This window comes from Giraffa tippelskirchi, chromosome 4 (genome assembly GCF_054371585.1).
Source record: "Giraffa tippelskirchi isolate mGirTip1 chromosome 4, T2T-mGirTip1v1.2.pri, whole genome shotgun sequence".
Classification (NCBI taxonomy): Eukaryota; Metazoa; Chordata; class Mammalia; order Artiodactyla; family Giraffidae; genus Giraffa; species Giraffa tippelskirchi.
This window is the reverse complement of record NC_137278.1, coordinates 62,674,129-62,746,217: the sequence shown is the minus strand read 5'-3', so window position 1 is coordinate 62,746,217 and position 72,089 is coordinate 62,674,129.

Sequence of the window (72,089 nt, the reverse complement as noted above, 5' to 3'; positions counted from 1 at the left end):
CTATTTACTTCCAGTTTTTTTTTTATTTTAAATAAAATAGTATTTGTACATGAATTAGGCGAACAAGTCTCTCTCATTGGGATGGAGGGAATGCCTAATCTTGGGTTGAAAAATGTTTACAAGTCACAATGATATACCTTGACAAATCTCTTTGAGATAATTTGTATTAATTTCCACTGTCACCAGAAGAATATAAGTGTATCTGTTTCATTACACTATTACTAACACTAGTATATTTTAATGGCATTTTACTTTTTAACATTAAAAATATTGTCTATAAGGATATATTTAAGGTGCTTCATAACAGTTTAGACCCTCCTCTTTTTAACTGGGAATTTAGAAGTTATCAAAGAAAACCTATTAATACAAAGCAGACAAAACTGATCATTTGCACCAGGAAGTGGTCATTAATTACGATTAAGACATATCCATTTGTCGTTGTTTAGTCACTAAGTTGTGTCCAACTCTTTGCAACCTCACGAACTGTAGCCCACCAGGCTCCTCTGTACGTGGAACTGTCCAGGCAAGAATACTGGAGCGGGTTGCCATTTCCTTCTCCAAGGGATCTTCCAACCCAGGGATCAAACTTGTGCCTCCTGCATTGCAGGCCGATTCTTTATCTCTGAGCCTCCAGGGAAGACTAAGGCATATCCATTACTTTTGCCTTATATGAATGAGTTTCATATCCTTCTGAAAGAAAAGAGAGACTCAGTAGAGGTCCCAAAAGGAGACTGAGCTGGGGAAAACATGGTTTCCTATAAATGAGATGTAATGCAATATCACGAAAGCCATGTGGCCACTCCAGGGACTAAGCTGAGATGAACCTAACAAACAGTTGAGCAGACAGTTGATAACAATGCAGATCATGCAGGTCAAAAAGGAAAACATTCTTCTAGGTGTCATTTGCTTTAGAAGTCACCTTTAAGGAGATCAAACAGGTAAAGGAAAATAAGTAATTCTAAAGTTAGGCAGCCTGGAAAAATAAACTATGGGGAATGTGTTATTCTGTTCTAGGGAGTGAGATGAAAACCAGAAAATGTCACATGAGAGCTACTGGAGGAGCCATAGGCAATACTGATCACTGTGGCCCTAGTAGTTCCAGCCAGATCAGCAATGGGGCTTAAAATAGTGGTCCCAGGGAAGAGAAGTTGTAGGTTCTTAGTACAGTGATAAATGGGACTACTTCTGGCCCATGGAGCATCTTTCTGTCCATGTAATTCTCTCCCAAACAGCTTATCCGACAAGAGATGAAAATCAGACAGGATGTGGACCTCCTTCCAAGGTTTAATTAGCTTGGATAAAGCCAAATCCACATGGTAATAAACCTCCAGGTGTCTGCCACACAAGCTACATAAGAGATTATAACACATAAATTATAAAAAATCAATACATTTTGGAGAGTGCAGAATTCTAGTTTCAAATTGTATACAACTTGGAAGATAATCCTTTTTGTAACGCCCAAAGCAAAGAAACAAAGAGGAAAAATATTCACTTTGCATACACTACTGGCAGGATACCAGGCAGTTTAGATTACAGAACAGAGAAGAGACCAGAAGAGGGAATGATGAGGGAAAATATTCATTTTCTTTAGACTGAGGATACCTAGGATGTTGCCTGTTTTTTTCAGTGGTAGGGTGGGGTAAATAGCAGCAGTTTACTCACTTCTTAAATGTTCCCGGAGACCTCAACAAAAAGCAAGAAGACTGAAAAGCAGAGAGATCTTAAAGAGAATATATCTTCTCAGACCAGATCACTTCCTCCATCTTAGTTCTTTGTGTTTAAGGATGAAGTTAGAGCATCCCATTTGCACAGAAGTATATTTCCCTCATTTTCAAGGCTCGGGATTGAGGCTCTGACTAGGGAAAGATAAACTTTTTGTTGAGAGATGTGTGTGTAGGCGCTGGTGTTATCAACCAACACATGCAAAAAAAGAGACAGGTGCTCTAAGTATACTCTTTTTTCCTAATTTATATCTCAGTTCAGTTCAGTCACTCAGTTGTGTCCGACTCTGTGACCCCATAGACCGCAGCATGTCAGGCTTCCCTGTCCATCACCAGCTCCTGGAGCCTGCTCAAATTCATGTCCATCAAGTCAGTGATGCCATTGTACCATTTATTTTTGCAAAATTTAACCAATTTATATCTACTTTGTATTATCTTTGTCTGTATCTGGAACTGATTTTTAATTACTCTTACATCCTAAGACATGGAGAGATAAAGAGAATTTTCACTTTTACTAGCCATTGAATATTCCCTATACAGTTGAAGCTAAGAAGGGGTAATATGTGTATCTATTAAAGAGAATGCATTATTTCTAAAAGGTTAACCTCATATTCCATAAATAAATTTGCCAGTGTACAAACTTTGCCAGTGTACAAAAGCAGAGATATTTCTTTGCCAACAAAGTTCTGTCTAGTCAAAGCTATAATTTTTCCAGTAGTCATATATAGATGTGAGAGTTGAACCGCAAAGAAAGCTGAGTGATAAAGAATTGATGTGTTTGAACTGTGGTGTTGGAGAAGACTCTTGAGAGTCCCTTGGACTGCAAGGAGACCCAACCAGTCAATCCTAAAAGAAATCAGTCCTGAATATTCATTAGAAGGACTGATGCTGAAGCTCCAATACTTTGGCCACCTGATGTGAAGAACTGACTCACTGGAAAAGACCCTGATGCTGGGAAAGATTGAAGGCAGGAGGAGAGGGGGACAACATAGGATGAGATGGTTGGATGGCATCATCGACTCGATGGGCATAAGTTTGAGCAGGCTCCAGGAGTTGGTAATGAACAGGGAAGCCTGGCATGCCGCAGTCCATGGGGTCACAAAGAGTCAGATATAACTGAGAGACTGAACTAACTAATCTCATATTCCATAAATAAGTTTGCTAGTGAAAAAAAGCTTCTAAGTACACCAAGATGGCATTTCTCTCTCTTTTTCTAATATATGACCTCTGACAGGGAACACATGGGCCCTTATTCCCTAATGTCTTGATCAAATACACTTTGATAAGATTAGAACAAATACACTGCTGAAGGACATTATTCTTCTAACCATAGATAAGCACACGGGCAACTCATTGCGGTGCAGTCAGCCTTTTTCCTTATAAATGTTTGAAAGCCGCTGAAACTCTACAACCAAACGGACAGCTTAAAAACATTATGAATTTGCAGGATAAGAGGTATTTTACTTCAGGACAAAGTTAAAATATCTGCTTCTCCTTCATTTTGATTAATCACTGACTGTCTCTTCTCATTCACATATCTCTGATTAGATTTCAACAAAATAAGTTCACTTAGGAGTTACAAACATTTCACTGCTATTCATTCTTTAGTGCTATACTGACAAAACTGAGAAAAACTACTCCTTAATATCGTATGGGAATTTTCTCTTCCAGTGACACATGTGACCACAAAGACTGACTGATGACAGTGTCTCTTCATTGCTGAGCACACGTGAAAACACTTCATCGGGCTCAAGGATCTGGAGGTTTTTCCTCAAGCTTATTACTGTTTTTAATTCTGCTTCTGAGAATCTTTAAAATGCTTGAAATTTTTGTCCCCAAAGGCTTCTTTCTGCTGGCAACTGGTAGCGACACCTTACTGGCTAGTCTGTTGCATGCTCAGTGGCTTAGTCAAGTCTGACTCTTTGTGACTCCATGGACTGCAACCCAACAGCCTGTTCTGTAAAGGGAATTATTGAGGCCAGAATACTGGAGTGGGTTACTATCTTCCTGACCCAAGGATGGAACTCACATCTCCTGCATTGAGAGGCAGATTCTTTACCACTGAGACACCTGGGAAGCCAATGTTTCCAGAAAGGTCTTTTTTCTTTTTTTTTTTTTCTGAGAGCCTGTGGATACATGGAGCTCAGTGACGTCGAGTTCTGCTCAAGTTCTCAGCACTTACTATCCACCCAGTTTAGGATCTGAGCTTGATCACTGTGGCTACACATACCCACTATCAGTACAGTTCAGTTCAGTCGCTCAGTCGTATCTGACTCTTTGTGACCCCATGAATCGCAGCACGCCAGGCCTCCCTATCCATCACTAACTCCCACAGTTTACCCAAACTCATGTCCATCGAGTCGATGATGCCATCCAGCCATCTCATCCTCTGTCGTCCCCTTTTCCTCCTGGCCCCAATCCTTCCCAGTGTGAGAGTCTTTTCCAATCAACCTTTCCAAGTCAACTCTTCACATGAGGTGGCCAAAGTATTGGAGCTTCAACATCAGTCCTTCCAATGAACATCCAGGACTGATCTCCTTTAGGATGGACTGGTTGGAGCTCCTTGCAGTCCAAGGGACTCTCAAGAGTCTTCTCCAACACCACAGTTCAAAAGCGTCAATTCTTCGGCACTCAGCTTTCTTCACAGGCCAACTCACATCCATTCATGACTACTGGAAAAAGCATAGCCTTGACTAGACAGACCTTGTTTGGCAAAGTAATGTCTCCACTTTTTAATATGCTGTCTAGGTTGGTCATAACTTTCCTTCCAAGGAGTAAACGTCTTTTAATTTCATGGCTGCAATCAACATCTGCAGTGATTTTGGAGCCCAAAAAAATAAAGTCAGCCACTGTTTCCGCTGTTTTCCCATCTATTTCCCATGAAGTGATGGGACCAGATGCCATGATCTTAGTTTTCTGAATGTTGAGCTTTAAGACAGCTTTTTCACTCTCTTCTTTCACTTTCATCAAGAGGCTTTTTAGTTCTTCTTCACTTTCTGTCATAAGGGTGGTGTCATCTGCATATCTGAGGTTATTGATATTTCTCCTGGCAATCTTGATTCCAGCTGGTGCTTCTTCCAGTCCAGCATTTCTCATGATGTACTCTGCATATAAGTTAAGTAAGCAGGGTGACACACCCACTATATGACTCTTATAATTATTATCATTTACATGCCTTTCAAGATCACTACTCTTATGCATGTGGATAAAGTCAAATTATTGAATATAACTTTTATTATTTTATTCAGTAAGTATCCATTATGCATCCTTTAGGACCCTGCTCGTCTTTAGGTCCTGAGGATATAATCTCTGCCTCCACAAACCTTATATTCTAAACTCAGAGAGGTAAAAATGATAAGGGCAAAATATGGTAAGGATTAGAGAGTAATGAGAGAGAAGCAAGAAGCCTGATGTGGGGGGAAATAGAGGGAAAGGAGGTCAGAGAGGTAGTCTGGATCTCGTGTATGTTGGAACCAGCTCAAGTTATCGCACGAATTTCAGAAATTTTGTGAGCCTATTGTTGAACCATTGGTAGCTTAAAATCACCTATGGTGGGAATGTTTACCTGGAAATCAGCAAAGGCTACACATAAAGACTCCCTTCCCTGAGAGAGCCAATTGTTAAATATTTGCCTACACTCCAGCTGCCTAGAGCATAAGGTTTCATAGGTATGATAGTGTACTGAGATTACAAATTTGGCAGAAAACTATGGGAGAGATGTATGCATGTCAGTAAATAATCTCTCTAGCTACTGCATTAAGAAAAGATGGTGGTGTGGCAAGAGTGAGGGCATAGAAACCTTTAAGAATGCTTTTGGCAGTTATTACTGAAAATTACCCAGCTGAATAAACCAGAATTTATGAATCTTCCAATTATTCATAAATGAGACATCTTGAGCAGATTTATATGACCTAAATCAAAGTTGTCTGAAAATAGACCTTTAGTATCAGTGGCATGACTCCAAGAAATCCATGGCCTCAGATGGCTGAGAAATGCTCAAACTTCTCTTTTCAAGGTACTGGAGTATCTTGCTGATTGTTAGTGGACATTGCTGGCCCACTGATAGAAAACTCTGAGTCACAAAGTAATTGTTTTAAACGTATATTTACTCCTAATGAAGTTTTAAAGTACATCAATGCTACATTTGTCCTAAACTCTCAAAGGAAATGCTCGGGACATTCATAAAATTGAGACAAGATAAAGGCTATGTTTTTTCCAGTAGTCATGTATGGATGTGAGAGTTGGACGGTGAAGAAAGCTGAGTGCCGAAGAATTGATGCTTTTGAACTGTGGTGTTGGAAAAGACTCTTGAGAGTCCCTTGGACTGCAAGAAGATCCAACCAGTCCATCCTAAAGGAGATCAGTCCTGGGTGTTCATTGGAAGGACTGATGTTGAAGCTGAAACTCCAATACTCTGGCCACCTCATGTGAAGAGTTGACTCACTGGAAAAGACCCTAATGTTGGGAAGGATTGGGGGCAGGAAGAGAAGGGGACGACAGAGGATGAGATGGCTGGATGGCATCACCGACTCGATGGACATGGGTTTGGCTAGACTCCAGGAGTTGGTGACGGACAGGGAGGCCTGGCGTGCTGCGATTCATGGGGTTGCAAAGAGTCGGACACGACTGAGTGACTGAACTGAACTGAACTGAAAGGAAAAACAAGGAATTTTTGAAGTTTCTGAACTTAGCTCCAAGCTCTCATATTCTTCTTGCTGAACTTCTTTGGGTAAAGAGAAATGGAGAAAAGGAGGATGAAATTTAATATAACCATGTTCCAAAATTTTCCAAATCTAGACTTCGGGAGCCATCCAAAGAATCAAAGAAATTCCTCCTCTTAGAGAATTTCTCAGGCACCAGTGGTGTATGATTAAAAGACCCTCTGTCTAATGTAGTGGTCATGTTACTATTAGATGAGATACATATGTCTTAGCTAACTATGTCAAGCTTACAGCTTACCTGTGATTACTGGTAATATGTTGCTATTTGTTTTGTTTTGCTTTTCTGTTAATACAGAGAAATCAGTCAGAGTACTGACATCTTTCTGGAAGAAAGATACTATGTTTTTTTCTTATATTTAAATCTTTTGACTGAAGTATATTATACATAGAGATCAATGATTATTCACCTGCTGTAACTAGCATTAAAGTCAAGAATATTACCAGCATCTCAGTAAGCTTCACATTATGCTCTGTCATTCCCTTTGCAAAATTAATCACTCTCCTAGCTTATACCACTTCACATCATATTATTTTATACTAATACATCCTTCATTCTCATTGCTTTATAATAATCCACTGTAAGAATACACCAAGAGAATTTAATCCACTATACTGTTTATTGACATGTGGGTTACTTCCTATATTTACCTTTATAAGTAATACTGTTGTGAACACTCTATTAAATGTCTTTTGAGGAACAAATATACATATTTCCTTTGGGCAAATCTAGAAGTGGAGTTGATGTGTCAGATTGTATGCATGTTCCACTTTGCTATATATTGTCACATAGATTCCAAGAATATTTTCACCATTTACACACCACAGTTGTGTAAGAAAATTCCAGTTGTTCTACATCCTAGCCAATATTTGGTATTATCAATGTGTTAATTTTAAAGCTATCCTGGTGTGTAAATAATGATGTTTTACCATTTATATTTTTGTTTCCCTGATTATTAACAAGTAGTTGCTTCTGTATTTATTGACTAGCTATACATCTTCCTTTGTAAGTGCCACTGAAGTCTTTAGACCATTTTTCTTTTGAGTGATCTTTTTTAATTGATTTGTTGATTTGTGCAAGCTCTTCATTTTGTCCTGTGTGACATATTTTTCATTATTTTAGTTATGTCATTTGATTAAAAAGTTCTTCATTTTTAATTCAGTACATTTTTTTTCTTTATAGCTAGTATTTCTGTGTCCAGCTTAAGAAAACTTTTTATATCTCAAGGTCATGAAGATGCTCAACTAGGTTTTCTCATAGAAGTTTACTGATTTTTCTTTCACATCTAGATTGGTGATCCAACTAGAATTCACACTTTTTTATGAAGTGAAGTTCAGGTACAAGGTAAATTTTCTCCTATATAATTATCTAACTTTCCTAGGGCCATTTATTGAAAACAACATTCTTTTCCTACTTGACAGCCTTTACCATAAATCAGTTAGCATATTTGTATGAGTCTGTTTCTGGCTGAAACATTGTGCTGATTGTTTGTCTCCTGGCTTCCAGTGTTTCCATGTGATTCCTTCTTCTCCAGCATCTTAACCTAAATAGCTCCAAGCAGATGGTTGTCATATTTCATCCCAATCCTCCAGCTCTTTTCAAAAGATGCATTGTCTGCCATAAGTATGAATGTGCCCAAAGCAGAAGTCCACAAAGTTATCATTATTCACTTAGGTTAAAAACTGAGCCCTTGAGGAACTTGAAAGTAATATTGTGATTGCTAGAAAATTCACACTGTGACAACAACTCAAAAAGGATACAACCTGAGCTTCCAAGTTTACTTCTAATTTCTTGTGTAGTACCATAACTAATATATGTTTGCACCTATAAAAAATTAAGTAAAATTTGTTAAAAATAAAATTAAATTAATAAAATTTCTTTATTCATTTATCAGGAATGCCAAAATAAATTAAAGGCTAATTTTTAAAGATACTAAATAAAATTGAGAATTTCAAATTCACTTAGTGAAGAGGTGTTATTTCTGAGATATCTAAGTGTATTTCAGGAATAAGACTGACTCAAGCATCACAGCAATGTAAGAAATATTAATTTGCAAGTATAGAATTAACCAAAGTAGTATTTTGAAGTTATTTGATGTTATAAAATCTGGAGCCAATTTAGAACTATGCACAGTGATCAAATCTTGGCTCCTGACTTTCAAAAAAGTACAATTATATATAGTTAAAACCCACTAGCCTTTAAAACTGTATGTAATAGTTGAAATCCCAATAGTAAATAAGTGGTGCACTTAAATGATAATAAACCAAGGCCAGGTTACTTACAAAGGCACTCTCTGTGGGTACAGCGAGCCAAAGGATAGTGCAATAACCTAAGATTAGTGGCCCTAAAGCTGCTGTGACCCTTTGGACATAAAGAGAAAAATAAACCACTACCAGAACCAGAGGAAGAGAGGTGTATAGAGAAGGCCACCTTGAGAAGAAGTCATCTTAGTTTGAGGGGGAAAAGAAGACTTCAAATACTCTAAAACCTGTATCAGAGAACTAAATCTGGTTCTAAAGCCTTAAAATTAACTTCTGCTTTAAATGTTCCAGGAACAAGCCTTTAGCATTACATCATAATTCTTTCCAAATAATGGAAACCAAGCCAAGAGAACTCTGTAGGGAGATAATTTTCCCTGCTTGGAAATAAATACCCAGAAACCCTGACCTGAATCCCCTTGTCTCTCTCCAGGCCCCTACGGATCAAACCCAACCAGAGGTCAGAGGGCATGGGAAACCACTGTTGGAGTCCATACACATCACTCTCTCTCCAGATGCGAGGCAAAGTAGGATAGAGAGAGAGAAGTGTGGGAGTTCAGTTCAGTTCAGTCGCTCAGTTGTGTCTGACTCTTTGCGACCCCATGAACCGCAGCACGCCAAGCTTCCCTGTCCATCACCAACTCCCTGAGTCCACCCAAACCCATGTCCATTGAGTCGATGATGCCATCCAACCATCTCATCCTCTGTCATTCCCTTCTCCTCCTGCCTTCAATCCTTCCCAGCATCAGGGTCTTTTCAAATGAGTCAGCTCTTCATATCAGGTGGCCAAAGTATTAGAGTTTCAGCTTCAAAATCAGTCCTACCAATGAACACCCAGGACTGATCTCCTTTAGGATGGACTGGTGTGGGAGAGGTCTAAGCAAAAGGGATTTGGAATTTTAACTTTACTATCATATCTGTACCTTTTCGACTCTTCTGCGAGTTTAATTATTATGTGTTAAAATGTAATTTGAAATCAATTGGACTCTGAGCATTTAAGCAGATTAGGTTCAGACAGATGATAAGTGTTTAACTCTACAGTAAAAATAAATGTATATTTTGTGCATGTAAGACAGAGATCTGGAATGAATTTTAAGAAAGAGGCAAGGGACATAGATCCTTCAGAAAGATTCCTCAGAAGGTTCTATTACAACAGTTATGGAAATAAAAGGGCATAATTAGTTCATCTGGGAACATTTTGAATCCTTTAAAAACCATTTGGCATTGACATTCTCTACAAGGAAAACTAGATTAAAGAAACCAGTAATTAAAATAGAGAGCTTTAGCTATACTTAATGGAGATGCTCTTTACTGAAATGCTAGGAATAATATTGGCTTGAAGCATTACGGTGATTTAAGAGATAAGAAGTAGAGAAGCACAGAGCTGGCTAAGGTGAAATATTTATAGACAGGTTTTGGATATAAATCAAAACTCTACCAGGAACATTTAGAAAGGAATGGGTAGTTTATTAGGTAAAGGATCAATCTACAACTGTGAGTCAATTGAAAGTTAATAGCAGCTTTGTTAAAGGTCACAGATAAATGGCTACTGTAGTTTTAATGAATATTTTATTCATGTCATCTTTAAATTAGTTACATTTGGAAACAGTAATGATGTAATGCCAAAGGCTCCTTCCTGGAACATTAAAAGCAAGATTTAATTTTAAGGTTTTGCTACCAGTTGTAGTTTCTGATACAAGGTTTTGAGGTATTTGGAGTCTTTTTTTTTCAACATTTATTACATGTTAGAATTATTTTTTAAATATTTATGTTTTACACAAAAATGTAGCAGAAAGAACAGAGAATTTACACTAAGACAGAACTCATTTTGAACCTGAACTTTATCAGTTGTTACCAGAGCAAAATTAAAGAAAATCATTTAAACCATTTCTTTGAGCCTCAGTTTTCTGAGAAATATTCAAATTTTTAAGCATTAAGTAAGACAGACTTTTTAATTAATACATTAACCCTCTCCAGCTTTGTCTCTGTAAGAATAGAGCTTCTTTTCTGTGGTTCAATAGCCAGGAAGTCTAATAAAGTAAAGAGATAGACCCAGAGAATTTTCCTTGCAAACACTACGATACTAAGCATTACTGAATTGAAGCCCATGGCTTATGAGGGCCAGTCTTAGAGAGTGATAGCCAGAGAGAAATGATAGCTTACAGTGATCTCCAAAGAAGATTTAGCTTCGGGACCAGGGACTAGGCTTGATCCCTCAAGAGCTTTTGTGTAGCAGAGTTTTATTAAAATATAAAAGGGACAGAGAAAGCTTCTGACATAGACCTAAGAAGGGGGGCAGAGAGCGCTCCCCTTGCTAGTGTTAGCAAGGGAGTTACATACTTTTTAATTAAGTATTACAATAAATCAAAAGAATGTCTCAAGTTTGTGAAAATTTTACCAGATCCACTCCCACAAGTTACATTTTAGGATAACAGAATTAGAATTTAACAATAGAAAGATCCTACCAGACCAGCTCCCATAATATACATTCTAAAATATCAGGATTAGTCAGAAGGTTTTCAGGAAGGAGAAACTGTCCTCAAGCAGGATACATTGTTGTTATATAATCCCTAGTACAGAGTTTAAACTGAGTTATTTGTCATGTAATCATCAGTTTTAGGCTTATAGAAAAAAAAAAATGTTTTATGTGACTTAGACTAAGGAATGTAGAGAAAAAAAAAGTTTGTCCTTTTCTCCTTCTTGAGAATTCCAGACCCCTATCTCCTCCTCAAGAACCCCAGACCCCTCTCTCCTCGGGGACACCCAGACTTCTTATCAACCTGTCTAGGAATTGACTGTCTCAGAAACTTCAGATAGCATTTCTAGATGAGACTTTCAGACATTAAGGGGAAGGAGCCTAGAGAGAAGAGGCTTGGACCTGTGAAGCAAGACCCACCTCTAAGGCAGGTATCAGGTATGAGAAAACAAAAAAAGATGAGGTGAAAGGAACTAGGTCAATGGAACAAGAATAGATTGGGGAATCCAATGTATTCAAGTGCATAGAGGACATGCACCTTGGATTACTTTTATAGGAAAGATGAGCAGTCACACTGTGCAGTGTCTGATAGGTTTTGTGGTCCCCTGAAGGCATTATTCCTGCTGTAACAAGATGCCCCAAAGAGTCATGAAAATGTAGAATATTTTGATTGCCTTCCTTAGTCATCAGAGACTGAAGCTTTATTAGAAAAAGCTTGTAAGGCATTCTGAGATCAGATAATATTAAATTATCTAGTAATTGAAAATTCTCATGTCAGCTGTCCACATATTGTACATCATCCTTCATTTGAAATTGGTAAATGCCTTTTAAACAGTAACTTTTCAAATTAAATATAAACTAAATAACTGCTTGACTACTTGAAAAACAAACACAGTTTCATCATTTTTTATGGCTGAGTAGTATTCCATTGTCTATGTACACTACATCTTCTTTACCATTCATCCATAGATGAGCACTTCAGTTACTTCCACAACTTGGCTATCGTAAATAATGTTACAATGAACATAGGTGTGCATACATCTGTTCAAATTAGTATTTTCATATTCTTTGTATAAACATTCAGAAGTGAGATAGCTGAATACTATCATAGTTATATTCTTAATTTGTTAAGGATATTCTATACTGTCTTCTATAGTGGCTGTACCTATTTACATTCCCACCAGCAATACATGAGAGCTCCCTTTTCTCCACATCCTCACCAATACCTAGTATTTCCTGTTTTCTTGATAACAATCATTCTGGCAAATATGAGGCGATATCTCATTGTGGTTTTGATTTGCATTTCCCTAATAATTAGTAATATTGAACATCTTCTCATGTGCCCATTGGCCATCTGTATATCTTCTTTGGGAAAATGTCTATTCGGTTCTTCTCTCTATTTTTTTAATGGTTTTGTTGTTAGCTGTATGAGTTCTTTGTGTATTTTTGGATATTAATCCTTCATTAGACACATCATTTTCAAATATCTTCTCTCATTTAGTAGATTGTTTTTCTTTGTTTCATTGATGGTTTCCTTTGATGAGCATAAATTTTATTAGTTTGATGTAATCCCATTTGTTTATTTTTGCTTCTGTTTCTCTTGCCTATGGAGACATATCTAGAAAAATATTGCTAAGATCAGTGTCAAAAAGCATATGTTTTCGTCCAGGAGTTATATGGTTTCAGGTCTTATATTCAAGTCTTCAACCCATTTTTAGTTATTTTTTGTGTGACATAGTGGTCTAGTTTCATTTTTTGGTATCTGGCTGTCAAGTTTTCCAAGCATCATTTGTTGAAGAGATTATCCTTTCTCCACTGTATGTTCCTTGTCCCTTTATCATTAATTAATTGTAAATATAAACATGGGTTTACTTTCAGAACCTCCATTATGTTCCATTGATCTAATTGACCTATGTATCAGTTTTACCACCCAAATCATGCCATTTTGATTACAATAAGTTTAACATCAGAGAGCATGACACCCAGTTTTGTTCTTTTTTCATGATTGATTTAGCTATTCAGGTTCTTTTGTGGTTCCATTTAAATTTTAGAGTATTTTGTTCTATTTCTGTAAAAAATGTCCTTGGAAATTTGGTAGAGAATGCATTGAATCTGCAGATTGCCTTAGGTAATATGGACATTTTGACAATGTTAATTCTTTCAACCCATAAATATGGGATATCTTTCATCTCGGTGTCTTCTTCAATTTCTTTCAGTACATTTTCAGTGTACAGGTCTTTCACATCTTTGATTAAACATATTCCTAGGTATCTTATTCTTTACAGTGATTGGTATATTGGATTCTTTTCTTAAATTTATTTTATATTGGTTTTGTATTTGGCAACTTTAATTGTATAGTTTTTCCATTAGTTTTGCAAATAGTGACAGTTTACTTCAGTTCAGTTTACTTTAGTTCAGTCACTCACTCATGTCTGACTCTTTGCGACCTCATGGACTGCAGCACACCAGGTTTCCCTGTCCATCACCAACTCCCGGAGCTTTCTCAAACTCATGTCCATCGAGTTGGTGATTCCATCCAACCATCTCATCCTCTGTCGTCACCTTCTCCTCCTGCCTTCAATCTTTCCCAGCATCAGGGTCTTTTCATATGAGTCCGTTCTTCACATCAGGGGCCAAAGTATTGGAGCTTTTGCTTCAGCATCAGTCCTCCCAATGAATATTCTGGACTCATTTCATTTAGGATTGACTGGTTGGATCTCCTTGCAGTCCAAGCGACTCTCAAGAGTCTTCCCCACCACCACAGTTCAAAAGCATCAATTCTTTGGCACTCTGCTTTCTTTACAGTCCAACTCTCACATCCATACACGACTACTGGAAAAACCATAGCCTTGACTAAATGGACCTTTGTTGGCAAAGTAATGTGTCTGCTTTTCAATATGCTGTCTGGGTTGGTCATAGCTTTTCTTCTAAGGAGCAAGCGTCTTTTAATTTCACGACTGCAGTCACCATCTGCAAGTGACTTTGGAGCCCAAGAAAATAAAGTCTGTCACTGTTTCCATTGTTTCCCCAACTACTTGCCATGAAGTGATAGGACCAGATGCCATGCGTTTAGTTTTTTGAATGCTGAGTTTCAAGATAGTTTTTCACTCTCCTCTTTCACTTTCATCAAGGGGCTCCTCAGTTTCACTTACTCCTTTCCAATTTTATGCTCCCTTTATTTCTTTTTATTGCCTAGTAGCACTGGTTAGGACTTCCAATACTATGTTAAATAAGAATAACAAGAGTGAGTATCCTTGTCTTGCTCCTGATCTTAGAGGGATAGCTTTCAAATTTGTACAATTGATTATAATGTTAGTTGTGGGTTTGTCATATATGGTCTTTACAGTGTGGTGGTACCTCCCTTATATATCTACTTTATTGATCATTTTTAATCATAAATAAGTGTTGAATATTGTCAAATGATTTTACTATATCCATTGAGATAATCTTATGTTTTTATCCTTCATTTGTTAATATGGTATTTATCATGTTCATTGATTTGTGGATTTTGAACCATCTTTTCATTGCTGAAATAAATCTCATTTGGTCATGATGTATTGTTGACTGTTACTTGCTAATATAATAAAATTTTAGGATTTTTGTGTCTATATTCCTTCAGAGAAATTGGTCTATAATTTTGTTTTTGTGATGTCTTTGATATCAGGGTGATTTTGGCCTCAGAAAGTGAGTTAGGAAGTCCTCAATCTCTTCAATTTTGTGGGATAGTTTGAGAAGGACAGGCATTAAATCTGCTTTGAGTGTTTGGTAGAATTCACCTGTGAAGCTGTCTAGCACTGAACTTTCATTTTGGGGGAGCTTTTTGATTGCTGTTTTAATCTCTGTACTAGTGATTGTTCTATTCAGATTTTCTATTTCTTCGTGATTCAGTTCTAAAAGATTGTATGATTCTAAGAATCTGTTAATATTTTCTAAGTTGTCCTATTTGTTGGTATATAGCTGTTTATAATATTCTTACAATCCTCTGTATTTCCATGGTATCCACTGTTATTTCTCCTCCTTGATTCTTGATTATATTTATCATGGCCTTCTCTGTTTTTAGTGAGGCTAGCTAACAGTTTGTCAATTTTTATTTTTATCTTTTCAAAGAACCAGCTCTTGGTTTCACTGATATTTTCTATTATCTTTTTATTCTTTGTTTATTTATGCTCTGATCTTTATTATTTCCTTTCTTCTACTAACTTTGTGCTTAAATTTTTACTATTTTTTTCTTGTTACTTTAGGTGTAAAGTTAGATTGTTTGGGTGTTTTCTCATTTCTTGAAGTAGGTCTTTATTCCTGTGAACATCCCTTAGTTCTGCATTTTCTATATCTCATAGATTTTGTTATGTTGTATTCTCATGTTCATTTGTTTCAGACAATTTTTTATTGCTCTGATTTTTTCAATGACTCTGTAGCTGTTCAGCAGAATACTGTTCAGTCTCAACATATTTGTGATTTTTTTTTCAGTTTTATTCTTGTAGTTGATTTCTAGTTTCATACCATTTTGACCAGAAAATATGTTTAATATGATTGCAATCTTCTTACAAATTTTAAGACTTGTGCCCAAACCTATGTTCTATCCTTGAGACAGTTCTACATGCATTTGAGAAAAATGTGTATTCTTCTGCATTTAGATGGAATGTCCTGTACAAAATTATCAAATCCATCTGGTCTGTTTCATTTAAGACCACCATTTCTTTGTTGATGTTTTGGTTGGATGTTATATCTACTGATATAAGTGGGCCATTAAAATTCCTTACTGTTGGGGGAGAGCAGAAGATGGCGGAGGAATAGGACGGGGAGACCACTCTCTCCTCCACAAATTTATCGAAAGAACATCTGAACGCTGACCAAACTTCACAAAACTACTTCTGAAGGCTGGCTGAGGACGTCAGGCTTTCACAAAAACTGCGCATTATCTTCAAAAGAGGTAGGAGAAATTATAAAAGATAAAAAGAGAGACAAAAGAGTTAGGGACGGAGACCCGTCCCGGGGAGGGAATCGTAAAAGAGGAGGAATTTCCAAGCACCAGGAAACCCTCTCACCGGCGGGTGTGGGGGAGGATTTTTTATCTCGGAGGGCAACGTAACTGGGAGGAAAAAATAAATAAAATCGACAGATTACGTGCCTAAAGCAACTCCCAGCAAAGAACCCCAGACGCTCGCATCATCCGCCACCAGCAAGTGGGGGCTGAACGGAGAGGAGCGGGCGGCATTGCCTAGGGTAAGGACCGGGCCCGAGTGCCCCGAGGGCAATCTGAGGGAGCTAACGTGAGATAGTAACCTAAACTGTGGGACAGCGAGAGAGAGAACTATCCCGCGAAAAGCCCAACTCTAAGGCACTGCCGGCCCGCTCACAGAACAAAGGACTGAGCGATACCAGAGGAGAGCTAGCCGGCTGCGGACCGCGCCATCCCCCGCCGGACACAGCGGGCAGGCGGGGCCCGCCAGAGCCGGAAAGGGGCAAACTCGGCTCCAGAGAGGGCACCCCCTACCAAACTGCAAACAGGCTCCCAGTTTTTTAAGCAAAGACTGCCTGAGATCCCGGAGGGTCGACAGCAGCCGGGAGGGTCGCAGCCAGAGACCAGCTCCCCAGAACCGACACAAAGCACACCGGAGCCGGGCGCGCCCGTAAACCGAGGCGGGGACCAGGGAGGTGATAAGCCGCACCGCCCCAACAGGGGACAGCGCCCTCGCCAAACTCCTGGCCGCCTGGGCAGCTCCGACCGGGAACGGCATAAGCCGCGGGCAAAATCGAGTCTGCGCCTTTGTGGAGTAACCGGGAGCCTGAACCTGAGCGGCTTAGTCCTGGGAAGTGCACGCAGCTCAGGGCCCGCTCCCCGGCCGAGTAACCTGAAGCCTGAGCAGGGTAGACGGGGAAAGCACACACGCCGTGAGCGGGGGCGAACCCAGTGCGGCCGAGACACTGCGAGCTTACCACACACACGCCAGAATTGCAGTGTTCCTTCCTCCCCACAGCACGATTGAACAAGCGAACCTAAAGAGATCACCTCCACCTCTTTGTTGCAGGGCGGAAATTAGATACTGAAGAGATCTCCAAACAGAAGCCAAATAAACAGAGGGAAGTGCTTTGGAAGGGACAGGCCAACAGATTAAGATCCCTGTAGCTAATACCGACTGCATTAAAAAGGACCTACAGATCTTGAAAAGTATAAGCAGGAATAAGGATCTATCTAAAACTGAGCAGATCCCACACTGCTCACAACAGCTCCAGAGAAAGTCCGGGATATATATATTTTTTACTATTATTATTTTTTTTAATTTTTTTAATTTTTTTTTTTTAATTAAAAAAAAAAAAATTTTTTTCTCTTCTTTCCTTTTTCTTCAAGCCCTCTATTACACCTTTAACTTTCATTTTCATAACCCACTATTAACTTGCAAAAAAAAAAAAAAAAAACCCTATTTTTGAAGCAAACTACATACATATATCTTATACCTTTTGTGTTTTTTTTTTTTTAATGTTTTTTTCCTGTTCTACATTTTTTTACTGTTTCTTTTTTTACTGTTTTACTGTTTTTTTTTCTTTTTACACTGTTCCCTTTTTTCTTTTTTTTTTTTTTTTTTTTTTTTTAGATTGTAAGTTTTATAAGAGTCTAACCTCTACTCTAGATTTTTAATCTGTGTTTTACATATTTGATATCAACTTTGTACATTTAAGAACCCAATCTTTAGGACCCATTTTTACTCAGGAGTGTGATCACTGGCCTGATCACTCTCTCCCCCTATTGATGCTCTTTCTTCTCCCCCAGGGAACCTCTATCTCCCACCCTCCTCCTTCTCTTCTCAACCCAATTCTGTGAATCTCTGAGGGTGTTCTGGGTACCGGAGAACACTTCAGGAACAGCATACTGCCCAGATCTCTCTCTCCCCTCTTAATTCCTCCCTTTCTACTCATGCTCACCTCTGTTACCTTCCTCCCCCCTCTCTATGTATCTCTGTGAATCACTCTGAGGGTTCCAAACTGTGGAAAGCACAGAGGGAAGTGCTTACTGGCTAGATTGCTCTCTCCACATTTGAATTCCCCTCTTCCCCTCCTGGTCACTACAACCCACCCCCCCCCCCCCACCTCATCTCTCCATGTAACTCAGTGAACCTTTCTGGGTATCCCTCACTGTGGAGAATCTTTTCACCATTAACCTAAAAGTTTTATTATTGAGGCTGTATGGAAGGAGAAGTCTTGAGGCTACTGCAAGAATAAGACTGAAAGCCAGGGGAAACATTAATTAATAAGAGACCATCCAATAGCCTCCATAAATTCACTGAAACCAAGCTCCACCCAAGAGATAATAAGTTCCAGAGCAAGACATACCACGCAAATTCTCCAGCAACGCAGGAACATAGACCTGAGCATCAATATACAGGCTGCCCAGAGGCACACCAAATCCATAGACATCTCAAAAATTAATACTGGTCACTCCATTACACTCAAGAGAGCAGAAATCCAGCTCCACCCACCAGAACACCGACACAAGCTCCCCCAACCAGGAAACCTTGACAAGCCACCTGTCCAACCCCAACCGCAGTGAGGAACCTCCACAACAAAGAGGAACTTCATACTACCAGAATACAGAAGGGCCACGCCTAACACAGCAATCTAAACAAGATGAAAAGGCAGAGAAATACTCAGCAAGTAAAGGAAAATGAGAAATGCCCACAAAGCCAAACAAAAGAGGAGGAGATAGGGAATCTATCCGAAAAAGAATTTAGAATAAGGATAATAAAAATGATCCAAAATCTTGAAAGCAAAATGGAGTTACAGATAAATAGCCTGGAGACAAAGATTGAGAAGATGCAAGAAATGTTTATCAAGGACTTAGAAGAAATAAAAAGGAATCAATATAGAATGAATAATGAAATAAAGGAGATAAAAGACACTCTGGAGGGAACCAACAGTAGAATAACGGAGGCAGAAGATAGGATAAGTGAGGTAGAAGATAGAATGATGGAAATAAACGAAGCAGAGAGGAAAAAAGAAAAAAGAATCAAAAGAAATGAGGAAAACCTCCGGGACCTCTGGGACAATATGAAACGCCCCAACATTCGAATCATAGGAGTCCCAGAAGAAGAAGATAAAAGGAAAGGCCATGAAAAAATACTCGAGGAGATAATAGTTGAGAATTTCCCTAAATTGAGGAAAGAAATAGTCACAGAAGTCCAAGAAACCCAGAGAGTTCCAAACAGGATAAACCCAAGGCGAAACACCCCAAGACACATATTAATCAAATTAACAAAGATCAAACACAAAGAACAAATATTAAAAGCAGCAAGGGAAAAACAACAAATAACACACAAGGGGATCCCCATAAGGATAACAGCTGATCTTTCAATAGAAACCCTTCAGGCTAGAAGGGAATGGCAGGACATACTTAAAGTAATGAAAGAGAATAATCTACAACCCAGATTACTGTACCCAGCAAGGATCTCATTCAGATATGAAGGAGAATTCAAAAGCTTTACAGACAAGCAAGAGCTGAGGGAATTCAGCACCACCAAACCAGCTCTCCAGCAAATGCTAAAGGATCTTCTCTAAACAGGAAACACAGAAAGGATGTTTCAACACGAACTCAAAACAACAAAGTAAATGGCAACGGGATCATACTTATCAATAATTACCTTAAATGTAAATGGGTTGAATGCCCCAACCAAAAGGCAAAGGGTTGCTGAATGGATACAAAAACAAGACCCCTATATATGCTGTCTACAAGAGACCCACCTCAAAACTAGGGACACACACAGGCTGAAAGTGAAAGGATGGAAAAACATATTCCATGCAAACGGAGATCAAAAGAAAGCAGGAGTCGCAATACTCATTTCAGATAAAATAGACTTTAAAATAAAGGATGTGAAAAGGGACAAAGAAGGACACTACATAAAGATCAAAGGATCAATTCAAGAAGAAGACGTAACAATCATAAATATATATGCACCCAACATAGGAGCACCACAATATATAAGGCAAATACTAACAAGTATGAAAGGGGAAATTAACAATAACACAATAATAGTGGGAGACTTTAATACTCCACTCACGCATATGGATAGATCAACTAAACAGAAAATTAACAAGGAAACACAAACTTTAAATGATACAATAGACAAATTAGATTTAATTGATATTTACAGGAGTTTCCACCCCAAAACAATCAATTTTACCTTTTTCTCAAGTGCACATGGAACTTTCTCCAGGATAGATCACATCCTGGGCCATAAATCTAGCCTTGGTAAATTCAAAAAAATTGAAATCATCCCAGCCATCTTCTCTGACCACAATGCAGTAAGATTAGACCTCAATTACAGGAAAAAAACTATTAAAAGTTCCAACATATGGAGGCTAAACAACACGCTTCTGAATAACCAACAAATCACAGAAGAAATCAAAAAAGAAATAAAATTATGCATAGAAACGAATGAAAATGAAAACACAACAACCCAAAACCTATGGGACACTGTAAAAGCAATACTAAGGGGAAGGTTCATAGCAATACAGGCGTACCTCAAGAAACAAGAAAAAAATCAAATAAATCAACTAACTCTACACCTAAAGCAACTAGAGAAGGAAGAAATGAAAAACCCCAGGGTCAGTAGAAGGAAAGAAATCTTAAAAATTAGGGCAGAAATAAATGCAAAAGAAACAAAAGAGACCATAGCAAAAATCAACAAAACTAAAAGCTGGTTTTTCGAGAAGATAAACAAAATTGATAAGCCATTAGCCAGACTCATCAAGAAACAAAGGGAGAAGAATCAGATCAACAAAATTAGAAATGAAAATGGAGAGATCACAACAGATTCCACAGAAATACAAAGGATCATAAGAGACTACTACCAACAGCTATATGCCAATAAAATGGACAACTTGGAAGAAATGGACAAATTCTTAGAAAAGTATAACTTTCCAAAACTGAACCAGGAAGAAATAGAAGATCTTAACAGACCCATCACAAGCACGGAAATCGAAAGTGTAATCAGAAAACTTCCAGCAAACAAAAGCCCAGGACCAGACGGCTTCACAGCGGAATTCTACCAAAAATTTAGAGAAGAGCTAACACCTATCCTGCTCAAACTCTTCCAGAAAATTGCAGAAGATGGTAAACTTCCAAACTCATTCTATGAGGCCACCATCACCCTAATTCCAAAACTAGACAAAGATGTCACAAAAAAGGAAAACTACAGGCCAATATCACTGATGAACATAGATGCAAAAATCCTTAATAAAATTCTAGCAAACAGAATCCAACATCATATTAAAAAGATCATACATCATGACCAAGTGGGCTTTATCCCAGGAATGCAAGGTTTTTTTAACATCCGCAAATCAATCAATGTAATACACCACATTAACAAATTGAAAGAAAAAAACCATATGGTTATCTCAATAGATGCAGAAAAAGCCTTTGACAAAATTCAGCATCCATTTATGATTAAAACCCTCCAGAAAGCAGGAATAGAAGGAACATATCTCAACATAATAAAAGCTATATATGACAAACCCACAGCAAACATTATCCTCAATGGTGAAAAATTGAAAGCATTTCCCCTAAAGTCAGGAACAAGGCAAGGATGCCCACTTTCACCACTACTATTCAACATAGTTTTGGAAGTTTTGGCCACAGCAATCAGAGCTGAAAAAGAAATAAAAGGAATACAGATAGGAAAAGAAGAAGTAAAACTCTCACTGTTTGCAGATGACATGATCCTCTACATAGAAAACCCTAAAGACTCTACTAGAAAATTACTAGAGTTGATCAATGAATATAGTAAAGTTGCAGGATATAAAATTAACACACAGAAATCCCTTGCATTCCTATACTCCAATAATGAGAAAACAGAAAGAGAAATTAAGGAAACAATACCATTCACCATTGCATCAAAAAGAATAAAATACTTAGGAATATATCTACCTAAAGAAACAAAAGACTTATATATAGAAAACTATAAAACACTGATGAAAGAAATCAAAGAGGACACAAACAGATGGAGAAATATACCGTGTTCATGGATTGGAAGAATTAATATAGTGAAAATGAGTATTCTACCCAAAGCAATCTACAGATTCAATGCAATCCCTATCAAGCTACCAATGGTATTTTTCACAGAACTAGAACAAATCATCTCACAATTTGTATGGAAATATAAGAAACCTCGAATAGCCAAAGCAATCTTGAGGAAGAAGAATGGAACTGGAGGAATCAACCTGCCTGACTTCAGACTCTACTACAAAGCCACAGTCATCAAGACAGTATGGTACTGGCACAAAGATAGAAATATAGATCAATGGAACAAAATAGAAAGCCCAGAGATAAACCCACGCACTTATGGACACCTTATCTTCGACAAAGGAGGCAAGAATATACAATGGAGAAAAGACAACCTCTTTAACAAGTGGTGCTGGGAAAACTGGTCAACCACTTGTAAAAGAATGAAACTAGAACACTTCCTAACACCGTACACAAAAATAAACTCAAAATGGATTAAAGATCTAAACGTAAGACCAGAAACAATAAAACTCCTAGAGGAAAACATAGGCAAAACACTCTCCGACATAAATCACAGCAGGATCCTCCATGACCCACCTCCCAGAATATTGGAAATAAAAGCAAAAATAAACAAATGGGACCTAATTAAAATTAAAAGCTTTTGCACAACAAAGGAAACTATAAACAAGGTGAAAAGACAGCCTTCAGAATGGGAGAAAATAATAGCAAATGAAGCAACAGACAAACAATTAATCTCAAAAATATACAAGCAACTTCTGCAGCTGAATTCCCGAAAAATAAATGACCCAATCAAAAAATGGGCCAAAGAACTAAACAGACATTTCTCCAAAGAAGACATACAGATGGCTAACAAACACATGAAAAGATGCTCAACATCACTCATTATTAGAGAAATGCAAATCAAAACCACAATGAGGTATCATTTCACACCAGTCAGAATGGCTGCTATCCAAAAGTCTACAAGCAATAAATGCTGGAGAGGGTGTGGAGAAAAGGGAACCCTCTTACACTGTTGGTGGGAATGCAAACTAGTACAGCCACTATGGAGAACAGTGTGGAGATTCCTTAAAAAACTGGGAATAGAACTGCCATATGACCCAGCAATCCCACTGCTGGGCATATACACCGAGGAAACCAGAATTGAAAGAGACGCGTGTACCCCAATGTTCATCGCAGCACTGTTTACAATAGCCAGGACATGGAAGCAACCTAGATGTCCATCAGCAGATGAATGGATAAGGAAGCTGTGGTACATATACACAATGGAATATTACTCAGCCATTAAAAAAAATACATTTGAACCGGTTCTACTGAGATGGATGAAACTGGAGCCCATTATACAGAGTGAAGTAAGCCAGAAAGAAAAACAACAATACAGTATACTAATGCATATATATGGAATCTGAAAGATGGTAACGATAACCCTATATGCGGGACAGAATGAGAGACACAGATGCATGGAACAATTTTATGGACTCTGAGGGAGAAGGTGAGGGTGGGTCGTTCTGGGAGAATGGCATTGAGACATGTGTATTGTCATATGTGAAACAGAGCACCATTCCATGTTCGATGCATGTGACAAGGGCTCGGGGCCGGGGCAGTGGGATGATCCAGAGGGATGGGAGGGGGAGGGAGGTGGGTGGGGGGTTCGGGAAGGGGAACACATGTAAACCCATGGCTGATTCTTGTCAATGTATGGCAAAAACTATTACAATATTGTAAAGTAATTAGCCCCCAAGTAAAATAAATAAATTTATAAAAAAAAAAAAAAAAAGAAAAAAAAAGAAGCATATATTGGATATGAAAAAAAAATAAAAAAAAAAAAAAAAAATTCCTTACTGTTATTGTGCTACAGTCAATTTCTCCCTTTAGGTATTCTAATAGTTATTTTATGTATTACCATGTTCTTATATAGGTGCATATATGTTAACCAATGTCATGTCTTCTTGATGAATTGACCCCTTTATATACTGTCCATTTTGACTTGTTATCTTTTTTGGCTTGAAGTATATTTTGTATGACATTAAGTATGCTTGGAATATTACCTTCCATATCTTCCATTCCTTTTAGCCTATATTTGTCTTCAGAGATGATATATATCTTTTAGAGGTAACGTAGTTGGGTCTTGTTTTTCAATCCATCCAGCCACACTCTCTATCTTTTGACTGAAGAATTTAATCCATTTACATTTAGGGAGATTATTGATTGATGAAAACTTATTACAGCTATTCTGTACTTTATTTTCTGGTTTCTCTATAGCTCCAATATTTCTTTTTCCTTATATTTCTGTCTGCCATTTTGGTCTGGTGGTTTTCTCTGATGTTTTTCTCAGTTTCCTCTTTTGTTATGGTTCACGCCTCTGATCTATGTTTATGTTTCGTAGTTATCATTAGGTCTGAATCAAAATCTCAGATAAAATAGTTCCTCTTCTGTTGATAGTATCTTATCATCATTTACTAAATGAGTTCCATTCTTTCCTTTTCTTCTTTTATGTAATTGCTGTTTCAAATTATTTCCTTTTATGTTGAGTTTTATAAAAAACCTGCAATTGCTATAGTTATTTTTTTTTTGCTTTCTTTTTCTTTAACCTTTATGCTATAATAAAGTATTGAAAACTCATTCTGACAAAGAGTTGCAATTTTCACTCAAAATTCAGTGTAGCTTTTGCCTTTCTTTTTTTCCTAGTAAAAGAGCTCCTTTCAACATTTCTCAGGTGGTAAAGAATCTGCCTGCAATGCAGGAGACCTGGGTTCAATTCCTGGGCTGGGAAAATACCCTGGAGAAGGAAATTGCAACCCACGCCAGTATTCTTGCCTGGAGAACCCCATGGACAGAGGAGCCTGGCAGGCTATAGTCCATGGGGTTGCAAAGAGTCGGACACGACTTAGCAACTAAACCACCACCACCACCACCATTTCTTATAAGGCAGGTGTAGTGTTTATGAGCTCCTTCAGATTTTGCTTATTTGGGAAAGTACTTCTCCATCATATCTGAATGATACCATTGCTGGATAGACTATTCTTGGGTGACAGTTTGTACATTTCAGTATTTTGAAAATGCTATTCTACTTCCTCCTGATATGTAGGGTTCCTGCTGAAAAATCTATTTATAGCCTAATGGAGATTCCTTTGTAAGTTACCATTCTTTTTCCCCTGGTTGTCTTTAAATTTTTTCTTTGTTATTGACTTTAGACAATTTTAGGATTATGTGTCTTGGAGAAGGTCTTTTTACATTGAAGTAATTAGGTATTCTCTCAGCTTCACAGACTTATATATTCAGTTTCTTCTCCAAGCTTGGGAAGTTCTCAGCTGTTATTTCTTTGAATAAACTCTCTCCTTACTCCTCTCTTTTTTTTTTTTTCTGGGATACCCATTAACTTAATATTGCCCTTTCTAAAAGAATCAAGTAGCTCTCATAGAACTTCCTCATTTTTAAGTATCTTGTTTTCCCCTTCTATTTGTATCATTTCTAAATTTTCATCTTCAAGTTCACTGTTCTGTATGGTTGGCTCAATTTCCAATACTTTCTAATGCATTCTTCATCTTGTTTACTAAATTCTTCAGCTCCAGAATTTCTGTTTGCTTTTCTTCAGAGTTTCAATCTCTTTATTTAAATACTTCTTCTCTTCATTAATTGTATTTCTGAGCTCACTGAACTGCCTTTCTAAGTCTCCTTGTAGCTCACTGAATTCTCTGTCAGTTATTAGCAGAGATAATAACTCTGCTCATAACTCTGCTAATAACTCATAGCAGTATTCTATGACTTCAAGCTTGATTTCTGAAGAACTGTCATTTTCTTTATGTGGAATAGTGTTTCTGTGGTTCTTTACAGTACTTGGGTGAATTGTTCTACGGTTGCATTTGAAGTTAATGACCAGGTCAGAAATTACCCTTTCATCTGTTTTCCTGTAGGTGGTAATATAAAACAAATTTTTTGTTTCTCTTACCTGAGTTGCCTCTGGTTACATTTGAGAGTTAGCATTTCTCAGCTTCTACCATCTCTGTAAAAGTATGGCTCCAAGTCTTTATTATCTCTCCTTGTGCCTCTGGTGGCCTTGCTGCCTTGCTTTAGCCAGAACCACTGTCATCACTGGAATAGTGGGCTCTTCCCTCACACCTGGGATCTCCTGAGTCACAGGCTTCATTGCCTTGAGGAAAGAGGAAGGACAGGGTAGGGAGATAAGGCCCCAGGCCCATCTGCCACCACTGCCCCCCGTTACCTATGGCCATGGATGCTGCTGTACTTGGGAGACCAGAGCAGTGATAGCCCCTCCTCTCTGCTACTGGGTTCTCTGAAGCTGTGGGCTCAGCTGTTGTGGTCTCAGAGCCAGGGTTGCAGGCACTGACTCTTCTATTCTCTCAGTTCTGCTTCTTCTATGTGTTCCAATTAGCCCACTTTTAGATGCACTGATGTAACAGGAGGGAAAGGGACAGGCCACAACTTTTGAAAGAATGACATAGCCCAAGGACACAACACAAACCGATTAGAATCAAAGTGGCCAAAATGGCAGGCAAGACTAGACCTTGATCTTCAATCAGCAAATGAAATGACACACCCAGAGGTGCCATGACAGTTCCAAGGCACTGTTAAAAGATCAAGGAGTGGGTGAGGGCCAAATCCTGGAAATCTCTGCCCCTTCCCAAAAATAAGGGAAGCTTATTTTTGTAAGCTGGGTAATTTCATGTGCTAATGAGTGGGACAGGGTTTTTTGTGGCATATGATCGTGGAGTAGAAGGATGTGTGCTCATCTTCTCCTGTGAGAACTCCAAAAATACAACTCACTGCTGAACAGCCATCAACTGGAGAGTGTTGGCAAAGAAGAAGACCCAGCTAGACAGTAGGAGGGGCGAAATCGCGTTTAGAATCAAACCCCTTACCCACCAGAGATGCTCAGAGAGCTCAAACAAATTGTGTCCCACTTATTAGCATATGAAATTACCCAGCTTATAAAAAGTAACCACACCAAATTTCGTGGCTGCACTTGCCCTCTGCAATGGCCCACACTCTGTCTGGGGAGTGTGCTTCTCTCTGAATCTGAATAAATCCACTTCTTACCTATCACTTTGTCTCTCACTGAATTCTTTCCGTGATGAGACATCAAGAACCTGAGTTTCATTAGGTCCTGAAACCAGGTACTATGGGTTTTGGCTGGGTTTGAGTCCCAGCCACATGGGTTCAAGTCCCAATCAGTGGTAAACAGTTTCACTAATGTGTGGAATTCTCAAGCATCCTGTTTGGGGCAGGTTGCCTCTGTCAAATTATATATATTTTACTAGTTGTAGATTGAAGGAGATAAAGAAAGGTAGATTTTCACTCTGCCATTTTTTTGATGTCATTCAACCAATCATTTCTTAATGAACTCCATGTAAGACAAATTACTTTCAAATCTCAAAATTCATTAATGCTTGCACAGTTATTCAGAAATTCATTCATTCATCCAACAAGTATTTATCTAGCCTCTACTCTATGTCCTGCCATACTTTAGGAAATAGGAATAACACAAAATGTCTGGCCTTATTACGCTTTCATTCCAGTGGAAGAATATAATTTATTAAGACAAACAACATAAACTTGACAATTAAGTACAACAGAGTATCAAAAAGAAATCAGTAGAAAATAAAGTGAGAAGACAGAGAAGAGACTGACTTAGATAATGTAGTCAGAGAAGGCCTCTCTGAAGAGATCCTTTTAAGAAGAATCTTGAATAAAGAAAAGAAGCAAGCTCTACAGATCTTTGGTGGAAAAGCATTCAGAACAGAATAGCCAACAAATGCAAATCGCCTGAGATGGGAAGAGTCATTTGATGTGTCCAAGAAAGAGAAAAGAAGCTTATTTAACTAGGATGAAAGGGGTAGTCAGAAGCCAAATAATAAAGTCCTTGTAGGCCTTACATGGATTAGTTCAGGGAAGTGATGGAATTTTTATTGTTTTAAAAGGATTACTTTTCTCCCCCAGGGAAAAGACAGCAAGGAGACAGGGATGTCCCTTGCCATTAGATGTAAGGGACCAAACATCACAACCATCCATGAAGCTGGTGATGGTGTTTTAATTTAGGACTTATCAGCAAAGGGTATGATGAAGACTTAGATTTTTTATCTATTTTGAGGAATAACATTTGGTGATTATGAGAGATGAAATGGAATTAAAAATGACTTAAATATTTTGTATTTATAATTGAGCAAAATTTTTTAAGGTGGATAATGCTGGGCAGGTAAAAATTAGGAAGAAAATAAAGATTTTGATGTTAGATATATTAAGTCTAAGATACTTATTAGCTATCCAACACAAAGATGTGAGGTATCACTTCTATATTCACATCAGGAATTTAGGAAAGATAGCAAAGCAAATGATCTCCAGTCTATAAATGAGGTGTATTGTCCACTTTTTAACTTGATACAATAGAAAATTTTCTAAGGAGACTCGTAATCATTCTCCTTACCATGAAATATGCCCGGCTCCTGAAGGCATGTTTCTCCAGAGTCAAACTTGATTCCATTACTGCTCTCCAAAGATCATTTCAGTGTATTTCTGATTGTCGTAAAGATAGTGGTGGGTAGACCCAAACCTTCGGAAAATCTTGCATCCAACAAGAAGAAAAACCGTTGAACAGAGACAAAGCTATATTTTGGATGCCTTTCCAAAACAAACCTGAGAACAGATGCAACATTTTTTTCCAAAGACATGTATTTGTTTTTCTAAGTGTGAACTAATAAAACAATCACTTTGGGCTATTTAAATTTCAGTTCAGTTCAGTTCACTCAGTCATGTCTGACTCTTTGTGACCCCATGAATCACAGCACGCCAGGCCTCCCTGTCCATCACCAACTCCCGGAGTTTACCCAAACCCATATCCATCGAGTCAGTGATGCCATCCAGCCATTTCATCCTCTGTCGTCCCCTTCTCCTCCTGCCCCCAATCCTATCCAGCATCAGGGTCTTTGCCAATGAGTCAACTCTTCACATGAGGTGGCCAAAGTATTGGAGTTTCAGCTTCAACATAAGTCCTTCCAATGAACACCCAGGATTGATCTCCTTTAGGATGGACTGGTTGGATCTCCTTGCAGTCCAAGGGACTCCCAAGAGTCTTCTCCAACACCACAGTTCAAAAGCATCAATTCTTCGGTGCTCAGCTTTCTTCACAGTCCAACTCTCACATCCATACATGACCACTGGAAAAACCATAGCCATGACTAGACAGATCTTTGTTAGCAAAGTAATGTCTCTGCTTTTAAATATGCTATCTCGGTTGGTCATAACCTTCCTTCCAAGGAGTAGCGTCTTTTAATTTCATGGCTGCAATTACCATCAGCAGTGATTTTGGAGCCCCAAAAAATAAAGTCTGACACTGTTTCCACTGTTTCCCCATCTATTTTCCATGAAGTGATGGGACCAGATGCCATGATTTTAGTTTTCTGAATGTTGAGCTTTAAGCCAACTTCTTCACTCTCCTCTTTCACTTTCATCAAGAGGCTCTTTAGTTCTTCTTCACTTTCTGCCATAAGGGTGGTGTCATCTGCATATCTGAGATTATTGATATTTCTCCCAGCTAAATTTAAAACTTAGAAGTCAATTTCTCATTTCTATTGGTCACATTTCAAGGATTCACACTGATGGTGATTACCATTATGGACAGAACAAAAATAGAACATTTCTATCATCAAAAAAATGTATTAAAAACTAATGGTATTACGCAAATCATATGCTATTTAGTTTTTTGTTTGCTTCAGTCCTATTATATTCAGTATTCAGTTCAGTTCAGTTCATATCCTTAGTTGCGTCTGACTCTTTGTGACCCCATGAATCGCAGCATGCCACGCCTCCCAGTCCATCACCAACTCCCAGAGTTTACCCAAACTCATGACCATCGGGTCAGTGATGCCATCCAGCCATCTGATCCTCTGGCGTCCTCTTCTCCTCCTGCCCCCAATCCTTCTCAGCATCAGGGTCTTTTCCAATGAGTCAACTCTTCACATGAGGTGGCCAAATACTGGAGTTTCAGCTTCAACATCAGTCCTTCCAATGAACAATCAGGACTGATCTCATTTAGGATGGACTGATTGGATCTCCATGCAGTCCAAGGGACTCTCAAGAGTCTTCTCTAACACCACAGTTCAAAAGCATCAATTCTTCGGCGCTTAGCTTTTTTCACAGTCCAACTCTCACATTCATACATGACTAATGGAAAAACCACAGCCTTGACTAGATTGACCTTTGTTGACAAAGTAATGTCTCTGCTTTTTAATATGCTGTCTAGGTTGGTCATAACTTTCTTTCCAAGGAGTAAACATCTTTTAATTTCATGGCTGCAATCAACATCTGCAGTGATTTTGGAGCCCCAAAAAATAAAGTCAGCCACTGTTTCCATTGTTTCCCCATCTATTTGCCATGAAGTGATGGGACCAGATGCCATGATCTTAGTTTTCTGAATATTGAGCTTTAACCAACTTTTTCACTCTCCTCTTTCACTTGCATCAAGAGGCTTTTTAGTTCCTCTTCACTTTCTGCCATAAGGGTGGTGTCATCTATGTATCTGAGGATATTTATATTTCTCCCAGCAATCTTGATTCCAGCCTGTGCTTCTTCCAGCACAGCGTTTCTCATGACGTACTCTGCATAGAAGTTAAATAAGCAGAGTGACAATATGCAGCCTTGACATACACCTTTTCCAATTTGGGACCAGTCTGTTGTTCCATGTTCAGTTCTAACTGTTGCTTCCTGACCTGCATACAGGTTTCTCAAGAGGCAGGTCAGGTGGTCTGGTACTCCCACCACTTTAAGAATTTTCCACAGTTTATTGTGATCCACACAGTCAAAGGCTTTTGCATAGTCAATAAAACAGAAATAGATGTTTTTCTGGAACTCTGTTGTTTTTTAAATGATCCATCAGTTGTTTGCAATTTGATCTCTGGTTCTTCTGCCTTTTCTAAAACTAGCTTGAACATATGGAAGTTCATGGTTCACGTATTGCTGAAGCCTGGTTTGGAGAATTCTGAGCATTACTTTACCAGCTTGTGAGATGAGTGCAATTGTGCAGTAGTTTGAGCATTCTTTGTCATTGCCTTCCTTTGGGATTGGAATGAAAATTGACCCGTTCCAGTCCTGTGGCCACTGCTGAGTTTTCCAAATTTGCTGGCATATTGAGTGCAGCACTTCTACAGCATCTTTCAGGATGTGAAATAGCTCAACTGGAATTCCATCATCTCCCTTTGTTCATAGTGATGTTTCCTAAGGCCCACTTGACTTCACATTCCAGGATGTCTGGCTCTAGGTGAGTGATCACACCATCGTGATTATCTGGGTCGTGAAGATCTTTTTTGTACAGTTCTTCTGTGTATTCTTGCCACCTCTTCTTAATATCTTTTGCTTCTGTTAGGTCCATACCATTTCTGTCCTTTATCAAGTCCATCTTTGCATGAAATGTTCCCTTGGTATCTCTAATTTTCTTGAAGAGATCTCTAGTCTTTCCCATACTGTTGTTTTCCTCTATTTCTTTGCATTGATCACTGAGTAAGGCTTTCTTATCTCTCCTTGCTATTCTTTGGAACTCTGCATTCAAATGGGAATATCTTTCCTTTTCTCCTTTGCTTTTCACTTCTCTTCTTTTCACAGCTATTTGTAAGGTCTCCTCAGACAGCCATTTTGCTTTTTTGCATTTATTTTCCATGGGATGGTCTTGATCTCTTTTTCCTGTACGATGTCACGAACCTCCATCCATAGTTCATCAGGCACTCTGTCTATCAGATCTAGTCCCTTAAATATATTTGTCACTTACACTGTATAATCATAAGGTGTTTGATTTAGGTCATTCCTGAATGGTCTAGTGATTTTCCCTACTTTCTTCAATTTAAGTCTGAATTTGGCAATAAGCAGTTCATGATCTGAGCCATGGTCAGCTCCCGGTCTTGTTTTTGCTGACTGTATAGAGCTTCTCCATCTTTGGCTGCAAAGAATATAATCAATCTGATTTTGGTGTTGACCATCTGGTGATGTCCACGTGTAGTCTTCTCTTGTGTTGTTGGAAGAGGGTGTTTGCTATGACCAGTGCGTTCTCTTGGCAAAACTCTATTAGCCTTTGCCCTGCTTCATTCTGCACTCCAAGGCCAAATTTGCCTGTTACTCCAGGTGTTTCTTGACTTCCTACTTTTTCATTCCAGTCCCCTATAATGAAAAGGACATCTTTTTTGGGTGTTAGTTCTAAAAGGTCTTGTAGGTCTTCATAGAACCGTTCAACTTCAGCTTCTTCAGCGTTACTGGTTGGGGCATAGACTTGGATTACCATGATATTGAATGCCATCATGGTCAACAAAAGAGTCCAAAATGCAGTACTTGGATGCAATCTCAAAAACAACAGAATGATCTCTGTTCACTTCCAAGGCAAACCGTTCAATATTCAGTATTAGTTCTGTCAGTTTTGCATATAAAGGTCTTTTCTGGGGAATGTTCCAAAGCCAGGCCAGAATTCTTTCTAAACAGAGGTTAATCACTCAATCAGTTCTGAAAAGGACTTTAAATTGTGAATTGTTGGTTTATGTGGTAATCATTTCACTGTTCATCCATGTTGCCAAGTCTCTTTCTTTCACTTCCTTTAATTAAGCTAAGTCATGTGACACTGTTCGTTCCCTGAAATATGAGCAAGTTTGATGTGTGTCCCTTCCAGGAGGAAGACACAAACTACTTAGAGCATGATTTAGCATATTACTTTCCCTCTTTATAACAACTGGCAATGTTTCTGATGCTGAAAGTTCTGTGAGAGTTGGTGGAAGAAAGGAAAATGAAAAACAGCACAGAGTATGCAGAATGGACTTGAAGATAGACATATAAAATGACTGAGAAATAACTTTACTGTTTGTATTAGTTTTCATTAAATAAGGCTGCAGGAACAAGCAACTCCATATTGTAGTGGTTTACTACAGCAAACTCACGTTACATGATGGCTCTGAGTCAGCCACACCTCTGAATCATTATTCTATGTGTATTCTCCATCCCAGGATGTACTTAAGAACCTCTGTTTTGACCTAATGCTGAGAAGAAAAGAGTAAAATAGAACCACACAATGGCCACTAAAGTGTCTGAATGTGGTATACATCACACCCATTCAAATTTCACTGGAAAAAAGAAACAAGACAAATGGCCTAGGCTCACATCAACAGGTTAGGGATGTACATTATCCCACCAGGAAACACTCATGTTTCATGGGAATCAACAGGAATGCTATGATCATGTGACCAGAAGAAAAGAAAAATCATTGGAAATAATGACATGATCTATCACATTACTTTGTTGTTGTTGTTGTAAGTCGTGTCTGACTTTTTGCAACCCCATGGACTACAGCACCTCCCTATCCCTCACCATCTCCCAGAGTTGGCCCAAGTTCATGCCCACATTATTTTAAGCTACTGATTTTGTTTCTTCCACATAACATAGTTCATCCTATCTAATGCAATTCATTTAAAAGCTTAGATAGAAGGCATCTATCAATTAAAAGCTATTTGCCAATTTATCTACTTATTATCTAACAAAGTTACATGTCAAAGAATTTTAAATGCTTGCCTTTAACAGGTTAACAGCAAGCATAGATACATTTACATCAAGCTGAATTCAACCTTATTTCCAAGAGATCAAAAATGATTCTATATCAAAACATCTCTGGAATACTCCAGTAAACATTATTTAGCACAGAACAGGGTGCCTGGGATTATGAATGATGTTTGTTGGATGAATAAATGTAAATGAAATTAGCCCTATATAACTTATTGCTAATATATGAGATCCCAGTTTGAAGAGGAAGGCATCATCTCATTATTAAGAATCCTTTAAACCCATATATCTTCCTCTCTATCTAATGAAGACCTAGGTTAATTACCAATCTGTCAAAAGTGATACTCCAGAAAGTATTATAGAAAAATGACTAGTAGAGCTATGAACCATCCTGAGAAATCTTATGACAGAAAGAAATTAACTCATGCCATTTGTACTCTGCAGGCAATAAGAAGTTCAGAAATAATTAAATGGCTAAAATAAAGTCTTCAGGCTTGCCTAATAACATGGGAGTCTATAGAATTAATCAAAATGGTTCTTTAATGATTCACATTCCTGCTGTACTCAATCTCCAATCCCCATCTCCAAATTTGGTCTGTGCAGTACCAGAAACACTCTTTCATTTAGAATATAAGTACTCAATGCTTCCTGTATATCAGGCACTGAAAATAATTTAGAGATTATAACACCCATCACCCTGCCCTTATGGAACTTCCAAATAAGACTTTCAGAATATTCTATTTCATTTTTATTTTTGAAGCAAAACTATTTCATATACTTTTAAGATTAAAATATTGTTCTAATTAATCTACAAAAAATAGACATAAGAATGATTTTCAAATAAATTTGAAATGTGTTGAATTCAGGATACCTTTCTAACATCTTGATTAGCATAGAGTTTGAGGCTAAACTACACCCCTATGGGTTTTATATTTTCAAGGTCAAGATGCCATTTTAACTACTAAGAATATGTTAGCTCCTCCTCTACATGTCCACAATAAAAATAGTACTTAACTACTAGCTCAAAAACATAAGGCAGCATGAATAAAAACTATAAATCAAATTTCAAAGAGGCTAATATATCAATAAGATCAGCGAAGTGAAGCAGGGTGACTACAATTTCCTTCAAATCTATTAAACTGTTTAAAGTACAGAGAATTAGGGACTTACTGATGACTTATTGATGATTAATGATTTAACTGATTTAAGTATGAATTATTAAATATTAAAAACCACTCCACAAATAGTACCAAGGCTTAGCCTACTTATGTTAACCCAGTCACACACAAATTCTAACCACTGACATATATTTAAAACCTCATTTATCAGTGGCCATTTTATCTGGATTTATAGTTCACAGGAACCATTTTTTCTAAGACTATCTTAAAATCTCCACTATCATATTTTTTGCAAACTATAACAGACATTAAAATACAGGAAACATTTTGGTAAACATGTCTAGAAACCTTGACTTGTTAACACATAATTGGAGAATTCAGAGTTGGGACAATGAGGGGCCACACATTGTACCTGCTCACAAGACAGATGTTGTGCTTCATCTAAAATGAATACAACTAACACAACATTATAAAGCAGTTATACTCCAATTAAGAAAGAAATAAAATAAAGCAAATACACCTACACACTGTTCCTGGGTGTTCAAAATCATCCCATTCACTAAGAGATGGAACAACAGTATTGTATAATAGAAAGAGTATTTCAAGATCTGGATTTCTCTTCTAGTAATATTAGAAATGTCCTCAGTGAGTCACAGTTTGTCAATTTCTAAAATAGGGATAAATAAGGTCAAATATGAATAATGAATCTTACCTTCACACTGACTGTGAAGGACATACAGGTAGAGATACAGATAAAGATAAAAATTCAGATAGAGACCCATATACATATAAAGTGAAATTCTCATTATCATAAAAACAGATATATTTGAGGGCTGTATTGTACTGTATGGAACTTAATAGGCTGAGAAAGCATATGACGAATACATAGGAACACTAATTTTGAACCCAAAGCAATTATCTACTTGGTCAGAAAATCACTTCAAATGAGTTTCCATTTGGCAGGTTATGGATATTTAATATATAGAGAGAGCTTGAGTTGAATAAAAAAAATTTTCAGGAGTTGCTTTGAGGAGTTCTATTCTCTCTGAATTAAGCTCTGAGTGAAATATGTGATTCTTTCTGCTGGATGAACTTCACCTCAAAGACGGCAAAACTTCTGTGAAATGAAGCATAATTTTAGCCTACTTATTTCACAGATTACAGGAAACCATCTGGACATTCTTTTTCCTGGAAATCCTTAAAAATTGGGTCCTCATAAGATGAGAGTCCTTTGTCGGTGCACAAATCAGAAGAATGAGGATGAAAGTGCCTTTAATGATGGTCCTGCTTTTGGTCCTCATCCATCCCGTGTATTCCCACTGCTACGGAAACTCTAAGGTACATTAAGGTCCAGATTTGGTACAGTGGTTATCTGTACACTTAGTTATCATTTAAAATAGAAAATGAACAGATCAATGTACTTCTGTACATTTTGAGATGATTAAGTATTTTAGCTTTCTGTAAATACATGTGGCGGTAGATAGGAAGAGAAAATGTTATATGACATAATCTTTTCTAACATCCAAGTATGTATGTGTGTGCATGTGTGTAGAAACCTAAGAAGTAACACTCTATTTACAAAGCATAAATATATAGTTTAATAAAAGAAAATCTGTGGAACTCAAGTTAAAAAAGGTATTGACTTTGATTTTTAATTCCATGGTATCAATTATTCAGTTTTGTATTTCTCATTAATTTTTTAAGTGTGAAAATCACTGTCCAAAGTTATTGTAATTCATTTTCTCAGATGTGAAAGTCATATGATATCCAATTTAGTAAGGGCTTAAATTAACCAAAATAAGGACATTTATGTTTGGACACTAAGTTTTTAATCTCCTTTATTTTCACAACTACCCCCAATCCTCCCTCCAACATACACATGTCACATGCACACACAAACATGCCTTGGTCTAACTTCTTATGCTCTTTATATACAGCATATATATATATATATATATATATACACACACACACAATATATACAGTACACACACACACACACGTATATATAGAGACAGACAGACAGACAAAGACAGACAGAGAGACAGAGAGATCAAGCTAAACCTAAGTAAATTAGGTCATAAAGAAAAAAATGGGACATTTATGATAAAGTGTATCCTCAAAAGATATTTCTTAAATACAAAGGGGGAAAATAGTAATCTCAGAGTGGAGATACCTATGATTAAATGATCAAAGTTAACATTACCAGTAATGGGAGACTCCATATCTATATAAATATATAAATAAATCTATACCTATAGCCGTATGAGTGGGAACAAATTTTAAGCAAATTGGGGAAATGTACAATTAATGTGCAGAATATAGATGAAGGGTATTGGTAATTTTTGGTGCTTTTTAAAATAATACAATTTTTGAATTATGATTTACCTATCATAAAATTCACCATCTTTAAGTGTACAATTAAGTATGTTTTAGTACTATGTTCTGAGTTGTGCAATAATCACCACTTTCTAATTTTAAAACACTTTCATCACCCCATTAGCAGTCACTCCCTACTCTCCCCTAAACTCGACCCCCAACAATCACAAAATCTTTCTGTCAGTTGAATTTGTTTATTCTGGACCTTTAATACAAATAGAGTAATACAATATGTGATCCTTTGTAACTAGCTGCTTTCAACTAGCATAATGTGTTCAAGATTCATCTATGTTGCAACATTTTTCCCTCATACTTTTATTTTATTGAAGAATGATATCCCATTGCATTGATAAACCACATTTTATTTATCCACTTTCAGTTGATGAACATTTGGATTGCTTTTAGCTTTGTTTGACTCTTTTGATAATGCTGCTGTGAAGATTTATGTGCAAGTTTTTGTGTTGGTATATGTTTCATTCCTCTTCAGTATAGGAGGTGAATTACCAGATCACAAGGTAATTCTATGTTTAATATTTTGAGAAACTGCCAAACTGTTTTCTTCACATTCTTGTCACCATTGTTATTATCTGTCTTGGGTGTGTGTGTGTGTGTGTGTGACCACCCTAATGGATGTAAAATGGTATCTCTTGTTTTTATGTGCATTTTGCTAATGATTGATATTAAATTTTTGAGGGGCTTAATGGACACTTGTACATCCTCCTTGTACATAGGAATTCCTTGTACATAGGAATTACATAGGCAATTCCTATGAAAATCTCAATAGCATTTTTCATAGATACAAAGAAACACAATCCTAAAATTAATATGAACGCAGAAAGATCCTGAATTGCCAAACGAATCCTGAAAAGAACAAAACTGAAGGTATCACACTTCCTGGTTTCAAACTACAATATAAAGTTACAGCAATCAAAACATTATGATACTGGCATAAAAACAGACACATAGACTAACAGAACAGAATCAAGAGCCCCAAAACAAATCTTTCATATAAAGTCAACTAATATTTGACAAGGGACCTTTCCCCCATTGAGTAATGGGGAAAGGACAGTCTCTTCAATAATTGGTGCTGGGAAAATTGGATCATCATATGTAGAAGAATGAACTGGATTCCCAACTTATACTGTTCACAAAAACTAACTCAAAATTAATTACAGATTTAAACATAGACCTGAAACCATAAAATCCCTAGAAGAAAACAGATAGAAAAGCTCCTTGACATTAGGCTTAGAAATGATTCTTTGGCTAGAACACCAAAAGTACAACACAAAAACAAAAATCAGCAAGTGGGACTTTATGAAACTGAAAAACTTTTGCACAGCAAAAGAAACAACCAACAAAATAAGAAGGCAGCCAATGGAATGAGGGAAACTATTTGCAAATCATATATCTAACAAGGGGTTAATATTCAAAATATATAAGGAACCCAGACAACTCAACAGCAAAAAAAAAGAAAAGAAAAGAAAAGAAAATGATTTAAAAATAGGCAGAGAAATTGAATAGACATGTTTTTCCAAAGAAGACATACAAATGGACAAGAAAATAAAAAGCTGCTCAACATCACTAATTATTAAGAAAATGTAAATCAAACCACACATATCACCTCACACCTCTTAGGATGGTTATTACCAACAAGACAAGAGATAATTGTCAACAAGGATGTGGAAAAAAGGGAATCCTTGTGCATTGTTGGTGGGAATGTAAATCAGTGCAGCCACTATGGAAAACAACATGGAAGTTCCTCAAAAATTAAAAACAGAACTATCAGTACTATATGATCCAGCAATTTTACTTTTAGATATATATCTGCTAAGCTGCTGCTAAGTCACTTCAGTCGTGTCCGACTCTGTGCGATCCCATAGACGGCAGCCCACCAGGCTCTAAAGGAAAATAAATCACTATTTTGAAAAAAAATAAATCTGCACCCCATATCACTGAAGCACTGTTTACAATAGCCAAAACATAGAAACAACTTAAGTATCCACTGACCAATGAATAGATAAAGAAAATGTGCTGCATATATACAATGGAATATTACTTAGCTATAAAAAGAAAGAAATTTTAACATTTGTGACAATATGGGTGGATCTTGAAGGCATTATACTAAATAAGTCAGACAGAAAGTTAAATACTGTACGATCTCCTTTATATGTAGAATCTAAAATATAAATATCAAACTCATAGATACAAAGAATAGATTGGTGATTGACAGAGGCAGGGATGGGGAGGTTAGTAAAATAGGTGAAGGTCCCACAAAGGTAAAAATTTCCACTTAGAAGATCACTAAATTCTGGGAATATAATGTGCACCATAGTTATAGTTAATGATACTGTATTGTATATTTGAAAGTTTATGAGAGAATAGATCTTAAGAATTCCTGCCATAAGAAAAAATAAATGTGCAACTATGTGAGGTAATGGATGTTAATTGGACTTATTATGGCAAACATTTTGAAATTATATACATATCACAAACCAGTATACTATATACCTTAAATTAATAAAATGTTATATGTCAATTATATGTAATAAAACTAGAGAAAATATTAAAACTAGAAGGATCAAATGATCCAGTAATCTCACTTCTGGGTATATATCCAAAGGAAGAAAATTAGGATCTCAAAGAGACATCCACCCTCCCATGTTCACTGCAGTTTATTACAAAATAGACAAGACATAGAGAAGAGGGAGTAGGTGTGTGTGTGTGACACAAGGACATACAAAGGAATATTATTTGGCCATAAAAAAAGAAGAAAACCCTACCATTTGTGACAATATGAATGGAACTTGAGGACATTATACTAAGTGAAATAAGCCAGAGAAAGGCAAATACCATATGATATCACTTACAGTGGAGTCTACAAAAGCCAAAGTTATAGAAACTCTTAGAGAGTAGGATAATGGTTACCAGGGTCTGGAAGTTGGAAGAAACAGAGATGTTGTTCAAAGGGTACAAACTCCCAGTTATACAATGCATGAATTTTGGAGACCTAACGTACAGCATGCTGCTGCTGCTGCTAAGTCGCTTCAGTTGAGTCCGACTCTGTGTGACCCCATAGACGGCAGCCCACCAGGCTCCGCCGTCCCTGGGATTCTCCAGGCAAGAATACTGGAGTGGGTTGCCATTTCCTTCTCCAATGCATGAAAGTGAAAAGTGAAAGTGAAGTCTCTCAGTCCTGTCCGACTCTTAGCGACCCCATGGACTGTAACCTACCAGGCTCCTCCGTCCATGGGATTTTCCAGGCAGAATACTTTAATTCTTTAGACTTGGTTTCCTTTAGTTATTGAACATATTTATAATGACTGATTTAAAGTTTTTGTCCCATATCATAGGCAGAATACTGCTCCCTCCTCAAAAATGTCCACTCTCCAATCACTGGAATCTGGGTATATGTCACCAACCTTACATTGTTAAAAGGACTCTGTAGATGTGATTAAGTTTATAGACTTTAAGACTGGAAAACTATCTTGGATTCCTGACTAAGCCAGGCCTATTCACATGAGTCCATGAAAGCAAAGTCTTTCCTGGCTATAATCAGGAAGAGATACAAATAGAGCAGAAGGATCAGAGAAATACAAAGTGTTAAGAACTCCATCCTCCACTGCTAGTTTTGAAGACAGAGTAACATGGGTGGCCTCTGGAAGCGGGGAAAGGTAAGGAAATGGAATGTTCCCTAGAGGCTCCAGAAAAAAATTCCATCCTGCAGACTGCCTGATTTTAGCTCGGTGATCCATGTCAGACTTCTGACCTATGAAACTTCAAGGTAATAAATTTATATTGTTTTAAGTCACTATGTTTTCAGTAATTTGTTGTGTCAGCAAGAGAAAAATAATTCATCTAGTAACTCTAACTCTGAGCTTTCTCAAGGACACTTTCTATTTTCTGCTTTTGTGCATGTGTGTGTATAAACCATACTTTCCTGTCTCTATGTGTGTCTCACAATTTTTTTAAAAAAAATTGGACATTTTAATACAGTGTGAGTAGTCTGGAAATCAGATTCCCTGTCAAAGATTTGTTCCTCCTGCTGTTTCTGTGTTGGGTTTTGTGTTGTTTTTGTCGTAATCTGTTTATTTAGTGACATTCCTAGACTAACTACGCAGTTTGTATTCCCTGTTGTATACAGCCACTGGTTAGTTTGCATTCAGTTAATAATGAAAGATTTCTTCAAATGTCTTGAAGCATTTTGGCTTCTACTCTTTGTCAAAGGCCTTTGTGTGCCCTGAGGCACAGCTTCAGTGTTCAGGCAAATTTGAACTCTGACTTGATTTTCATTTAAAAGGACCAAAAGTTGAACAGAGGTCTTCCCTAATCACAGATCTTTCTTTAGCATGCCCACAGTCCTGCACAAGTACACAGCCTATGCATGCACAGGGTGTTCTAGAGTCCCAGGAACACAATGGAACCTTCCAAAGTCCCCTAAGGACTTTCCATTCAACAGATATTTGTAAAGTTTATGGTCTAACACTTGGTTGCTGCAACTGGTACTACTGCCTAGGGTACTACTGCCTAGGGTAACAGCAATTTTAAGCAATTGCTGCTGATGACAAACAAGTGCCCTGGGGGTACAATCCATTCTATTTCCTCCAGTGGATGCTGCCCTGATGGTTTTTAAGGATCTTGATATTAGTGAGGAGTTAGGGCAAGTTCAAGTGCTACAAACTCAATGTTCTTTATATGTAACCATTTTGTCAAATAAACTTTCTTTGAATTTTTGAAATCCTTTAGTTTATTTCCGAAATTCTAAAAAGGCTGATTGCCAGAGTTTTTATTGCTTTAAGTGAGAGCAGATTTTCAGAGGTCCCTACTCCAGCACTGTGAAAGTTCGGCTCCTTTTAAGTACCATTTTTCCAATTACTCTGTAAGTCTCAAACTGGTTCAATATAAGATTTTTCAAATAATATTTATATCAAATAAGTTAAAATATATACACACATAGACATATAGGTAAAGATAAGTTAGTGAAGAAAACAACAAAAACTGATTTGTGAAAATATATGTTTATATTAATTGGGCTTTTCCCCAAATATAACTTCAGGAAACTATAATGCTTTATAATGAAGTTTCAACTTATTTTTCACTTTCACCTAAAGTATACTTAATCACACTTAAGAATACTTAAGTTACTGAGGTGTACTGTAAGTATGCATGTAAGTGAAATTGATGGAAGTATTCATAAAATTATTTTGCATCAGCAACGTGTATGAAAACAGAGAGCTGATTTCATTAGTTCTCATTCAAATTCATTTTCATAAATCTATTCTGTAAGTTTCGTAGGAACAGACAAAATGTATATTAAATTTATCCTCCATTATATTGAAAGAGTCTTTCTGATTTCCTCAATTTTCTAATATATAACATGTAACTGTCTTGAATGCTTATCTTTCTAAAAAATGCTATTTTAACCACAATGAATGATTAAATAATACTTTCCTCTTTATGGTTCAAGGATTACAAAAGAAGAAATAACTATTTAAAAGATAAAAATATCCTTATTCATTAGGGAAGTTGCCCAAACAAAAGGGAATTTCAGATGAACTCGCAAATAGGGAGAATATGTAGCTTCTGCAGTACACCCTACTTCACTTCATCATATTTTTTTTTTGATCAAATGTTGTTACTGAATATTCCCTAAGGGAACCAAAAAACTTGAATATTTCATATTTTACACAGCCAAACCTGTTTGAAGAGAAATCCTGAGAAATGAAAAGTCAGTCTCAAGAGCAGCTTCTGAAACGGTGCCTAATTAAATTTTCACACACAGATTAAAAGGATATGCTAATATTTTGTGTGCACTCAGAATTTGCAAAGCAACCTAGGCAATCAGAATTTATCAGGTATTGAGAGATACTCTTAAATTCTACCTGCTGCTGTTCCAAGTTCCGTGGTGGCAGTTTGTGACATATCGTTGCTCACTCTGGGTACACACTTGAACCACCTGGGCATATTTTTAAAAATATTTGTTTGTGTGTTCATTTTATTTAGCTGTGCCAGGTCCTAGTTACAGCATGTGGGATCTAGTTCCCTGACCAGGGATGGAACCTGGGCCCCCTGCACTGCAAGGCGAATTCTTAATCACTGGACCACCAGGGAAATCAAGTTATCTTCAAAAAACAACTGTGATATCCAGGTTCTACTCATTCATCAGAATTAGTCTTAATGAAAATGAAGTGTGGCTTAGGCATCAGGGATTTTCTAGCTCCCCAAATAATTCTAGGCCACAGCAATATTTATCTAGAGCAGTGGCTCTTAAAATTGACTATGTATACGTATCACCTGGGATCTTTTTGAGATGCAGATTCTGATCTAGTGGAGCTGAATTGGGTCCTGATAATCCACATTTCTTTTTTTTTTTTTTTTTTTTTTTTTTTTTTTATAAATTTATTTATTTTACTTGGGGGCTAATTACTTTACAATATTGTAATAGTTTTTGCCATACATTGACAAGAATCAGCCATGGGTTTACATGTGTTCCCCTTCCCGAACCCCCCACCCACCTCCCTCCCCCTCCCATCCCTCTGGATCATCCCACTGCCCCGGCCCCGAGCCCTTGTCACATGCATCGAACATGGAATGGTGCTCTGTTTCACATATGACAATACACATGTCTCTATGCCATTCTCCCAGAACGTCCCACCCTCACCTTCTCCCTCAGAGTCCATAAAATTGTTCCATGCATCTGTGTCTCTCATTCTGTCCCGCATATAGGGTTATCGTTACCATCTTTCAGATTCCATATATATGCATTAGTATACTGTATTGTTGTTTTTCTTTCTGGCTTACTTCACTCTGTATAATGGGCTCCAGTTTCATCCATCTCAGTAGAACCGGTTCAAATGTATTTTTTTTAATGGCTGAGTAATATTCCATTGTGTATATGTACCACAGCTTCCTTATCCATTCATCTGCTGATGGACATCTAGGTTGCTTCCATGTCCTGGCTATTGTAAACAGTGCTGCGATGAACATTGGGGTACACGCGTCTCTTTCAATTCTGGTTTCCTCGGTGTATATGCCTAGCAGTGGGATTGCTGGGTCATATGGCAGTTCTATTCCCAGTTTTTTAAGGAATCTCCACACTGTTCTCCATAGTAATCCACATTTCTAACCAGGTCCTAGGTGACACCCAAGCCACTGGTGCTTGGAACACTTTGCATAGTATGACACTAACAGAAATTAAAAGGAATACCAAAAATAAAGTCCCTAAACACAGGCCACTCACTCCTGCAGGGCAGCACCCCAACGTACATTTGACACTGATCTCAGAAATAAAGAAGAGCAATTTCTACTAGGTACTTTCTCCTCACAAGGCTCTCCTCTCACCTCAACCGTCTTTCTGCTAAATTTCAGGATATTGGGAAACATGTCTATTACTCAAACCCAGATCAGGAGATCCCATCCTCCAAAATGAGTTTGACTTCTTACCTCTTTCTTAGAACCCCTCTTAAATTTCATGCATCTCAGTACTGAATTTTAATTTTTGCCATTATAAATTTTACAAACCAAGGGCTATGCCTCATATTTTTCTTAGCAAAAGTTAAGGACAACAAGGGGTTTCCTTGATGGCTCAGCAGATAAAGAATGTACCTACAGTGCAGGAGACACAGGAGATGCACGTTCAATCCCTGGGTCGGGAAGATCTCCTGGAGAAGGAAATGGCAACCCACTCTAGTATTCTTGCCTGGAAAATCCCATGGAGAGGAGCCTGGCAGGCTACAGTCCAATGGGTCATAGAGTTGGACTAAGCAGAGAAAGGACAACAAGACTCAATAAATATGTGTTCATTAAATCGTGTTCAGACAGACCTCAGGTATTATTAATATATAGATACTGGGAAGCTCTTGGCCTAAGAAGTTGGGTTTAAAAAAAAAAAAAAATGAATGTTTTACATTCTGTGTAAGTTACTGTTTTTTTTTTTTTTTAATTGGAGGCTAATTACTTTACAATATTGTGGTGGTTTTTGCCATACATCCACATGAATCAGCCATGGGTGTACATGTGTTCCCCATCCTGACCCTCCCTCCCACCTTCCTCCCCATCCCATCCCTCAGGGTCATCCCAGTGCACCAGCCCTGAGCACCCTGTCTCATGCATCAAACGTGGACTGGCGATCTATTTCACATATGATAATATACATGTTTCAATGCTATTCTTTCAAATAATCCCACCCTCGCCTTTTCCCACAGGGTCCAAAAGTCTGTTCTTTACATCCGTCTCTCTTTTGCTGTCTTGTATATAGGGTCATTGTTACCATCTTTCTAAATTCCATATATATGCATTAACATATTGTATTGGTGTTTTTCTTTCTGGCTTACTTCGCTCTGTATAATGGGCTCCAGTTTCATCCACCTCATTAGAACTGATTCAAATGCATTCTTTGTACTAGCTGAGTAATATTCCATTGTGTATGTGTACCACAGCTTTCTTATCCATTCGTCTGCTGATGGACATCTAGGTTGCTTCCATGTCCTGGCTATTGTAAACAGTGCTGCAGTGAACATTGGGGTACACGTGTCTCTTTCTATTCTGGTTTCCTCAGTGTGTATGCCCAGCAGTGGGATTGCTGGGTCATATGGCAGTTCTATTTCCAGTTTTTTGAGGAATCTCCACACTGTTCTCCATAGTGGCTGTACTAGTTTGCATTCCCACCAACAGTGTAAGAGAGTTCCTTTTTCTCCACACCCTCCCCAGCATTTATTGTTTGTAGACTTGTTGACAGCAGCCATTCTGACCAGCATGAGATGGTACCTCATTGTGTTTTTGGTTTTTATTTCTCTAATAATGAGTGATGTTGAGCATCTTTTTATGTGTTTGTTAGCCATCTGTATGTCTTCTTTGGAGAAATGTCTGTTTAGTTCTTTGGCCCATTTTTTGATTGGGTCGTTTATTTTTCTGGAATTGAGTTGCAGGACCTGCTTATATATTTTTGAGATTAATTCTTTGTCAGTTGCTTCATTTTCTATTATTTTATCCTATTCTGAAGGCTGTCTTTTCACCTTGCTTACAGTTTCCTTCATTGTGCAAAAGCTTTTAAGTTTAATTAGGTCCCATTTGTTTATTTTTGCTTTTATTTCCATTATTCTGGGAGGTGGGTCATAGAGAATCCTGCTGTGATTTATGTCAGAGAGTGTTTTGCCTATGTTTTCATATAGGAGTTTTATAGTTTTTGGTCTTACATTTAGATCTTTAATCCATTTTGAGTTTATTTTTGTGTATGGTGTTAGAAAGTGTTCTAGTTTCATTCTTTTACAAGTGGTTGACCAGTTTTCTCAGCACCACTTGTTAAAGAGATTATCTTTTCCCCATTGTATATTTTTGCCTCCTTTGTCAAAGATAAGGTGTCCATAGGTGCGTGGATTTACCTCTGGGCTTTCTATTTCTGTTTAACTTGTACAACATGTATGTGATTGAAATACTATACTATACTTCTTTAAAAATAGGAACACATGGTATATCAGCTGCCTGCTAAATTTTTCTTCAGTGTCTCTTGAACATTGAATACCTATATAATACACAACCTGTTCTACCATCATGCTTAAAATGAGGGCATTAGAAAAGTTTCTGTGGACCCTGGAATCCTCTTCCATCCATTAACTGAGACATTAAGTTCTCTTCTCTGAATTTCATATCTTCCGTTTTTACACCACAGCCTTATTAAAATGTGGGTATAAGCAGAAGGGAAACATTTCAAAAAATGCATTATTAGTAATATGTCTACAAGTAGAAATGAAGAACTTAAGATCCAGTTTGACAGACATAGGAACACAGAAGGGAGAGTACATACCATAATTCTATACACGGCAGTTTCAGAGAGACCTAATGTTTCCAAAATTGACTCTTGTCAAGTTGACTAAAGCTCCAAATCAAACATCATCTCAGAATAAACCAAACATACTCAATTCATGTAGTTAGAATGTGCTTAGTAGCTACTATGTACACAGTTGTGTGTGTGTGTGTGTTGTGTGTGTGTGTGTGTGTGTACGCGCGCGCACGCATGAAAGTCACTCAGTTGTGAGCAATGCTTTGAGACCCTATGGACTGCAGCCCACCAGCCTTGTCTTCCATGGGATTCTCCACGCAAGAATACTGGAGTAGGTTGCCATTCCATTCTCCAAGAGATCTCCCTATCTAGGGATTGAACCTGGGTCTCCTGCACTGCAGGCAGATTGTTTACCTTCTGAGTCACCATGGAAGCCCTACACAGTTATATAGGATAATTATAATAAAATGAAAATTTTCTCCCCAAAAAAGTCACATGCAAATTAGGAGGTACAGTGATAGAAAGTAAGGGAATGAATTTATAAACAATAGGAAGAGCGATTATATAAGGTGTGTTGTAAACACAAGGTCATTGGCTACTTCTTTCTTCTGAAGTTAAAACAATGCAGGAGTGCCCATGACAGTAGGGATAAAGTGTCCACTGATCCCAGTCAAACATTCTGGAGTCAGGTCACATTTACCTTTAATAGTATTTTTCTAAATATGCTTTACCTTGCACTATACATGGTCTAATCTTTTCACTATGCAAAGCATTAACAGTAACCTTTCTTAGATAAAGGTGATATATTAAATATATATTTAAGCAATTTCTAGAGTAAACTCAACTTGTTATTCTTTTTGAGTTTTTCCTATTGACAATGTCTAAAACTCCAAAAGGAGGAAAAACTAAGTGCAATAAAACCTGGATAACACAAACACACAAACACATGCACACAAATAGGATCTAAACTAATAACTTACACAGTTAAAAATAAATACAAACAAGAGAGTTTCATAAAGTTCTAACCAGGACATAAAGACAGAGTGCAAATCCATTTTCACCTACTACAGTTAATTCTCCTTCTGTGCTTAACTCAGGTAGTAGATCTCTGTTTTTGTTTCCATATGTTAATTTGCATTTTCTAGAACTGTATTATACAACTGTCAAAAGTTACCACATTGAACATTATAAATGGAAGCAATTTGTAGTACATACAGAATTCTCTCCCCTTCATAGATCACTGCCTTGTCATGGAGAGGGGGCTTGTATAACTCAATGAAGCTATGCGCCATGGCATACAGGGCCACACAAGACGGATAGGTCATAGTAGAGAGTTTGGACAAAACGTGATTCACTGCAGGAAGCAAACCACCCCAGTATATTTGCTGTGAGAACCTCAGGAACTGTATAAAACGCCAAAAAGATATGACACCAAAAGATGAGTCCCCCAGGTCTGAAGTTGTCCAATAAGCTACTGAGGAAGAGCAGAGGGGAATTCCCCATCACCCGAGAATGAATGAAGCGGCTGGGCCAAAAGGAATACGACACTCAGTTGTGAATGTGTCTGGTGATAAAGGTACAATCCGATGTTGCAAAGAACAGTATTGTATAGGAACCTGGAATGTCAGGTCCATGAATCAAGGAAAACTGGATGTAGTCAAGCAGGAGAGTTGTCAGGTAAAAATAAACATTGACATGCTAGGAATCAGCAAACTAAAATGGACGGATATGGGCAAATTTAATTCAGATGACCATTATATCTACTACTGTGGGAAAGAATCCTTAGAAGAAACAGAGTAGGAGTAGCCCCCATAATAAATAAAAGAGACAAAAATACAGTACTTGAGTGCAACCTCAAAAATGACAGAATGATCTCAGTTTGTTTCCAAGGCAAGCCATTCAACATCACAGTAATCTAAGTCTATGCCCCTACCAGCAATACCAAAGAAGCTGAAGTTGATCAGCTCTATGAAGACCTAGAAGACATCCTAGAACTAACACCTAAAAAAAAAAAAAAAAAAAAAGTTCTATTCATCAACAGGGAATGGAATGCAAAAGTAGGAAGTCAAGAGATACCTGGAGTAACAGGCAAGTCTGGCCTTGGAGAACAAAATGAAGCAAGGGCAAAAGTTAAATTAATTCTGCCAAGAGAATGCACTAGTCATAGCAAACACCCTTTTTCAACAACACAATGGATACTACCAAATGGTCAATACTGAAATCAAATTGATTACATTCTTTGTAGCCAAAGATGAAGAAGCTGTATACAATCAGCAAAAACAAAACCTGGAGCTGACTGTGGCTCAGATCATTAGCTTCTCATAGCAAAACTCAGGCTTAAACTAAAGAAAACTGGAAAAAACAATAGGCCTGCCAACTATGACTTAAATCCCATGTGAATTTGCAGTAGAGATAATGAATAAATTCAAGGGACTAGATCTAGTTAACAATGTGCCTGAAGAACTATGGACAGAGGTCCATAATATTTACAGAAGGTGGTAAACAAAACCATCCTGAAGAAAAAGAAAAGCAAGAAGGCAAAGTGGTTATCAGAAGGGGCTTTACAAACAGTGGAAGAACAAAGAGAAGTGAAAAGCAAGGGAGTGAGGGAAAGGTACATCCAATTAAACACAAAATTCCAAAAAATAGCTAGAAGAGACAAAGTAAAGTGAAGTCAGTCAGTCGTGTCTGACTCTTTGCAACCCCATGGACTGTAGCCTACCAGGTTCCTCCATCCATGGGATTTTCCAGGCAAGAATACTGGAGTGGGTTGCCATTTCCTTCAGGAGATCTTCCCAACCCAGGGACTGAACCCGGGTCTCCCGCATTGTAGGCAGACGCTTTACTGTCTGAGCTACCAGGCAAGCTCAAAGTCTTCTTCAATGAACAACACTTAATAATAGAAGAAAACAACAAAAGGGGAAAGACTAGATATCTCTTAAGGAAAATATCAAGAGAGCATTTTGCCCAAAAATGGGTACAAAGTCTTAAGCTCAAAGTCTTCTTCAATGAACAACACTTAATAATAGAAGAAAACAACAAAAGGGGAAAGACTAGATATCTCTTAAGGAAATATCAAGAGAGCATTTTGCCCAAAAATGGGTACAATAAAGGATAAAAATGTTAGAGAGCTGGTAGACACTGAAGAGATCAAGAAGAGATGGAAAGAATACACTGAAGAACTGTATAAAAAAAGATCTTAATGAACTGGATTACTACAGTGATGTGGTAAGTAACCCAGAGCCAGACATTCTGGAGTGCGAAGTCAAGTGGGGCTTAAGAAGCACTGCTGTTAATAAAGCTAGTAGATGCGATGAAATTCCAGCAGAACTATTCAAATCCCAAAAGAAGGATGCCATCAAGGTTTTGCATTCCATTATGTCAACAAATCTGGAAGACCTAGCAGCGGCCACAGGACTGGAAAAGGTCAATCCTCATCCCAATTCTCAAGAAGGGTAGTGCCAAAGAATGTGCTAACCATCAGACAATTGCACTCATCTCCCATACTAGCAAGGTCATGCTTAAAATCTTGCATGCTAGGCTTCAGCATTATGGGAACCAAAAACTTCCAGATGTCCAAGTCTGGTTTAGATAAGGAAGAGGAACTAGAGATCAAATTGCCAATATTCGCCGGGATATAGAGAAAGCAAAGGAATTTCAGAAAAACATCTATCTCTATTTCATCAACTATGCTAAAGCCTTTGACTGTGTGGCTCATGACAAACTGTGGAAAGCTCTTAAGAGATGGGAATACCAGACTATCTTACCTGTCTCCTAAGAAACCTGTATGTGGGTCAAGAAGCAACAGTTAGAACCCTGTATGGAACAACTGATTGTTCAAGATCAAGAAAGGAGTAAAACAGGACTGTCTGCTGTCACTCTGTTTCTTTAACCTATACACTGAGCACATCATGAGAAATGCCGGGCTGGATGAGTTACAAGCAGGAATCAAGATAGGTGGGAGAAACAGTAACAACCGCAGATATGTGGATGATACCACCTACTCAATGGCAGAAAGTGAAGAGAACTAAAAAGCCTCTTGATGAGGATGAAGGAGGAGAGTGAGTGAGCTGGCTTAAGACTAAATATTAAAAAAAAGGCAGAGGAACCAGAGATCAAATTGCCAACATCCGATGGATTATCAAAAAAGCAAGAGAGTTCCAGAAAAACATCTATTTCTGCTTTATTGACTATGCCAAAGCCTTGGACTGTGTGGATCACAATAAACTGTGGAAAATTCTGAAAGAGAAGGGAATACCAGACCACCTAACCTGCCTCTTGAGAAACCTGTATGTAGGTCAGGAAGCAACAGTTAGAACTGGACATGGAACAACAGACTGGTTCCAAACAGGAAAAGGAGTACGTCAAGGCTGTATATTGTCACCCTGCTTATTTAACTTATATGCAGAATACATCATGAGAAATGCTGGGCTGGAAGAAGCACAAGCTGGAATCAAGATTGCCGGGAGAAATATAAATAACCTCAGATACGCAGATGACACCACCCTTATGGCAGAAAGTGAAGAGGAACTAAAAAGCCTCTTGATGAAAGTGAAAGAGGAGAGTGAAAAAGTTGGCTTAAAGCTCAACCTTCAGAAAACTAAGATCATGGCATCCGGTCCCATCACTTCATGGCAAACAGATGGGGAAACAGTGGCTGACTTTATTTTTTTGGGCTCCAAAATCACTGCAGATGTTGATTGCAGCCGTGAAATTAAAAGACAATTACTCCTTGGAAGGAAGGTTATGACCAATCTAGATAGCATATTAAAAAGCAGAGACGTTACTTTGCCAACAAAGGTCCGTCTAGTCAAGGCTATGGTTTTTCCAGTAGTCATGTATGGATATAAGAGTTGGACTGTGAAAAAAGCTGAGCACCGAAGAATTGATGCTTTTGAACTGTGGTGTTGGAGAAGACCCTTGAGAGTCCCTTGGACTGCAAGGAAATCCAATCAGTCCATCCTAAATGAGATCAGTCCTGGTTGTTCATTGGAAGGACTGATGTTGAAGCTGAAACTCCAATATTTCGCCACCTCATGTGAAGAGTTGACTCATTGGAAAAGACCCTGATGCTGGGAAGGATTGGGGGCAGGAGGAGAAGAGGACGCCAGAGGATGAGATGGCTGGATGGCATCACTGACTCAATGGACATGAGTTTGGGTAAACTCCGGGAGTTGGTGATGGACAGGGAGGCCTGGTATGCTGTGATTCATGGGGTAACAAAGAGTCGCACACGACTGAGCGACTGAACTGAACTGAACTGAATTTAAGAACCTGGTTTAAAAACAGTCCCAGGAAAGTGCCATCCAAATCATGGTTAAGAAATTTGGCCCTCGTGATTTTCTTGCCTAAAAATAGTGTTATAACTTAGATCTCAGTGCTTTGCTTTATTTTTATTGGTATGAAAGTTCCTACTGCAGTAGTATTTGGAATTACTATCTCCAGATACCTCATAAAAGTTTAATCATCTCATAGGTTTTCCATTACAAAGTAGAATAGATTTGCTTTGGAATAATGTATTATAGTAGTATAGGAAGATGTAGGAGAATGGGAATTAGGGTTATCCAAAATTTTTTGGAATCACAGTAAGCATCATCACAAAAAGGTCCATGAGACTATAGATTTAGCTCCATTTGTACAGGAGAGAGTTCTAAATGGTATGCAAATCAAACTCTATTTTTAATACCAGATAATCTAAAATTATCCCAGGATGAATTCTTTGGTTAATTAAAGAATCGCTTTGAACTTTAATTGCTTTGGAATTCCAAGGCTCCAGTTTACTTTCTTAAAGTAGGCTCCATTTATAAAGATTTGTGGGTTTTTCTCTGTCATCCTCATCTCCCTCTTGTTTTTATTGTCAAATACATCATCTCCACTATCATCTTCACTTAAACCACATTCACTGTTGGCCACATTTTTGCCAAGAAACAGAAAGAAAACATGGTCTTTGAAAAAGCCAAAATCTTGGGAAGTGGGAGTTGATAAATCTCATTTCATTATGATGAAACACCTTTAATATCTTGACATTTAGTGCTCACACTAAATTCTTCTAAAATATATCACTAATCTGCTCAGAGTCCTCATGTGGCATCCTGGTATGATGAGAAAGTGAATATTGCAAAGTTGCCAAAAGACCAATTTCAACCTAATTAGGACTTGCGCTGCTTCAGTGGAGGCTACATAAACACTCTGTTAATATTCACAGCAGCAGTTTTGTCGATAACTCCTCCAGAATCTTCAAATTTATAATGGAAATCAGCAAACTATTGATTTCCTGACACTGATAGATCTATCCAGATTCACTGCCTCCTTTCTCATGCCTCTGCTCCAATAGAGGGGACAAATGCCAGTCGCTCTAATCGGCTCCTAAACACTGAAGGATCATTATTAAAGTATGGCTGGCATCCCTGATCATTAATTATAATCTTGTGCACATATGCAGTGTGATTGCAGGAAATAATCAGCTTTGTCTGCCAAATTGGCAACATTTAGAAACTAATTTGTTATGACACATCATCAAAGATATTTAAACAACAAACTCAAGGCTCTGCTGCTCTGCATACATTGTTAAAATATCAGATAACATCATTAAAAAATAGTTAACATATCCAGAGGGAGGTGGTACATATCCTTGAACTTCCATTGGAGTGGAATTATCAAATATAATGTTTATGGGCTCCCCATCCTGCAGTCACATGTTGGGGATGCCCCTCCAGCATGACTGCCACTTAGGGGGCTGTCTAGAAGAGCAGCTGTCAGTCTAGTGTAATTAAGTGGGCATTGGAAGGATGATTCAAACTGTGCCGTGGACAAAGATTAGACAGGATTGCTAGTTTTTTGTCTGGGATACCCTAGAATTCATTTACGTACTTAATTCTTGACGAGTCAAATCATAGCAGCAGCTTCCTCATACTTGTGTATACTGTAGCGAAGTAGAAGAAATGATTTTAAGGAAGTTATGCTCACTGCATGGCCAATGCTATTCTGTTCACTCCAGAGTGAGAATGCTGAATTACAGAACTCTGAGATGCACACTGTGTGTCCCTCTCCCTCTCCTGACCTTTCACTCTGGACAGCAATGCAACTCTTCTGAGCCCACGTTTCTACCATGGCTATTCAGAGAACCTTTTTTTAAAATTGCATCTGATCCTTTATTTTCATAATTTTGTTATATGTTTATTTTCAAAAAATGGTAACATCTTAATAAAAATGAAAGGATACAGGTACAAATTAAAGCTTGAAATGATAGCATTTAAAACAGAAAATGAGATAAATATCTGAATTCATACACGTATGCAATAAATACTGATATATATCCACTCTTTTTTACTGGAGTATAATTGCTTTATGATGTTGTTAGTTTCTGCTGTATAGCTCAGTGCTCTATAATAACCTAAAGGGCTGGGATGGGGGGCGGGTGGAAGGGAGGCTCAAGAAGGATGGGATATATGTATAAATTTGGCTGATTCAGGGAACTTTTTATCCAATGCTTTTCCTCCATTATTTCCTTTTATCTCCCTCAGAAGAATCAAGCCCAAGCCATGTGCTTCACCCTCTTGCCAAGCGCTCTCTCTTCAACTCCCTAATGCCTCTCAAATACACACACATGTAAGTTTGCTTCATTTCTTTTACACATGAAAATACAAATTATAATACCATTTTTATAACAGTTTCTTTCAAACAATTCCAATTACTTCTAGAAATGTTACTATTGATTCTTTTTTATACCCCTCCAAAAGGAGTTAAATATTAAACAGTGCCAATAATCCATCTGTACAAAGGAAAAGTCCTGAGTGTTTGTTGGGACAACGTTCCCCCCTCCACCCTGAGTGGGTTTACACTTTGGCCTCTCTCTACACTTTTATTCACTCCATTTGGGTTGAGGGTGTAATCTGGGGAAAAATAAACAAGACTTACATAGCCAGAACCTCCTTGCTTCCTTTTGAGACTAAGCTGCCCACAGAAGCAACTATTTATTCTCCACTGTTCTCCCAGGGCAGCTGTTTGCCTATCTCTAGCAGCTGGGGCCTGCCCTATCCAGTGCTACCTGTCATCTGTCCATAAGTCTACCTAATTTTGGAGCTTCTCATGCATGTTCATTTGGCCCTTAAACTCTGTTACGTCCTTCAACTTAGCATTTACCAAAAATAAAACTGACATTCTGATTGTTGTTGGCCATTCTTTTATTTTTTTTAATTTTTCTGAACCTTGGCAAGGAAATAGGATGCTCTTTATTGGACCTCCACAAAGATGACAACAGTTTCTATATTTTACATAAAAAAGCAGAAGATATTAAGAAGAGATGCAGGAATACACAGAAGAAATATACAAAGAATATATTAATGAACCAGAAGCATGATGGTGTGATCACTCAGCCAGAGCCATACATTCTGGAGTGCAAAATCAAATGGGCTTTAGGAAACATCACTGCAAACAAAGTTAGTGGAGGTGATGAAATCACAGTTGAGCTATTTCAAATTCTAACAGATGATGCTGTTAAAGTACTGCACTCAGTATGCCAGCAAATTTGGAAAACTCAGCAGTGGCCACAGGACTGGCCACAGGTCATTTCTCATTCCAATCTCAAAGAAAGGTAATGCCAAAGAATGTTCAAACTACCACAAAATTGCCCTCATTTCACACACTAGCAATGTTAGGCTCAAAATTTTCAAAACTGGGCTTCAATAGTACATGAACTAAGAACTTCCAGATTTACAAGCTGGATTTAGAAAAGGCAGAGGAACCAGAAATCAAATTGCCAACATCCGTTGGATCATAGAAAAAGTAAGAGAATTGCAGAAAAACATCTACTTCTGCTTCATTGACTAAAGCCTTTGACTGTGTGGATCACAACAAACTGGAAAAGTCTTCAAGAGATGGGAATGCCAGACCATCTTATCTGCCTCCTGAGAAACCTGCCTGCAAGTCAAGCAGCAACAGTTAGAATCAGACATGGAACAACAGACTGGTTCCAAATTGGGAAAGGAGTACATCAAGACTGCATATTGTCACCCTGCCTATTTAACTTATATGCAGAGTGCATCAGACTGGATGAAGCACAAGCTGGAATCAACATTGCCAGGAGAAATATCAATAAACTCAGTATGCAGAAGACATCACCCTTATGGCAGCAAGCAAAGAGGAACTAAAAAGTCTCTTGATGAAAGTGAAAAAGAAGAGTGAAAAAGCTGGGCTAAAACGCAACATTCAGAAAACGAAGATCATGGCATCTGGTCCCATCACTTCATGGCAAATAGATAGAGAAACAATGGAAACAGTGACAGACTTTATTTTCTTGGGCTCCAAAATCACTGCAGATGGTGACTGCAGCCAAAAAATTAAAAGGCACTTGTTCCTTGGAAGAAAAGCTATGACAAACCCAGATAGCTCATTAAAAAGCAGGGACAATACTTTGCCAACCACAGTCTCTATAGTCAAAATTATGTTTTTTTCAGTAGTCATGTATAGGTATGAGAGCTGGATGGCAAAGAAGGCTGAGCATTGAAGAATTGATGCTTTTTTACTGTGGTGCTGGAGAAGACTCTTGAGAGTCCCTTGGACTTCAAGGAGATCCAACCAGTCAATCCTAAAGGAAATCAATCCTGAATATTCATTCAAAGGATTGATGCTGAAGCTCCAATACTTTGGGCACCTGATGAGAAGAGCCGACTCATTAGAAAAGACCCTGATGCTGGGAAAGACTGAAGGCAGGAAGAGAAGGGGACCATAGAGGAAGAGATGGTTGGATGGCATCACTGACTCAGTGGACATGAGTTTGACCAAGCCTTGTGAGATGGTGAAGGACAAGGAAGCCTAGCATGCTGCAGTCCATGAGGTCTCAAAGAGTCACACATGACGGAGCAACTGAACAACTATAACAATATAAATAATAAAAATAAACAGAATTTGGGAGAACAAAATATGCTGTAGAGAAACTTCTAGTAAGGCTAGGACATGGCTGTCTAGGACTGCCTCCAACCAGGTGGTAAATCTGCCTAATACTAAGCTATATCCTCTCCTCCATCTTGTATTTTATTAGTAAAGCTGACATTTCAGTCACCATCAAACAGTCTTTTTTTTTCCTTCAATTTTTTTCAGAACTTGAATTGGGAGAAGCTTTTGAAGAGTAGAAGCTATAATAATAGGAAGGTGAGAAAGAAGAATCACTGAACTAATAGATGATTTAATTAAACAATTTTTGTTTTCTTCATTTTAAATTACCAATGTACACAGACTGGATGAAACATACTCTGCTTCATGACCAGCGCCATCTACTCACCTAAGTTATGTTATGGTTAATAAGGTACTAAATACCTACCTCTTCCCAGTCTCCGTTGCTGAATCCGCTTCTTGTTCCGGTCTAAGAACCACAAAGTCATGAATCTGTTCTATTCTTAACCTATATTCATTCATTATAGGTTCTTACCCAATTCACTGGCTTCAAAGAGGAGCTAAGTATCTTGACCCTTACTTAAAATCCACACTCACATACCAAACGGCTACATGATACTTCAGTATAGCTAAGGAATATTTTCAGCTTAACCTATCCATGACAGACTTCCAGATCTTTCTGCCCAGTTCTGCTCCACATGTCTTGTGATGAAGCCTACATGAAGGGATGGATACACATGAAAGGACCGGTGGAGGAGAACCAATGCCCCGCCTTTAGTTCTTGGCCTTCACCAACTGTCAGACCTAGGAGGGAGGCCTTCCAAAACCAAGCTGTCCCCTGCTGACTGCCCACTGACCACCTAAGCACTTACTGAGCTCAGCCAGCTCCCTGGAACAGAGCCAAGACATCCTGGCCGCACCCTTCCCACACGGCCAACACATACAACTGTGAACAAATTCGTGGTAGTTATTTTAAGTCACTAAGGATTCTGATACTTTTTGGAACAGCAATAAATACCTGATAGATTTGGAAACATAAGGCTTTTGGTGACTTCTCACCACAGTTAGAAGGAAATCCGAAGCCTGCACCATGACTGTAGTCTCCCAGACCTAAACCTTGTGGTCTCTGGCTCTCACAAAGCCTCCTGCCACTCTCCATTGCCCACTAGAGTCCAGTCCTCAGGCCTCTGTGTGATCCCACAAAAGCAGCAAGGCGCCTTCTACCTCAGAGCTTGTAGACAGCTCTTCTCCCTGGGGCTTCTTTTCTGCTAAATATTAACTGATTTTACTTCTGCACCTCACCTGTCTTTGTTAGTGTATCATCTCCTCAGAGACGTCTTTCCTGAACATTCCATCTAAAACAAAAAGCAAAAAAACAAAAAAATCCCAGACACCTTGTCCTCTTACCTGGCTTTACTTTTCTTCATCAATATCCTCATCTGATATCATATAGATGATTCTATATGTGATAGTATGTAACTATATGCAACAAGCAACAGTAATTGCTTGTTGCATATTATTTATATTCCCAAGGGAATATTGGCTCACTAAGAGAGACGAATTGTTTACTCTTATTTTCCCAACATCTGAAACATGCTGTTGTGTTTGCTCAGTTGCTAACTTGTGTCTGACTCTTTGCAGCCCCATGGGCTGTAGCCCGCCAGGCTCCTCTGTCCATGGGATTTTCCAGGCAAGAATACTGGAGTGGGTTGCCATTTCCTCCTTCAAGGGATCTTCCTGACCCAGGGATCGAACTCACATCTCCTGCACTGGCAGTGGATTCTTTACCACTGAGCCACTGACAAATGCTGGCTAACTGTGAACGAATGAATCCTGTGACTTGACTGCACCACAGGATAAGTGAAGAGCAGTAGTAGGAAACAGGCCTTCATAGGAAGGAAGATTGCAAGCATCAACAGAAAAAGGTGCTGGACATTGTTGGCACTCTGCCTACCTTCCTTGCAGTCCTGGGCACTGATCCCCTGGCATGTATGCTTTGCTTCTATTGGCTTGCACCCAAAATGTTTTCCTGAGGATGTCATGTGGTTATATTCAATACTTTGACTATACAGGCCAAAAGTCAGACATGCTGGGAGTTTATGTCTTTCCCAGGGTGACTCATTGCCAGTGACTGACCAGAAATATAAAGCCAGCCCACCTCCACAGCCTCAATGTGGAATAGACCTTGAGGTGTAATGTATACTTCAGAACTTCTGTGAGATCCAGTGGGTGCTCAGATGTCATTTGAATGCATTCATAGATCTTCTCCTTTCCTGTCTAGATTCCTGCACTTCACTGCCAATTTCTCCAGGCAGCATCTCCTCAGGTGATCACTCACACATGAAACCTCTTCCCATGGTCTTGCTTCAGGAAGCTCCATTGTATCTTCCCTTTAGGAACAAAGGAAAGTCATTTATGGTCTCTGCATAGGAACACAATAATAGCAAGTATTTACTGGATGCTAAGTGCTTAGCCCTGTATTAATAACTTTAAATGTTTTATCTCTTTTAATCCTCACAACCTCATACCATCCCATTTTGGTGTAACAAGTATTTGTATTTAATAAGTCTATTCAAGCAGCAGTATATAGGATTATTAACTGCAGGCTGCCTAGTCAAAGCTATGGGTTTTCCAGTAGTCATGTATGGATGTGAGAGTCGGACTATAAAGAAAGCTGAGTACTGAAGAATTAATGCATTTGAACTGTGGTGTTGGAGACAACTCTTGAGAGTCCCTTGGACAGCAAGGTGATCAAACCTGTCAATCCTAAAGGAAAACAACCCTGAATATTCATTGGAAGTTCTGATGCTGAAGCTGAAGCTCCAAGTCAACTCATTAGAAAAAATCCTGATGCTGGGAAAGATTGAAGGTGGAAAGGGAAGGGGACAACAGAGGATGAGATGGTTGGATGGCATCACTGACTCAATGGACATGAGTCTGAGCAAGCTTTGTGAGATGGTGAAGGACAGGGAAGCCTGGTGCGCTGCAGTCCATGGGGTTGCAAAGAGTCGGACAGGACTGAGTGACTGAACTGAAATGAACTGAAAGACACCAGAGAGGAGGCTCCTGCAGTAGTTCAGGCAAGAGATAACAAGGATTGGGATTTTGTCACCAGAAACAGAAACAGGAAGGCAGCCACCAGAAACCAAAGGAACAGAATTTGGGATTGGCTGTGCCCATATGTAGTGAGTCCCTCAAATTTTCTTCCCCTTAGTTTTCTTAACTGTAAAGAAATGGGTTTGGGAAAAAATTGTCTCGGAGTTACTTCCCTTCAGGAAACCCAGGAAGACACTGGGCATGAAGTCTTTGAAAGTGAACTGAAATTTCCCATGACTCCTCACAGCATGGGACAGAGGAAACAATGTGGGTGGTAGGCTGGTCATACTCAAGTGAAGATTCATATTCATATATCTATATATATATTGCTCATTGACTCTAGATCAATCAAATCTGATGAGTTTCAGAGTACTTACCTGCAAAATGGGAATAACCATTACCTTAGCTTACTTTACCTTGCAGGTAAGGCTGAGAATTATGAGAATAAAATAAAAGGTGCCTAGTAATCTGAGTTCATTACTCTGCAAATTTATCTCATCTTAATTGCTTTAAATTTAATTTCCTCTAGATCAAAATTTTTTTTTAATTTTAAATTAGTTTATTTATCTATTTTTTAACTTTACAATATTGTATTTGTTTTGCCATACATTGACATGAATCCACCATGGGTGTACATGTTTTCCCCTTCCAGAACCCTCCTCCCACCTCCCTCCCCATCCCATCCCTCTGGGTCAAGAATACATTCAAATCAGTTCTAATGAGGTAGATGAAACTGGAGCCTATTATACAGAGTGAAGTAAGCCAGAAAGAAAAACACCAATACAGTATACTAACACATATATATGGTATTTAGTTAATCGGTAAAGATAACCCTGTATGCGAGACATCAAAAGACACACAGATAAATAGATCAAAATTTGTAATAAAAACCCTTATTATATTTTGATCTTTTGTTTTATTAATAGCATTAGAATAAATTTCTTTCTCCAAATGGTATTGTAAAATGTATAAATTATATTATGGAGTTAAATAGGATATTTTTTATGCTGGCCTGGAAGACACATTATCATTTTTAACACTGTATCTATATGCTAAAAATTTACTGGTGAGATCAAAAATTCACAAATATATTTTCACAAAGGAAAATGCTACATGAAACAGTTTTCATGAGGTTGTAAGGAAATGTTATTTACCTTACACAAATAAGGAAGAAATGGAAAAAGGACAAGAAGTAAAGGGAAGAGAATAAGAGAAAGCAAAGAGAATTCAAATAAGAGAATTACAATATTGAGTCTTCTAATTCTAGGATATAGTATAGCTACTTACTAAGTCTTTAATTTCTCTCTGCAGTGTTTTGAGATTTTCAAGATAAAGAACTTGAATATCTTACATTAGATTTATTTGTAAAGGCTTAATACTTGTAAAAGTTTAATACTGACTCAATGGACATGGATTTAAGCAAACTCCTAGAGACAGTGGAAGACAGAGGAGCCTGGCGTGTTGCAGTCCATGGGGTTGCAAAAATTTAGACACAACTTAGCAACTGAACAACAACAAAAATACTTTTATGCTATTGCAAATCATGTTTTTTTTTAAATTCATTTTCTGATATTTGGTTAGTCATAAAAATGATCATAGATTTTTTATATTGACTTTGATTCTAGCAAACTAACTAAATTAACTGCAATAATTTGTATACTCTTCTGATTTTACATGCACACAATCATGTTAGCTAAGATTGCAGTGTTGTCTTTCTTTATAACTTTTATTTCTTTTTTGTCTTATTGCACTGAGATTCGTAGTACAAAGTTAAATATCAATTATAATTGTGATTATAATTGCTCTGTGCCCAAACTTGCTCTGTGCCCAAACTTTGAAAGAAAGGATTTAATATTTTACTATCAAGTATGATATAAACTTTTTAAAATTCAATAGTGTTTCTCATATTAAATAAATGTCCTGGTTGAGACTTTTTAAAAATATGAATGGTGTTAGATTTTATCAAATGCATTTTTATTCATATATTGAGATAATCATACTAATTGCTTCTGTTAATGTGGTGAATTATATTGATTCATCTTAGAATGTTAAAATGATTTGAGAGTGATTCTAATTATAGGAAAAATGTTGAGGTAGATGAACTTTGGAATATCATTAAAAGTAATGTTTTTAAAAAAATAATGCTAATTTTAAAACATATGTAAAATATATTCGTGTGGTAGATGCTTTATCTCAGGTAACTAATTTGTCTAAAAGAGAATACTCTATCTGTTTCAATGAAAACATGGACAAGAGAAACAGCCTGGAATAGCCATCAGTAAGAAATGTTGAGCAGCGGCAGAAGGAGCCTGGTTCTTTACTGTACAGGCAGGCTGTCTCTCTAGTCCTCATATGCCTGTCCTCAAATTTTGTGGTATGTGTGGTAGGTCTACTTCTTCACTGAGCTTCTATTACTTAAAGCCAAACACAATAATGTCTAGAAGAGAATATATTTCCATAAAATTAATTCAAACTGGGCACAGAAAAAGTGATGCAGAGAGTACATTAAAAAGTTATCATGTGGTTATCCTTGGCTTGCAAAAATACAGTTGATGCTTTTTCCTTTGAATTCATGATTGTTCTGAAATAAAAGGCTTCACCTATCTCTCAGCCCGGCCACTTGATGCATGCACATTCTGACAGTGCTTTAGCCCAGATCATAGGACTGTTTCCATAAACCCTTCATTCTCTGTCCTGGGAACTGTACAGTCAAAGTATTTCACTTGTAGGGTGAACCTTTAATCAGTAAGGGAAGGAAGCCAGCTGACAATTCTCTTTTTCCCCTAATGAATAGTCTTGAGACACAGTATGCATGGCTTCTGTGCAGACTCTGCTGCTCGATTAAGTAATCCACGGTGCTTGGGAGTGGCCAACTGATAAGGCATCATCACCTTGTTTTTCCTTTTCCTTGTTTCACTGCCTTGCCCCTCATCCTGTTCCCTAGGATTAAATATACAAGCCATCTGCTTCAATCCCTCCTTTCTGGGAAACTCAAGCTAAAATAATACATTTCTGTATTATGTGTTTGTAATCATTCACAGATAATACCAAGTCAAGTGATTATCTGGAAAATCTATTTTTTGCTATTTTCAAAAATTTCCCCATACAATCTTTATATTATTTTAAATTTTAAACCTCTCTTCCCATGCTTTAAATTAGTCATGATGACCCAAAAAAATAAAATCAAATCCCTACAATTTCTAATTCAAAGAACATACCTTTTAAAGTATACAATCCCTGAACATTCCTTCAGGAAATATTTAGGTCATATTTTCATTTGAAAAGTCAAGTTACACCAAAAAGCTTAGGTAATATCATGCCTAGAAGTCTAAATGATTATAAAACTTATCTTTATAACTTGCAAGATTAGACTCTCATTTGTCATTTTTCCATTTATCAATTAATACGCCAAACAGCATATTAAAAGGCAGAGACATCACTTTGCCAACACAGATCCTTACAGTCAAAGCTATGGTTTTTCTAGTAGTCATGTATGGATGTGAGAGTTGGACCATAAAGCAGGTTGAGCACTGAAGAAATGATGTTTTTGAACTGTGGTGCTGGAGAAGACTCTTGAGAGTCCCTTGAACTGCAAAGAGATCAAACCAGTCAACCCTAAAGGAAATCAACCCTAAATATTCATTGGAAGGACTGATGCTGAATATGAAGCTCTAATACTTTGACCACCTGATTGAAAGAGCCAAGCCAACTCATTGTAAACGACACTGAAGCTGCTAAAGATTGAGGGCAGGAGGAGAAAGGGGCGACAGAGGATGAGATTGTTGGATGGCATCACTGACTCAATGGACACGAGTTTGAACAGTCTCTGAGAGACAGTGAAGGACAGGGAAGCCTGGTATGCTGCAGTCCATGGGGTCCCAAGAAGTTGAACTCACATGAGTGACTGAACAACAACAACATTTATCAATTGCATTATGAAATCTATGTGACAATCTTCAAATGTTTAATACTCATCACATCCAATGAATACATAATTTGTCTTTCAAATAAAATATTTAGATGTATTTTTGAATTCTTCTAATTGAAATCAAAATATATATGATAAAAATATTTGCATTAGAGTAATATATTTAAAAAAATCATTTTTAGATGCATATATGGTAGGTTTTATTTGTAGATCTGAAAAAAATAGGCTTAAAAATATACTTTAAAAATTGCACTCCTTCACATTGAACTGGAAGAGTGACCCTCAGCTATGTGAGAGGTTTTCTGATGAGCAGTAACCAAAGCAGTAGATGATAGCAAATAATTTCACTAAAAGTGAGCCTTAGGGATATAAAATATAAAGGTTGGTCGAAATGGGTATTCTCCCTCTAAATACTTCTAGACCATTTATTTAGTCTGAATTTCACCTGTATAATTTTTATTTTTAGTTAAAAATGTTATCTTATTAAGATTAAAATTTAAGCAGGAAGAATAATGCTTTAAATCATAACATTTATAAAATATCACCATAAAATCTACAAGACTATCGGATATTTATTAAATGCATTTTATGTACCAAGACTGAATACTTTATATTTATTCATTTCTCACAGCCCTACAAAGCAGGAATTATTATTATTTCCACTCTACACATGAAGAAAATAAGGTCAAGAACATTTAAGTAAATTGCCCCAAAGTCACGTAATTAATAAATAATGGAATTGAAATTTGAACTCAAGATGTCTGACTTTATACTAAAAACTAGTAACATTATGAAAATACTGAATTGCTGAGTATATTCATTTCTTCCCAGTTAGCAGTCAATGTGACAGGCTTCAATTGTTTCTCAAAAGCCAGGGACATCATCTGGAGTATTTGAATGACAGTTTAATAGGTAGAGAATCCACATACCATTCAGGCAATAAAAAAAAACAGCTAGGTAAAGGACATTTTCTAATAAGGAGACTTGGGCACTAGGCAGGGAGTTCTAAAGACAAGCAAATCATCTTGGTTTTCCAAGCAGACACATTTTAAGGCTACAGATTCACTCCAAAATATCTCTATTACTCAAAATGTTTTGTAAAACCTCTTTGGGAACTGCCTTTCAGACTAGTTTCTAAGTTGCAAGATAAACTCATTACTATTCTTTTCCTCTTAAACCAGAAGAACACAGTAAGCCCCCTACATATGAACCTTCAAGTTGAGAGCTTTCAAAGATGCACATGTGTGTTCGCATGTCCAATCATGTAAGTTAGTTCATGAGTCTGGCATATATTGTCACATGTGTGCATTTCTACAAGTGGTTGTGCTTTTGTGTACTTTATGGTATAATTCTGTATAGAGTACAGTAATAGAGTATTTTATTTCTTGCCTGTTCACTAGATGTCAGTGTGCCAGTTGATGTACTGTACTACTATGCTTTTCTTTTCTTTTTTTTTTTTTTACTATGCTTTTCAAGGTACTGTACTATAAGATTAAATTTTTTTTTCTGTTTGTTTATATATTATTTGTGTGAAAAGTGTTATAAGCCTATTACAATACAGTACTATATAGCCTATTGTGTTAGACAAGTGGCTAGACTAACACTGTTGCATGTAACAAATGTGCTATTGGAATGGAAATTGCTCATATGTAGGAGACTTACTGTACCACAAACCGTCAATATCTAACTAATCTATAAGACTTCAACCCAAATTAAATTCTGCTCTAGAGAATAAGATCTCACCACACTAACAATAAGCAAAAGAATATATGAGAACTCCTAGGAACTCCCAGAACAATTCAAGGAAAATCAGTGACTACTAAGGTGAACTATGGACAGAGGTTCGTGACATTGTACAGGAGACAGGGATCAAGACCAACCCCATGGAAAAGAAATGCAAAAAAGCAAAATGGCTATCTGAGGAGGCCTTACAAACAGCTGTCAAAAGAAGAGAAGCAAAAAGCAAAGGAGAAAAGGAAAGATATTCCCATCTGAATGCAGAGTTCCAAAGAATAGCAAGGAGAGATAAGAAAGACTTCTTCAGTGATCAGTGCAAAGAAATAGAGGAAAACAACAGAATGGGAAAGACTAGAGATCTCTTCAAGAAAATTAGAGATACCAAGGGAACATTTCATGCAAAGATGGGCTCAATAAAGGACAGAAATGGTATGGACCTAACAGAAGCAGAAGATATTAAGAAGAGGTGGTAAGAATACACAGAAGAACTGTACAAAAAAAGATCTTCATGACCCAGATAATCGCGATGGTGTGATCACTCACCTAGAGCCAGACATCCTGGAATGTGAAGTCAAGTGGGCCTTAGAAAGCATCACTACGAACAAAGCTAGTGGAGGTGGTGGAATTCCAGTTGAGTTATTTCAAATCCTCAAAGATGATGCTGTGAAAGTGCTGCACTCAATATGCCAACAAATCTGGAAAACTCAGCAGTGGCTACAGGACTGGAAAAGGTCAATTTTCATTCCAATCCCAAAGAAATGCAATGCCAAAGAATGCTCAAACTACCACACAATTGCAATCATCTCACATGCTAGTAAAGTAATGCTTAAAATGCTCCAAGCCAGGCTTCAGCAATACATGAACTGTGAACTTCCAGATGTCCAAGCTGGTTTTAGAAAAGGCAGAGGAACCAGAGATCAAATTGCCAACATCCGATGGATCATCGAAAAAGCAAGAGAGTTCCAGAAAAACATCTATTTCTGCTTTATTAACTATGCCAAAGCCTTTGACTGCATGGATCACAATAAACTGTGGAAAATTCTTAAAGAGATGGGATTACCAGACCACCTGACCTGTCTCTTGAGAAACCTGTATGCAGGTCAGGAAGCAACAGTTAGAACTGGACATGGAACAACAGACTGGTTCCAGATAGGAAAAGGAGTACATCAAAGCTGCATATTGTCACCCTGCTTATTTAACTTATATGCAGAGTACATCATGAGAAACACTAGGCTGGAAGAAGCACAAGCTGGAATCAAGATTGCTGGGAGAAATATCAATAAACTCAGATAAGCAGATGACACCACCCTCATGGCAGAAAGTGAAAAGGAACTAAAGAGCCTCTTGATAAAAGTGAAAGAGGAGAGTGAATAAGTTGGCTTAAAGCTCAACATTCAGAAAACTAAGATCATGGCCTCCAGTCCCATCAGTTCAGTTCAGTCGCTCAGTCGTGTCCGATTCCTTGCGACCCCATGAATTGCAGCACGCCAGGCCTCTCTGTCCACCACCAACTCCCAGAGTCTACCCAAACCCATGTCCATCGAGTCAGTGATGCCATCCAACCATCTCATCCTCTGTTGTCCCCTTCTCCTCTTGCCCCCAATCCTACCCAGCATTAGGGTCTTTTCCAATGAGTCAACTCCTTGCATGAGGTGGCCAAAGTATTGGAGTTTCAGCTTCAACATCAGTCCTTCCAATGAACACCCAGGATTGATCTCCTTTAGGATGGATTGATTGGATCTCTTTGCAGTCCAGGGGACTCTCAAGAGTCTTCTCCAACACCACCATCATTTCATGGCAAATATATGGGGAAACAGTGGAAACAGTGGCTGACTTTATTTTGGGGGGCTCCAAAATCACTGCAGATGGTAACTGCAGCCATGAAATTAAAAGACGCTTACTCCTTGGAAGGAAAATTATGACCAACCTGGATAGCATATTAAAAAGCAGAGACATTACTTTGTCAACAAATGTCCATCTAGTCAAAGCTATGGTTTTTCCAGTGGTCATGTATGGATGTGAGAGTTGGAGTATAAAGAAAGCTGAGTGCTGAAGAATTGATGCTTTTGAACTGTGGTGTTGGAGAAAACTCTTGAGAGTCCCTTGGACTGCAAGGAGATCCAACCAGTCCATCCTAAAGGAGATCAGTCCTGGGTGTTCATTGGAAGGACTGATGTTGAAGCTGAAACTCCAATATTTTGGCTACCTCGTGTGAAGGGTTGACTTATTGGAAAAAACCCTAATGCTGGGAAAGATTGGGGGCAGGAGGAGAAAGAGACGACAGAGGATGAAATGGCTGGATGGCATCACCGACTCGATGGACATGGGTTTGGGTAAACTCCGGGAGTTGGTGATAGACAGGGAGGCCCTAGGTGCTGCGATTCATGGGGTTGCAGAGTCGGACACGACTGAGCGACTGAACTGAACTGAAGGTGAAAGAAAAAATTATTATTTGAGATTTGTAAGATATCTGAAGATATTTTTAAACATGCAAACTTTTTTTTTTTTTGCAGTCAAGTCTTGATGACGTTAGTGTCAGTCAATTTTGAGATCTTTTCTGTGCAGAGCTGAAAGACTGTAAGAAGTGAGGGCTGGAGGAAAGAACACAGGAGAGGTGTTTGGGAAGGTATGTTTAACCTGCTACCCAGCATCCTGAGGGTTATTTAGGAATTATCAAGAGGGTTCCATGATAATTTTCTCTCCTTGCTTGTTTCAAAAAGTGATTCATGGGCTGATACTTCAACCTGGTATTATTTATGTCACAGAAATATCTTCAGCCAACTGAGATGTCTCATGCAGATGCAGTGTTCATTAACAGTCTTCGGTCAACGTAAAGAAATTTGGCCTACATAGTATTTAGTTGCTCTCTAAAGAGCAAAATTTTCTATGCAGATTTTTATTCCTATATGTATTAGCCCCTTGCCCATTTTGTAAGCCCTGAATGGCAGGAATGCATCATCCCAAGGAAAGGCAGGGTGGGAAGTGAAAGTAGAGCTGCCAAGGCAAAATACTTAGATTGTGTGATTGCTTCTCCATTCTTAACATAATAACTGTTTACTTGAGGAAATAATACTTCATCACAATGTCTACTTTAGTCAAAGCAGTTTATGCAACAATTCTCTACATTTTCCCATATTTCCCAGAATATACAGTTCCATATTACTGAAATTGCATTCAGAAAAGCAGTTTTGTACAAACTATTTCACTAGTCAATTGCTATCATCAACTACTGAAATAACAGTAACGTTAATCTTTTCCCTATACTGCACGTTATTTTCTAGCATTTTGTTTATATTAAAACATTTTAGGTTACTTAAGCACAACTCTATATTGTGAGTTTTTGGAGTTGTTATTGGGTCATTAGTGATAAACATTCCTTAATTATCTGCCCACCTTGAAGTCTGAAATGTAAAACTAACTCAGTCATTTGAGTATATTAAGGAGAAGATACCTCAACAGATTTAACACAGCTTAAAGCTTTTCCTTAAAAATGCTTGCAGCTTCTGCATGAGTAACAAATGTATTTTTTCTTTGTTCTGCATAATATAAATGACACATGAAATTAAAATAAGCTCCTTTTCAAAACAAAAACTGAACACACATAAATCTGCTGTATACATTTCAGCTTTAGCCTTTGAGCTTTTAACATTTTCCTTTCCTATTTGACTGCATAATAAACAGTGAGAAAAGCACAAGGCCATTAATTATCCCTAAACAAGGACATTCCCCAATGTTGTTATTTGAATTGGTTCACCATTTCAAGAGAGAAGTTTAAAATTTACTATAGAACTGGGCAATTATTTACAATTTTTTATTCATTTTATTTTTCCTTCTTAAAGTCTGTTAAGGGGGTTTTAGGCCATCCACAAATGCAGATCAGAGGTACTTGACAAGAAACAGAGACCTGTACTATATATTCTGTTGACTACCGAGAATTTTCTCTTTCTTAGTTTAATCTCAAAGGAAGACCTCTGTGAAATAATGCATCTGCATGAATAGGCTACAGTTTTATTACACTTTTGTACCGTATTCAAAACATTAGGCTTAAAGGGGGAAAAATGGCCCTCGAAAGTTACTATTCCATATAAACAGCTACAGAGTAAAATATACAACACACACACAAACACACACACATTTTATCATTTCAACACTGTATGGTTCATACATATACTATGGTTCATAAGTATGGACAAAGTCAGGTTGACAGTCAAGTTGCACTGTTGAGATATCCTAATTTTGCAACAAATGAGGATATGCTTAATATTAAATGGATCTGCATTCATCCTTGGGAGTTCTGACAGTAACTCTTTATAGTCTTTCTTACTGAGAGTGCTATATGTGTTTATCTTACATATTCCTAAAATATTAGGGGCACAATGTCCTCTGAGTTCTTCTGTGTTTTCCAGGTAAAATATGTTTCATTATCTATTATTTTAATGATGAAGCTAAATTGATAATGTCCTAGCTATGGAATTTTGCCCTAAACCCATTAGTCATAGAAGGTATTTACCCCACATGATTTAATGAAGTAAGAAAACATTCCTCACTGGCAATAGACACTCAGATTAGCCAGACTGTTTAGTTTAATTTGGCCAGGCAGCCAGTTCACATAAAAAGGATTTTTGAGGAAAAACTGAAAGAGCAATGCTTTCTTCAGGAGGCCTACCATTTTCACATTCAACCTGGCATAGAAGAAATAGAATGACACCATATGTCATTCTAAAGGCTAAATAAGTTCAAGGCAGTTTGAAAAACATCCTTATTCTAATACAAAGATGGTGGTGGTGGTTTCGTCACTAAGTTGTGTCCGACTCTTGCAAACCCCTTGGACTGTAGCCTGCCAGGCTTCTCTGTCCATAGGATTTCCCAGACGAGACTACTGGAGTAGGTTGCCATTTCCTTCTCCAGGGGATCTTCCCCACCCAGGAATTGAACGCAGGTCTCCTGCATTGCATGCAGATTCTTTACCAACTGAGCTATGAATACAAAGACAAATTGCAAATATCCTAGCTTTTAAATTCTAATATAGGATTACTCTGATCAGTCAGGCTCTATATTTCATTGCATATTGTCATTATTGATTACAACATGGCCCCTTTTTTTCACTCTGTTGATACCTCATTCCTCCAAGCATTTCTCAGGCACAAGTCTTGCACAGTTAATATGCATCCTTTCTCCTCAACTTCCATATTTTAATTGATATAAATGTGCACCCATTAAGAACATATAGGGGGCTTCTCTGATGGCTCAGTTGGTAAAGAATCCGCCTGCAATGTGGGAGACGGGTCCAATCACTGGGTTGCGAAGATGCCCTGGAAAAAGGAACAGCTATCCACTCCAGTGTTCTGGCCTGGAGAATTCCATGGACTGTAGAGTCCATGGAGTCGCAGAGAGTTGGACATGACAGATTGACTTTCAGTTTCAGTCACTTTCAACAACATATAGGGTAGTTTCAATAAATGGACAGTAAAATAATATTTTACCCTGTATATCCTTAAGCATCTTACTTTTCATTGTTCAATGCTATGCTTTTGATATGCCTTTATATGGACATACATCAGACTACCTGGGAATGAACTGACTTAAGTTATTGCCTCACACAAATAATTGTGCAAGTATATGTGTGTGTACCTGTGTCCCAACTGGACAACCAGTTAAGAAGTCAAAAAATCAGCCAGATCAATTTTTGGTGTTGAGATGATAACCAAAGGGTGATTAATTCACCCAGAAACAATCAATTTACTTTAGGTCAAACAACTAGTTGATGGAATTTTTGTCTCAATAGGATGGTTGTTAAGACCTTTGTGAAGGGCTTGTAGCTTTGCTCCATCTTTGTTGCCTAGTAAAAGGTCTGTTAGAATAATGACTTGATATTTAACTGGAAGTCATTAGTCTTCCTAGAATCCACTTGCCAAGCTCTTAGTATTTTATTAATATTTATAACATTGATATTTCAAGGATAACATTTTAAATCAACAAAAGGACAGAGACCTTGATGGTGCATTGTGTCCCACTAAGCAAGGCAGGTGTCAGTGATTCAAGTCTCTAATTAGCATAATGTCAATATGCAGTTTGTCCAGTCACTCTTCCCTTTTAGAAATCCCACTTTCTGTAAATTTACATTTTCTAATGCTAGTGTTTCCTTCTAGTGAAAACAATAAATTCATTCTTTACCTAAGAAGTGAAGTACTTTAGTTTTAAATATTAGTCTGTGAAAAAAACTCCAGCAGCTTCCTTTTATAAGCTTTGGGTGATATTTAAATAATAATCAGATGTTTTATAAACGGAATGTCTATAAGTAGTAAATAAAATTTTAATTAATTTAAACAAATATTGTGCCAATGATTAATTATAGTTAATTTCAATTTTATCTTTTGGTCAGTGGTATCTAAGAGACTGATTTGTTTAGCTGCCTGGTCATGAGTACTTAGAAGTCTTA